Here is a 72089-nt window from a genome sequence, read left to right as displayed (position 1 = left end):
TCGTACCAAAAACATCAACGCAGACGAGTTAGCTCGACTAGCTACAGCTTATGAAACCGACCGGGGAAGAACTATGTGCGTCCAAATTTTACCCGAGTCGAGCATAGTAGCTTAGGAAACAATCGATATGGACGAGCAAGGGCGATTGGAAGAAAACTGGATGAGCCCTTTGATCAAGTATTTAAAGGATGGGATTCTGTCGAATGAAAGGATAGAGGGCCAACAGCTACAACGACGAGCTGCTAGATATATAATTAAAGATGAAAGTCTGTACAAAAGAGGCTACTCGTTACCACTCTTAAAATGCTTAACACCCGATGAAGCTGACTATGTCATGAGAGAAATAAATGAGGATGTTTGTGGGAATCATTCCGGAGCACGATCCCTAAGCCACAAAATAGTTCGACAAGGATATTATTGGCCGACCATGCTAAAAGACACGACGCAATTCACCAAAAAATGTGATAAATGTCAACGGTTTGCAACAGTCTCTAGGCAACCACCAGAGCCTTTAACAAGCAGAGTGAGTCCTTGACTCTTTGCCCAATGGGGAATAGACCTTATAGGACCCCTCCCGCTAGAAAAAGGCAAGACCAAATTTGCAGTGATAGCGGTCAACTATTTCACCAACTGGGCCGAAGCCAAAGCCTAGCTACAATTATTGAGAAAAAGATCACCGACTTTATCTGGATGAATATAATTTGCCGCTTTGGAATACCATGCACCATTATCAGTGATAATGGAAAGCAGTTCGACAATGCTGCCTTACGAGAATTTTGTAAGGAGCTGAGCATTAAGCACATCCGTTCTTCGCCAGCACACCCGTAAGCTAATAGGCAGGTCGAGGCGGTCAACAAAATCATCAAAAGAACTATAAAAACCAGACTGGAAAAACTCAAAGGATTATGGGCAGAAGAACTACCCAATGCATTGTGGGCATACAGAACAACATTCTGTACGTCGACAAGAGAGACACCATTCTCACTATCATTTGGCTCCGAGGCAATAGTGCCGGTGGAGATTGGTCTCCCTCCCCTAAGGGTGGAGCAGTTCAGACTACTTGACAACAATGAATCTTTGTAGCTCAACCTCGACCTGTTAGAGGAACATCGAGAAACAGCACGACTACGAACAACTGAGTACAAGAATCAGATAGCTTGATACTACAATCCGGAGGTTAAGAAACACGACTTTAAAGAAGGTGATCTAGTTTTAAGAAAGACAATGCCAAATACTAAAGATTTAACTAGTGGGGCATTCAGACCAACATGGGAAGGCCCATACAAAGTCACTAAAGTAGTTCGAACAGGCACCTACACCCTGGAAGACCAACACGGGAAAGCCTTATTACACCCATGGAATGCTCAGCACCTCAAAAGATACTACCAATAGTTCGACACATTTACTTTACGCTCTGAGCCTCCTTTTATCTTAGTTATTTTATTGTACTCTCCGACAAGACGATTTTCTTACTAAGAGTCTTCGACATCTGGCATATGTACTTGAGTTTTTATATTCGTTCTCCAGCAAGAGGGTCATTGTGTGAAAATATCTACGACCAGTCAAGAAACTCAGGATTGGGACAGACCTAGAAGCAAGCAAAACTGGCTAAAGGTCGATAACAGCTCAGCATGGTCAAAACTAAAGCATGGAAGTACTGGATAAAAAACGAGCCAAACGAGTTGGAACTCCGATAATGTCGATACTAGCCCTGCTAAAGTTAGATCACAGGGCCAAAGGAGTAAAAACGGAACCAGTATTAATAACCAATGTGAATTATGTTATGAAATGATCTCGTGGTAGCAACAAGCGACAAATACTCTCAAAACAAAAATCTTGGCACAGTTTTTCGTCTTCTGTTTTGAGAGTAGGGGGCCATTGTTATAGGGACCAAAACGGTCCAAACGAGGCGAGAGGTCGGACCATTAAAGAAGAAATGTGCCCGAGATCATCAACCTCAGCCGACCCAACATCCCGACACTGATCTAGTGCCACGGCGCCAAGCACAGCGCCTCGACGTCGAGCAGTTCTCGACCCCCGACGGAGAACTATAACGGCCCACCCGACCTTTTCACAGTATTCTCGTTTTGTAATTACGACCGTTTCGCAGTTACGCTTGTAACAGGTCCGAAGATCGAGATTCGACGAGAATTCCTATAGGACTGATATAAGAGGAAGGGGGACCGAACCCTGGTGAGATGCTCTGAAAATCCGACATCTATATTTTATTTCTCCGATTATTCTGACTTAGGCAACGGAGCCCGTGTGACAGAAGTCACACCGGTTTAGATCTTGGTTTGTTCGGTTTTGCAGGTGTTTGGTTCTTGATCATCAAGTTTGGTGCGTATTGGAGATAAGAACCTGATTGGTCGAAATTCATGCATCAACATATAATTATGATATCTATTGAACTTCTAACATGACTTGCCACTGATACACGTATGATAACCATTGATTTATCATGCCGATACAATATTTATATATCTATGATATATACTTGATATGTTTCTAATTTACTATTGATATACAAATAATATACCACTGATATAAATTCTTATATATGATTATATGATTTACTACTAATATAACATTTATATATATGTGATATATACTTGATATGTCTCTAATTTACCATTGATATATAAATGACATACTATTGATATAAATGTGATATCTACTGATATAACTTCTTATATATGATTATATGATTTACCACTAATATAACACTGATATATATTTGATATATACTTAATATGCTTCTAATTTATCATTGATATAACCATGATTTCTACAAATATAACTATGATACATGTGTGTTGATATAATACTATTATATCCAATATTTTCTCATATGAAAACAATGGTGAAAACAAATTTTGAAATGCAAAGTTATTGAATAAAAGGTTTAGATGGATCATGCACGTCCAAAAAAAAACAAATTAAAAATCAGATATACTTTATAAATTTAAAAGGTTTATATCCCTTATCTTTAGTATCTAATTAATATTAATATATAATAAATAGTAGTGATATATTACTCAATATTATTGATAATATTAGTATATCAACCAACAAATTGCAATGATAAACTAGAATTTAAACAACTGATATACCTTATATTTAGTATATCAGTTGCAAATATTTTAGTATATCATAAATTTTAGGTAGATCATATATATATATATGTATACTAGAGAGGTATAATACATACATCTAATAATGTATATCATGGGTACATCTGATAATGTATATCAGAAGTATCTCGGATGTATATCCGAAGTATATCACGAAGGGATCGAATCCCGCAGCGGAAGCGTGCGAACGCGTGTGCTTCGATCTTGTCTTAAAATTACAACAAAGAAAAGACATATAAGCATGAATAGAAGAAGGTTAGTGATACATACCTTTAAAGACACATCTTCAATGTAGACACCAACGCCACCACAAAGTCTTCATCGCTATCCACGGGATATTAAGAACTCGGTTTGTGGGAACCGTCTTAAAATTGAGAAAGGGATCGAGACATTGAGAGAGAGGTTGTTTGCTAGAGTTTATGAAACTCATACAATTGATGATCGGGAGATAACGGAAGAGGATAACCTCCTTTTTATAAGGGAGGAAGAGTGGGTGGGGAAGTATGACTTCCCCCTCACCATTTCCCCACTTCTCACCATTAATGGTGGGAAGTGGGAGCTCCAGTTTCCTCTTTTTTCTCTTTTTTATTTTATTATTTAATTTAGGGTAATTGTGATGGGCAACAAAAATAATTTATGTATTTCAAAAAAATATCACCAACTTTTCAAAATTTCAAATATAGTAAAATATTTGAATTTTTATTTTCGGATTTTTTATTATTTCGATTTTACCCTTATGATATCTGATATATATCCAATATATATCTGTATCTGATATATCTCCAATTTATATATGTATCTGATATACATCAAATCTATATTTGATATACATATAATGTACCTCTGATATATTTTCGATATACATTATCAGATGTACCCATGATATACATTATCAGATGTATGTATTATACCTCTAATATATATAATTGATACCTCTAATTTATGATATACTAAATATATTTGCAAGTGATATACTAAATATAAGGTATATCAAATGTTTAATTTTCAGTGGTATATCAGCTGTTATAGATTCTAGTTTACCATTGCAATTTGTTGATTAATATACTAATATTATTAAAAATGTTGATTACTATATCACTACCATTTATTCAATATTAATCAATTAGATACTAAATATAAGGAATATCAGCTGTTTAAATTTATAAAGTATATCATATTGTTAACTTTTTTTTTTTTTGATGTACATGATCCACATAAATCTTTTATACAATAACTTTATATTTTAATTTTTTTTGCACCATTGTTTTCATATAAAAAAATAGTAGATATAATAGTATTATATCAACACACATGTATCATTGTTATATTAGTAAATATCATGGTTATATAAGAGGTATATCAGTGGTAAATTAGAAGCATATTAAGTATATATCAAATATATATAAGTGTAATATTAGTGGTAAATCATATAATCATATATAAGAAGTTATATCAGTGGTATATCATTTGTATATCAATGGTAAATTAGAGACATATCAAGTATATATCACAGATATATAAATGTTGTATCGGTGTGGTAAATCAATGATTATCATACGTATATCAATGGTAAGCCATGTTAGAAGTTCATGTCCTTCTTCTTATGTTTCAAGTGGTTGCGATAATTACTCCAGGAAGGAGGGAATTTCTCGAGCAACACATTGGCCTGAAGAATCTCGCACATCTTCGTGCCTTCAGACAACACACTTGCCACCAGGTTTTCGTACTCATGAACCTGATCCATCACCGGTTTGTCGTCCGACATTTGAAATTGAAGCCATTTACCAACGACGTACTTCCTTCTGCCTGCGTCGTCCCCACCATATCTAGATTCTAACGTGTCCCAAATGACCTTTGCAGATTTTTGGACTACAAAGAGATCAAAGAGAGAGTCGTTCATATGGTTGAGAAGATGCCCACGGACCGTTTTGTTGTCTTTCTCGAATTTGTCAGCTTCGATGGCAGTAGACGTCTCGGGAACAGCAGCAGCAACTGAAACGGTGGCAGCAGCAATGGCAGGCGGATCAGTGACGATTGCGGTGACTGTAGCTGCAGTTACAGCAGCTGCAGCGGTAGTGGTGGCAGCGGTAGTAACGGCGGCGGGCTGAGCAGCAGTGATAATGTAGTCGATCTCCAACTGCTCAAAGAAGATCAATAACTTCTGTGACCATTGGCGATAGTTGGATCCGTCGAGTGGTTCCAATTTTGACAAGTCCGATAGGACCTTCCCAGATCGGATAGCAGCCATTAGTAGGATTTTGCTTTCAACTGTTGGACAATAAAGGACAAAATAGGAACCACGAGATTGATTCCACTCCTATTCCGACGAGTGCACGTCTGAATTGGAGGTTGTGTTAACCTTGGGGAGCATACCGGCAGTGGTTCCGCCCACGGCACAACGTTTTTTACCTCCCGGTTCCTATTTTGTCCTTTATTGTCCAACAATTAATAATATTCCATTTCATGATAACAACTTTTAGAGATAAAAGATGCTAGCATGTTGAGTTGTGGAGCCTAATAATAGTTAAATAAACTCAATTATTCATCTAATTTATGCGTGAAATATGTCTCCACATACAAGCTGTTGTAAACACTTTTGTAGTTTTCTCTTCATCATTCTAAATGAATATTTATTATGCACCCTAGACCCATGATATGATATTTATTTGGCATTATATCTTAGGCTTAGTTGGGTTTTATGGCCTATTCGAGTTCAATATATAAATGATAATCTTAGAAATGATGACTAAACAAAATTGAGTGTTAATCAATCTAAAGATCTTTGTTAGGTTAATATTGTTGGGGTCGATGAATCCAAATTATGAGGAAGATTTATTAAAAGGTCGTTTTTGAAGCTCAAATTGAAGGACATTGAGAAAGGGAACAAAGGAGCATATTTGGATATTGAATGAATGTTTTTTTTTATTTGGATATTGAAGCAACCCAGATTCAGAGCCAACCAACAGCGGTTACAGAAACCGAACCTTCTGCTTCTGCCTTCTCTTACTAATCTAACATCTCTCTCAATATTTTTGTTTTACGCTAACTCTTCAAAATATTAGCACTTCAATTCTACAATTTCTGTAACTTCACCCTATATTTACCATACTTTAGATAAAATATATATATATATATATATATTTATTTATTTATTTTAAATATCACAGTTAAAATTTTTACATATATAAATTACTGATTACTATATGATTATGTCAAAATTTGGCCAAGTGTCGTGGAGCGACGAGAGCTCCACTCTAGCGAGCTATTGCTAAGCGAGCTAGGGAGGGGAGGTTTTCCTGGATAGTTGATGCGCAGAGCGAGCATGAGAGGGAAGACCTGCAAAAATAAGTAGAGCTCTCCAACGTTCAAGCTGTTAGTTTTAGGTACGTTACGGGCAAATCAGCTTCAGACAAATTTGCATATCTGATTGAGTGGAGTGACTGTGTATTTATAGGGGATGAAATGGTTGGTTACCTATCCTATTTGTCTATTCTACTATGTGTTACGGCCAAGTGCCGGATTTACCATGCTGTGTAACTCGACCTTAGGGTTCGCATAAGAGCCCAAGGCTTCTTACCCTACCTGTCAATTTTGGCCCGGTATTTCCTTGAGAGAGAGCTCGACCCTCGTGGTTAATTAGCTCTTCAACCCCCCCCCCCAACATTGGCCCTCTTTTAGGTCACGTTGCTGGCAACCTACCTGAGAGCTGACCTCGAGCGACTGTGGTGACGTGGGGCCAGTGTAGGATCGATATGACAACACTGGAGGGGGGGTGAATAGGGTTACTTACAAACTTGTAGAGTTTAAAAAAAATAATTAATAATTACAAAAACTCAAGTGAAATTTAAATGCATAAATTAAAGAGTAGAGAGAGATGACACCAGGAATTTTTATAATGGTTTGGAAATCTCTACTCCAGTCCCCAAGACTCACTCTTGGGTATTTTACTGCAACGGCTCTCTTGCAAGTAAGAACAAAACCGGTCGACCCTCTTTTTGTCCAAGGCTAAAGAGAAACCTATGATCATTTTTACTAGTTCAGGATCCAACCAATTGTGTTTTGTCACAACACAAGGTGTACCCACACCTTAATGCAAAATCCAAAATGTGAAATAAGCATACAAATAAAGTACCTCACTAAAATAGATTTACGAATTCCGCATTAAAGTAATAGCTAAAAAAGCTACACTCTAATGTATCTCACACAAAAAAAATATGGACAACTTTTTGTGTGGAGAGAATGAAAATTTGAGAGCACGATAACTAGAAGGGACAAAGATGTTTGCAGCTTTTATAAATGGTGTGTCAAATGGTGGAATTTGGTGGTTTTAAATAGAGTTTCGATGATTTATTTTGGCCATTGGATTTAGGTAGGGGTGTAAATATTTCGGGTCGGGTCGGTTCAGGAGAAAACTGAACCGACCCAAACTCCAATCGGTTCGGTTCGGGTTCATGTCGGTTCGAGTCGGGCCATTTTCGATTTTTACATTGTTTTTTTTTGTCCTTGCTCCTTTGGACTTCTTGGTTTACGTGATCTTGATTTGTGTGAGACATTTTTCTTTTCTTTACATTCATTTGGGATACCTGGATTTGAGAGAGAGAAAAATTAAAACAAATTTCTTATCTTTCATTTAGGATACCTCGATTGGAGAGATAAATTAAAAGTTTTTTTTTTTTTAACTTTTCATTCGGGATAAGTGGGTTTGAGAGAGAGAAATTAAAACAAATTTCTTCATCTTTCTTCCTTCTTCTTCTCCCAATGAGGGATTCCGTCGCCGATGAGGTAGAGAGGGAGGATTCCGTTGTTGGAGTCGTCGCCGTGGGGCTCCGTCGAGCTAGAGAGAGACAGAGAGAGTTTCTGCCGCAGAGTACCGGCGCGTGCTGCCGTTGGAGTCGTTGTCGCGTGCCGCTTTGGAGTCGCCACTGCATGCCGCTGTTGGAGTCGCTGCCGCGTGCTGCCATTCAGGTCGTCGCCGCATGCTGGGGTTTCGTTTCATGGGCAGTGGCTGTTTGGCTTTTTTTTTTTAAAGAAGTGGCTGCTTGTCAAGAGGGAACAAGAGGAAGAAGATAAAGAAAACGGGTACGGCGTCACATTTGTCATAAATACTCGGTTATTCGAGTCAAAACTGACCTGAACCGAAAAATCTTGAAACCGACCCGAACCGACCTGAAAGCTGTTCGGTTCGGGTCCGATTTTTGGGTCAGTTCGGTTCGTTACACCCCTAGATTTAGGGCAACAAATGATGAATGATGTAGATGAAGGGATTATAGTGATTAAAAGGAATTGGTGGAGATTGAGAAATTATTGAGATTGAGAGTGATTGAGGAGATGGAGAGAAATTGGTGGAAATGGATTTGTATAGATTGAAATCGCCACATGTCATCTTTTCATTTGTTTGATTGTTGGATGTCACGTCGCCATAAGTATGTCCTTTTGATGCCACATGTCAAATTTTGAGTCGTCCACTTGTCCATGTCACCCACCACGTAAGATTGGTTCACTTGTCCATGTCACTTGCCACGTAGGATTTATTTCTCCTGACTTGGTTTTTATCATAACTTATTCGTTTAAACTCCAATTTGAGTGATTTGACAGGCGTTGGTTTTGTATTTTCAAGCTCTACGCAATGGACACTTTGAAGCTATAAAGCTAACAATCTCCCCTTTTTTTATGATGACGAACCACTCAAGAAAATACATTTTCAAAGTGGACTATTCTCCCACTTTTGTTATTATCAAAAACAATTTCCATGAAAATTCAGCTCCCCCTTAATAAGATAATTATTGCATGGTAGAAAAAAATTCTCCCCCTCAATCAAATATACATATTGAAAAATTTTCTCCCTAATAAACACGTTCAGACAATTAAATGCGAATGATGTCAAGTGCAAGTTTATTGCTACAAAATTCTTCTTCATTTAATGGTTTAGTAAGAATATCTGCTACATGTTTTTCCGTGTGAACATAATTAAGCACAATATTTTCATTTTGCACATGTTCTCTAAGAAAACGTTGTCGGATATCTATGTGTTTTGTCCTAGAATGATGAATGGGATTTTTGGTTAAATTAATTGAACTAGTATTATCACAAAAGATTGGAACATGTTCAAAATTTAAACCAAAATCACGCAATATTTGTTTCATCCATAAGACTTGAAAGCAACAGCTAGGAGCAACAATATATTCAGCCTCAGTAGTAGATAATGCAACAAAATTTCTCTTTTTACTAAACCAGAAGACTAGAGAGCACCTAAAAACTAGCAAGTTCTACTAGTACTCTTCCTATCAGTTAAGCTACCAGTAAAATCAGCATCAAAATAAGCAATTAAAGCAAGAGACGCATTCTTAGGATACCATAAATCCAAGTCAACAGTTCCAAGCAAGTATTTAAAAATTATTTTAACAGCATGCAAATGGGATTCTTTAGGACGTGATTGAAATCTAGCATACATGCATACAATGAACATAATATTTGGTCTACTTGCAGTTAAATAAAGCATGGATCCGATCATACCTCTATAAGCTTTTAACTATTTACATTTTTACCTTTTTCATCTTTATTAAGCTTTGTGGTTGTGCTCGTCGAAGCTTTACTACTTTGGCATTATCGACTATAACAAAAGCATAATGTTTTCCACTTAGACTTGCAACTCTAGTCGGTCCAAATAGGTCCATATGTATGGTTGCAAAGGCATAGAAGTAGAAACCATTTTCTTTGGTTTATAGGACGACTTAGTTTGTTTACCCATTTGACATGCATCACAAACTTTGTCTTTTTCAAATTTTTTTGGAAGATCTCGAACAAGAGATTTCTTGGAAATATTTGAAATCAAATACTTGACTATGCCACAACTAATAATCATCATGCATAGTTGACAAGCATTTATTAATAACAATTGGGCAGTCATTCAATTCAATAGTATAAACATTTTTATCTCTATTTCCCACAAACAATATTTTTCCATCACAATCATTTTCAATTATGCAATTTTTATCATTAAATACTACTTTATAACATTTACCACATTATTGACTAATACTTAAAAGATCATGCTTTAAACCATCAACAAGCAACATATTTTCAATCACAAATTTTTAACCATTACATATGTTACCTTTGCCAATGATTTTACCTATTTTATTATCACCAAAGGTAACGTGTCCTCCATCTTTCTTTTCTAGGTGTGTGAATTTTGTGTGGTCTCCGGTCGTGTGCTTTGAACACCCACTATCCAAGTACCATTTGTTCTTTATTGATCTCAAACATTACCTAGAAGAAAGATGATACTCGAGATGTAACTTTAAGTACCAAAGCTTGTTTGGGTCCTTGAGGGTTAGTAAGCAAAAATTTAGGAATCCATCTCTTTCCATTAAATGTACCATTTTTTCTCAAGTTACAAGCATAAATTTTATAACCAAGTTTTACAAATGAATTGCAAACAATAGTAGACATTGAGCTTTCTTTAACAAATTAGTTTACAAATTTCTTTTGCTTTTGATGAGGTTTATTGCCTAAACCACTTTTATCAAAGATAGCTTGTTGTTTTCCCATCATCATATCTAAGTTATTTTCACCGTTTGTAAACTTTAAAAGGGTAGATGTTATATATATATTTTTTCACTTCTAATAATTTATACTCCTCTTTTAAAGCATGCAAATTTGACTTAGACATAACAAGATCTTTTCTAAATATCTCATTTTCTTTATTTAACCTATCTTGCTCGACTAATAAATCATGGTTCTAAAAAGCTAGCTTAGAATTCTTCTTTTCAAGAGCCAAATATTTACTACCTAATTTTTCAAATTCTTCTTTAATCTCATTGTAAGCATCCATAAGCTCATTAAAAGAAGGACTTTCAAACATGCCTCCTCGTCCTCATCTTCATCTCCAAAAGTCATGAAACAAAGATTAGCTACTTCCTCTCCCAAGTAGCTTTCATAGCCTTCTTGTTTCTCCTTGAAGATGATTTACGTAGTAGAGCGCATTCATATCTTACATGCCCAACCTTTTTGCACTCGTAGTAGATGATGACGTCTCTAGTGCTCTTTTCTCCTTTAGCATCTTGCCGTTGGTTTTCTTTGGAAAGTGCATCTTCTTGAAATGCTTCTTGAACTTCTTGGATAAGTAGGCAAGTTCTTCCTCGTTCAGTTTTTCCCACTTTTAGAAGCCCCTTGGATGGATGTAGACTTTAATGTTGGGCTTTTCTTCTTTTTGACGTCCTCTTTCATATTGCCTTTCATGATTATCTCATGTGTCATGAGAGATCCAATGAGCTCCTCCAATGGAAGTTTTGAGAGATCCTTCACTTCTTGAATCGCCGTCACTTTGGGTTCCCAACTTTTTGGTAGAGATCTGATAATCTTCCTCACGTTCTCAACTGTGGTATATTCCTTTCGTAAACCTTTCAAAGCATTAACAATAGTCGTAAATCTAGTAAGCATTTCAGTAATAGACTCATTAGCAAGATGAGGGAGTCGGACTCGGACCGATGGTCTTTGACCAATAGGTCGAGGCCTGCTCAGCTGCAAAAGAACCCGAACCCGTCTTGGTCACGGGCCTGACCGTGAGGTGATAGGACAGAGCCCGACGTGACAACTCATTCACGGGTCCAAGCCGTGAACGGCTCGGCAGTAGAGGAATGAGAGCATCTGGGTCACAGGTCTGATCGAGATGTGACAACTTGACCACTGATGGGACTCACCACCCACGGGTATACCAACGTCTATAGATGTACTCTCGAAATGATGAGACCAGATGACTAGAGAAGCATCATCTTGAGAGTGGGGGCAATTGTTATGGAATTAGATCCGACCAAGGAAATGGGCCTCTCTGGACCAGAGAGGCCCAAACTTAGCGACAGACCGAGCAAGTCGGGGCTCGGACCCGACCCGGCTCAACGCTGACTCGGGCTCGGCCCGATTGGCCGAGCCCACTTTCACTCCTCTCCCATTGGGTGAGGTGCCTCGGTCCATGAATCCCTGTGATCTAGTAACGACGGATAGATGGGCTCAACGAGAAGGTTCCAGAAGGAAAAACTCCTATAAATGGAACTACTGGCTGAACCCTAGAGGTAAGCAAGAAAACCCTAATTACTTCATTCAATAATTCTCCCATCGCTAACTTAGCATCGGAGCCAGTGTGACCACAATCACACCGGTCTGGGGTTGTTCAATTTTGCAGGTATCCAGTTCCGTGTTCATCGAATTGGGTGCGTATTTGGCGAGAACTGTGGAAGCCAAATTTCTAGCATCAATAAGCTATAAAGTATATACGGATATATCCCTCTACAATTAACAAACAAAGCAAATAACCTACATAATCAAATATATACGACATTACCATCGAATACTTTTTAAATACCCAAAAATCGAACACCCAAAATCAGAAATGAAAAACAAACCTAGAATATTTAAAACGTAAATGGCAGAAAACTGGCTACCGAAAACAATGGTGAAAAGCGAGTGAATTGGAACTGGGTTGTCGAAGACGATAACGACAAAAAACAAAGAAAACTAAGAAGACAAGAAGACGGCCTGCCGGAAACAATGGTGAAAAGTGAGAGAAAAAGAAGACAAATGAAGAAGAGGAAGAAATAACTAAAAATTAAGGAAGTTTTTTTAGGGGAGTGGAAAGGTGCATAAATTTAGCGATTTAAAACGTAAACCCCAAATCAACCATTTTTCCATTTTGAATTTCCATATCTTAATAAATAATTACATCTATATAAAAAGGTATATTGGTAAAATGCATATGGGTTCCATCTTTAAGGGTGTATCTTAAGACAAAACGGTAAGTTTTGTAGAATGAATCCATTTGTCTAATTATCATCTTTAAAAAGTCTATCAATGTACTGATCCCTTCTAAAATGGCTAATTGTGACACATTTTGCACAAAAACCAAACTAATTTTGAGAAGATTTCAAAAAAATTGGTAAATTTTCAACTTTGCCCTTAAACATATATATATATTTTTTTTTTCTTTTTATTTCGAACTAGTTGACACACTTCACGGGATTTGAACCAACCTCATCTTCCTACGTTTAAGGGATTCACTGGATTTTATTTTATATTTCCACCAATTCATTTTTTTAACAATTTTGATTTGATGGCAAATATTTGTGAAGGTTATCGGTCTCACATTCTTCCGAGCTCTCCCCTCTACCATGACCAATTTGATTTAATTGGCAATAATGCTCAAGTGGACGATCTCTCATTCTTCCAATCTCTCTTCTACAACAATGAATTCTGTATTAGTCACATTTATATATGATGGTAATTGGGACCAAAACAAGGTCTACAACGGTTTCGTAGTCACCAGATGCATTACCATAAATATTCATGTATTTGACGAAAATAAAGTTGCATGCGTCTCGTTATTCAAGAATGGTGTAAAGAAGTCTGTTATTATTAGCCTATTTGAAGATAGGGATGTGACATGGGTTCTAACGGTCATGTCGAATGGGTTGGAGAACGACCACTGCATCGTTGTGGATACCATCTCTATAGATATGGACATTGACCCTAGAAATGGGAGTGCAACACCAGTGCAAACCATAGTAAGTACAGACATTGACCCTAGAAATGGGAGTGCAACACCAGTGCAAACCACGGTAAGTACTGATATTAACCCCATAAATGGAAGTGTGACACTACTGCAGACCACTCTAGACACCGACATTGACCCCAAGAATGGAAGTGCGACACCAGTGCAGACCACTATAGATACTGACATTGACCCCAAAAAATAGGAGTGCGACGCCCATGCAGATCACACAACTCACAATCAATGCAAAAAGTTTAAAGTAATGGATCGAATTCACATTCATTATTTTTCATCCAAATTTGTACTAGAAAAAGATTGTGATTTTCAAAGCAAGGCATAATAGAAGAAGGCAGGTTACTCCATAGCTTTAAAAGACAGTTTCAATTCAAAATTGTAAAATCCAATAAAAAAAAACAGTTGGTATTAAAGTGCCTCTACAGATCATACAATTGTTATGTCCAAACGTCTCACTACCAAAATGGTAATTTATGGGTTATTAGAAAATTTGTAGAGGAACATAGTTGTTCCATTGATGCTGTACAAAATGGTCATAGGCAGACAACGTCAATGATGGTTAGTGAGTGTGCAAACGAAGTCAATCATGACCAAAATTAGTTGTAGTCATCGAGACTTATTAACTACATTCGGAAAAATTATGGAATTAATATTCATTATTACAAAACATGGAGAGGAAGAGAGAAGACCTTAAACTCAATTATGGGGTCATCCAAACAATCATATACACTCATTTCGTCCTAAGTTGATTGAGAACGATCCAAATACCATATATACATTCATTAATACTTTATATTTTTGGTATATGTGTATATTTACCCAACATTATCTTTCAGGGATGTATAAAGCTTATAAAGTTGACACCAAAGGCAGATTCAAATACCTTTTTAAGAGTTTGTCTGCTTCTATAGAGTTAATTACCTCAATAAAATTTTGGCAAAAGTTTATAAGGATTTTGCCCTAAAGTCTGTACAAAGAGATTATAGCAAAACGTTAGGACAATTTAACAAAACATATTATGTGAGAAATATAGGACTCAGTTTGGTAACGTTTCCGTTTCTTGTTTCTCGTTTTTAATTTTATTATGAAATCTAAGCATTTTACAACTAACTTTGTTACTCCTCTTTTGGAACATTCTCACAATTCTATAGAAATTTTGGGAACAACCAAAACAAGTTTCTTCTTTCTTGTTCTCATTTCCAATTTGCTCAAAAACATAAATAAAAAAAATTGTTTTATCATAGTTGAATTCTTGGAGGTTGGAACCATGCAATACATTTTCTTTTCATTAAAAATAAAGAATCGGGACGTTACCAAACGAGCCCATAGAGACTCCCTCCCCTGTTCTTGCTTTTTGAAAATGTTTTTTGATTAAAAGTCACCAGTGAAATTTGCTTTCCTGTTAGATTTTTTAAAAAAATGTTTGCGGAGCTAGTGGACGCAATTGAAAATTTAAAGACCTATACTTTTTTTTTTTTTAATTTAAGGACCCGAATTGGAAGTATAGAGATTCGTTAAAAAAATTTTAAAGTTCATAAGTTTATTACATAATCTTGAAAATTTGGAAGTTTGGAGAACAAAATTATAATTTAATTAATTTAATATTATATAAACTAATATAAATATATATGTATATATAGTCCACTGACAGAAGGTTCTGGAGCATCGTTGATACGTATTTATTGTGCTCACTTATTGCTTATTATTAGAATTAAAATTTTGGGCATTTTGCTAAGTGAAGATAAAATGGTCGTCTTTGGATATTATATAATATCTCTCTGACCCTATTCTATTTAATCTTGTTTTAATTTATAATAAGATATTATTCATACATATTTGTTGTCCTCACTCATTGCTTATTATTAGAATTAAAATTTTGGGAATTTGGATAGTGGGATGTAATGATTGTTCTTTAATATTTAGAAAAGTTATTGATATTTAATTGGGCATAAAAATTTGATCAATTTATTAATTTAGGCTGGCATTGAAAAAGAGGGGAAAAAAAGAGTAAATTGACCCCTATTTTTTTAGCTCACAATCTACGTCTTTTAGTTTTGATCTCGCACTGGAATACACATCTTTTATCTTTTTGGTCGCTGGCAAGAGACGCTTCTAAACCAATTAATTGGACTGTTTGTACTATTGAGGAGATTGATGACACCATAACACATACTGCTCTCGAGTTTGTTTATTCTCAACCGAACCAATGAACCGCTTTATCAAATCTTGAAAATTCCTCTACAGCTCAACATTGGCAACTCCACACCCACTTTACTTTAAGCTTAACTCTGATGCCTCTGTGCTAGCTGAAAATGTACGTAGGTTTAGAAGCAATTGTTAAAGACTCACACGGAGATACAATGTTTGTGGTGGAATCTTTTCTGACTATCACAGGTTCCATGGAGCTCTCGGAAGTGTTGGCACTGATCGTAGGCATCCATAGAGGACATGAAGTCTAGGTCTTTTTCCATTATGGGCCGAGGTCGATTCCTTGATCCTTTAGAGCATTATTTTTCATGACATGTAGGTGACAAATGAACTCCAAATTTTTATCAATGACTCAATGTCTTTCAAAGGCAAGATTTTGTTGTTGAATTTTTCTCCACTCCATGCATTTGTAATTCTACCGCCCATGAGCTAGCGTGTCACACTTTTTTTTTTTGAAACTCTAGCGTGTCACACTTGAAGAAACAAACATCCAGGAATCAAGTTAGAGGATTATCCACCATGGGTTAATGATGCAGTTACCTTCATTGTGTTTGATTTTTTTTTAATTTTAATTTGCTTTAGGTTGTGTTAAGAACTTTGGTAGATTGAGCCGATAGTTAAATTTGGATGCATTAAGGTAAGTGACTCTAGTTTCATAATGGTCTTGGGCCAAGTTGGAAATTGTATATGATTTTTGAATGGTTAGGTATGCATGTTGTTTATGAATATGAACTGGTTATTATATGTATTGTTGTGGTGCATTATAAAAAAATATAATTATGGACCTCATGCATGATCTTAAATGTGAAAATATTTTTTTTATATATATAGAAGTTGTGGAAACTACCCTGCTGTAATACATAGACTGAAACTGAAGACCTAGGTGGGTGAGGCTTTACTCTATTGACTAGTGTCAACTACCATCAGTTGGGGTAGAGTCTTCTAAGAAACTCACCTATGTACCATAATGGAGTTGATATCGTGTATACAAGAGTTGAGTTAATTGCTCACATTGGCCAAAAGAAAAGTGAGTTATTAAATGATACAATTTATGTGTGTGTATGACATATTATGCGAGGGACAGGCTTTTTGCTGAGTGCGCCATGGGGACCGCGTCAACATCATTTTATTTCCCCTTCCGTATTGAATTATGTTGAAGTGTTTTATTTTAAAAATTTAGAGATGATGTTTTCTTTTTATTCACAATTTAATTATTTGTTTTAGAAATTGCTTATTTTTGTTTACTTTTTTTTTATCACATATAAATCTTTCTAACTATTTTGTAAGTTATTAAATTTTCGCTATGATATCCTTGTTTTTTACAATTTTGTTTAAATTTAAAACGTTGAAAGTATGCATATAGTAGCGTCCCTCTAGTTAATCTAAGTCCAAAAGTCCTTGCAATAAAGAAGGTGAAAAATTTTCCAATATTGTAAGGATAATACTCTGATTAATTATCAGCTACCTCGCCATTATTAAGAGACTCATTACATAATTATTCATAAAAGAAAAAGGTTAAATAACACTCTTGGTCCCTGTACTTTTATTGAAGTAACAATTTAGTCCATGAACTTTTAAAAATAAAGATTTAGTCATTGTATTTTCAAATTGATAATAATTTAGTCCCTGAAATTTAGCATGTAACAATTTTGTCCTTGAAGTTTAAAATTTATAATGGTTTAGTTCTTATTGTGAAATTTTTTGTTAAATTTCTTATAAATGTAGATCAATAAACTGATGAAGGATCAAATTTATTCATAAATTACAAAAATTAAATCGTTATATGAGAATTTTCATGGTAGGGACTTAAATTGTTACAAATTTTAAATTAAAGGAACTAATTGTTACATATTAAAATTCAAGGAATAAATTGTTACCCATATAAAAGTATAGAGACTAAGTTATTACAATGAAAAGTTAAGGGATTAAATTGTTTCTCTAGTAAAAATACACGGACCAAATGTATTTTTTAACCAAAGAAAAATTATGGTGGGAAGGAAGTACATATATGCGTAAAGCTATAGCGACTAGTGTAACCCCATCAATGCCTAAGCTTTAGAATATAATCTAGCATTTTTTTTTTCCAAAGGAAGTCACCGGATGAAACGTGAAGTACATAGCTAATAGGAGACAACATATTAATTTATGAATGACGGCTATGGAAATGATACTCCCCTCGCTTCTATTGTTCTAAAAGGTTAAATTATGAATTTAGTTTTCCAAATTATTTAACATTATGTTTCGTACAACATAAGTTTTTAGGCCACATCATAAATGATTACATTAATATCTATTTTAATTAGGTATCAATAATAAATTAACTCTAAGTTAAAATTAAAGAAAAATTAACAATTTAAAATAATGTTACATGTCTTTCATTGGCCCTCTAGATTGAATTTATTTGTCTTAATTTGGTCACATGAGAATTGAACCGAAATAAATTTAGCTCACAAATCTATTGGATTATAGTTTGGTCTAAAACCCAATTACCATGAGACCAGGTAGATTGATATTTAAATTTAAATCCACTTGAAGAATTGGACTTGGTCCAAAATCATTTCAAGCCCAAATCTTTTGAATTAAATTCGACTAGTAAACCAAATAGAGCCCAATCCATGAGTTGAGTCCAAAATTACCCAAACCTAAAAACTCACTAGGCCTGTGGAAACCTCTATAAATAGAGGAGTTCAAGCGGGGAGAGAATTCACACCAAATTGTAAACTCTCGGAAGACTTAAAATTCGAATACCAACTTAAAGATTTTGAGAACTTGAATACTTTCGAAGAATACAAAACTTTCATCTAAGTTTAAGAAAAAATATTCCAATCTTCACATAAAGTTTGAGATAAAGAATCATAACATAAAGGCTATAGATTGAATCCACTATACAACATATACAAAATCAAAATTCAATTCCACGAAATATAATTTCTTCGAAAATCTCTCGTGCGAACAAGTGTATCCCTAATTGACTGTTTGTCACACATAAAACTAACTTAACCAAGATTTATTTTAAGGAAAATGTCATTTTGAACACCTTAGAGAAACTTGGTCACAGTTAGAGCATGTTCAAATTTGCTTACGTGAAATTTCGATTAGTAAATATGTAGTAACCTCTATTAAGAGGATGAGTTCAAACCCACGTCTTTTTCCTAATCCATAAATAAATCAATTTCAGTGCAATGAATTAAATAAAAACATAAAATATAAATACAAACATACTAAAAAAAAGTAAAAAATATATATACGGTAGTTAAATTTTAAATATTGAGAGATTACGCATTTTTTTAAAATTATAAAATTTATCCCTCTCATTTGGGCAAATTTTTAATTTATCCTTCCAGTTTGAATTTTTAATTTAGCCATCATGATTTGGCATAGCTTCAGTTTGGTCCTATAATTTAGGAAGTTTGAATTTTTATTCATATGATTTGGCTAAATCTCATACGACAGTGCTATGTTTTATTATGTTTTATACCTACTTGAAAAACCAATTTGTTGGGGTAGAAAATAGTCTTGCCAACATGGAGGAAAGAAAAAGGCCAGCGAGACTCAAGTCAACCTAGAGAACTATCTTGGACAGGTTTGACCTGCCTTACTTAACTGCAAAGCGCTACGACGGGATACTTCCCTGCAGGGTGACTGTCATCTGAGTTCGACATTGGGCACCTAACATGCCCAACCTTCAAGATAACACCAATAACCAGCTGTTAGATGGCCTATCAGATCCCCAATCTATAATAGAGGGTCTCACCTCCACATCAAGTATCGATTTCTATCTCGAACTCCATATTAACTTTGAGCTTAAACTAACTTGAGCTTCGAAGTGTTTGTCTCTCTTAAGCAAGTCTTTCTTTACTAAGGTACTCAAGCTTATTCCCTCTATCATACCTTGACCAAGTTTGACCTTATCGAATTTCATTACACAACATTTGGCGTCATCCATGAGAAAGGAGATTCAAGTCATCCTTACCAACAATATAGCTATGACTCATTCTCCTCAGTAATCCAGCTCGCCATGCAAATAGAACCCTCAAAATTAAGGCACCTCTAAGGTGGCTGGTGTCGCAAACCGCAGTTGTGCAAGTCAGCTTGCAGCGCCAACCTCCCACCAATTCCTGGTCGCCAAATCACGAGCTCAAATCAAGGCTGCGAAGGAGTTACAGGGCGAAAGTCTACTCGTCGGGTCCATAAATTAAAATAATAATAATAATAATAACTCAAGTACACCAAGGCTACTGGTTTTAGCCTTTTTGTGGGCGAACCATCTAAGACCATTAAACTCTCTATAGTTAAATTCAATTGATAGGGGAGGGGGACATGTTGAACTAAAAAAAGGGGGAAGGGGCATTAAAACTCTTAAATTAAATTCAACTGATTGGGGGATGGGAAGGGAATGGTGCATTTGAATCTGATAGATAGTGGAAGAAGGGAAGATTAATTGAGTTTAAATGAGGGGTAAAATTAATTTACTTTCTTTTTCTTGTGAATAAAGTTTTTGCTTTCCTTAATTTTTTTGTTGGATGGGTTTTAGTTGGTTAACTTTTTCTTACCCAGCTTGATTTTATAGTTGGTTTAGATTTTGTATGCTTTTTTGGTTGAATTTTGTTGGGTGATTTATTTGTTCTTTCACTAGTAATTTTCTAATTTAGAGGCGAGTTTCCACTGAAATTGTTTGCTTTGGTATAATCAAAATATATTAATAAATGAATTTATTTATTTATCTAAGACAAATAGATGAATTCAAATTTGTTTAATTTCAATAAGCTAGATTTGATTTGGAAGTTGGTTCTTGTCTATATATAGAGGTGGGGTTCTTTCGATTGAAAACAAGTCCTGCGTGATATAGTAATTGAGAGTTTGATGTAATGGGAGAGAACATAGAATTACTTCAAGCTCAAGCCCACATTTGGAATCATGCTTTCAAATATATCAACTCTATGTCTCTAAAATGTGTTGTTGAATTGGGTATACCGGACATCATCCATAGCCATGGCCAACCCATGAGCCTTTCCAATTTAGTGGAAGCACTCCATATTCAACCCTCTAAAGCTCATTGTCTTGGCCGACTCATGCACTTGCTGGTTCATTCTGGCTTCTTCGCTCAAACTCACGATGAGAATGAGCAAGAAGCGAAGTACACTCTCACATCGCCTTCTCGTCTTCTACTCCGCCACAACACGTCATTCGAACACATACCTTTCTTGCATTTGATTTTCGATCAAGCCATGATGGCTTCTTGGTAAACCATGAGCAGTTGGTTATGTAGCTCAGATGAGCGTTACAGTTGTCCCTTTGAAATGGCTAACAAGAAGTCATTATGGGATTATGTTGCACAAGAACCTGATTTCAGGAATACATTTAATCAGGCAATGATGTTTGATTCTCAACTGATTGGGAGAATAGTGACGGTGTTTGAGGGGTTGAAGTCACTGGTCGATGTTGGTGGCAGTAGAGGCTTTATGGCCAAGGCCATTGTGGAGGCATTCCCACACATCACTTGCACTGTATTTGATCTACCGCACGTGGTTGCTAAACTCCAACAAACCACAAAAAACTTGAACTTCGTTGGAGGAAACATTTTTTAAGCAAAAATTCCACTAACAAATGCAGTCTTATTCAAGGTATATTGATATTTTTCATCTAACGGTATTTCCAAAATTAGTAAAAATCATTTTTTAACCTTAGAGTACTTTTATGGAAACTTTGATATAATCAGTGGTTTCTACGCGATTGGAATGATGAAGAAAGTATTCAAATATTGAAGAAGTGTAGATATGCAATTCCAAATAGAGCTGAGGGCGGAAAGGTGATAATTATAGAGATGGTGATGAAGAACCAGATAGAAGACAAGGAGTCAATTGAAACTCAACTCTGTGATGATGTGTTTATGATGTCAATTCTCACGGGTAAAGAGAGAAATGAGAGAGAATGGAAGAATCTCTTCTTGGCCGCTGGTTTTAGCGACTACAAGATAATTTCTATGTCGGGTTTAAGGTCTCTCATTGAGGTGTATCCTTAATAATTGAACCATTTTCCAAAGTCTCATCCGTTATGACATCACAAACCTAATAAGAAATGTGCTCTTGTTTAGTTATTATTGTAAAGGAGAATTGGAATAAAAATCCATCCAAATGAAAGATGATGAGAAATCATAATAAAATATTTATCTATTATGGCCAGAACAAGCATAGCTCCGTGGTAATTGACATATCTCTCTAACTAAGAGGCCATGAGTACGAAACCCCACCCCCACATGTCGTATATATATATTATGTTGATTTAAATACTATTTTGATTCTTAAATTAAAAAGAAAAAAAAACAACTATTTTGGTTCTTGAAGTTTCCAAATTATTTCATTTAGATCTATAAACTTTTAAAAGTTTGTTTTAATCCATTCAATTTTTAGTTTCTAAACTTTCAAAGTTAATCTCTAAATCTTTTAAAGTAAAAAAGGTTAAATATATAATTTAGTTCCTAAAGTTTTGAGTATTATTTTTTTCTTTCCCGTTTGGTCCTTACCATCACTAAATCTATATCTATAATCTATCATATATATATACAAGTATGGAATAAACATATTTTTTGGACAATTTTAACCTTTTTTTTTTATATAATACTTAAACTATCAATTTATTAATTAAAACCATCTAATAAAAATTCATCCACAAACCTATGCCCAAAACGCATGCACTCACCTAACAAAAGGGAAAACAACAACTTTCTTCCTCCTCCATTAATACCCCCACAGATATCACTCATTAAACACACAAATTTATCACCCACTTTATTAAATAGTTAATCATTTATTAAAATTAAAAGGAAAACTTTATGCTACCTCCATCAATCTTTTAGATATATAAAATTTTATTTTTAAATAAATGAATTTTCAAGCTTTTCAATTTTGTAAATGAATGGATATCCAAATTCTTGAAATATTATTATATAAACAATAAGGAAAAGAATTACATTTTAAAATTATTTTAAAATTAACTACTTTACATTTTTTAGGAGAACAAAAAATTAAAATATTCTATGATATAATAATTTTTTAAAATTACATGAATGAAACATGAAAGATTAAGAATATAAAAAATTTTGCCTTTATTTATATAAATTAATTTTAAAATTAAAATTTGTATTTTTAATTAGGTTTAGTGCTCAAATATGAAAAGGGTTAAAATTTCAAAAGTTTGGGAGAACAAAACTTTTAATATTATTCTATGATATAATAATTTTACTTTGAGATATTATCATACAATAATAATGAAAAAAAAATTAAATTAATAATTTGTAGATAAAAATTATATAGATGAAAGTTAACCAAATATATTATTGATTATTAAGAAGTAAAATATGAAAATATTTATATTTTTAAATTAGTTTTAAAATTTCCTAAGATTTAGGATAAATAAATTATGGATATTGAAAATTTTGTTTAGAAGAATAAAACTTAAATGCACCACACAGGGTAGATTTTAAAAATATAAAAAGTTTTGCTTTTATTTAAATAAATTATTTTTAAAATCATTTTTGTATTTAATTAAATTTAATGGTGAAATATGAAAAATGTTAGAATTTCAAAGTTCATGTAAATAGATAAGACTCACAACAAAGATGAAATTTGAATATAGAATTGAAAAGAAAATGATGAATCATATTTGATTTCAATTTATAAAGTGACATGGGCAAACCTATAACTATATATATATATAAAAGATGATTACTTCGTGAAATCTGATGTACCACTATCTCGAAGATTGTTTAAGGTCATAAATTGACCTAATTAATTTACATATATTATCTTCTTGTCCTTCGGTAACAAAACTGATGGGTTGCTGCATGTAAATTTCTTCTTCTAATTCACCATTTAGAAATGCTATTTTTACATCTATTTGATGTAATTCCAAATCTAAACGGGTGATTATGGCTAGAATGAATCTTATAGAGGTAAATTTCACAACAGATAAGAAAGTCTCATCATAGTTTATTTCTTCCTGTTGTGTGAATCTTTTTGCTACAAGTTTGACTTTATATCTTTCAATAGAGTCGTCAGCCTTACGCTTAATCTTAAGAATCCACTCGTTACCAATTGCTTTGCGTCCTTTTGGGAGATCGACTAACTCCCAAACATTATCGACTTTCATTGACTCCATTTCTTCTTCCATGCTTTCATCCATTTTTCTCTATTGGGACATCGAAGAGCTTCTTGAACACTTCTCGGCTCTTCATCATCATCGTGTGTAATCATATAAATTTCATTGTTAGAACGACGTTTCGGTATTCTACCACGATTACGGAATCTTATTTGTGGTTCCGTTGATTGTTCACGTATTGATTCCATTGAATCACGTGACAACCGGTCAGTTGAGTCACGAGTGGTTTGTGGTTCTTCCAAATCACACGTAGTGTTTAGATATCTCTCACTTGGATGAGATACTGTTGGCATAGTACTGAGACTATCCCACAATGGATTTGATGAAAGCAAATCATTCTGACTATAATTTTCAAATAGAGATATCTCATCACTGAGACTATCCCAAGAAAGTAACATCTCGTAATTCAAATTCAGTTACACTTCCACTTTCTTGTTCACCAATGAACACATATCCTTTTGAGTGTTCCGAGTATCTTATAAATGTACTCTTTTTACCTCTTGACTTTATTTTCCATGTAGATGGGATGACTCATGTACATAAGTAGCACAACCACATGGCCTTAGACCACTAACGTCGGCAGTCCATAACTCATAAGGTGTGGAAGCAACAGATTTGGAAGGCACATGATTAAGGATATAAGCAACAGTCAATAAAGCATCACCTCAAAAGGTGATTAGCAATTTCGCTTGAGCCATTATTGACCTGACCAATTCAAGAAGAGTTCTACTTCTTATTTTAGCTACTCCATTCTGTTGTGGTGTTCGAGGAGTAGTTAGCTACCTTACTATACCCTTTCCGTCACATAGCTGTCTAAACTGATTAGACAGATATGAAGGGATGTGAATCCCGGAGCGGAAGCGGACCGTTGTTCGTGATATTTGGGAAACAAAATCAAAACGGTTAAAGAAAAACACAAGGGAAAACAATACCTTTAAAGAACGTTTCTTCAACGATTTCCGAACGAACACCACCAAACGATCTTCCTTGCTATCCTCTTGGGTTTTGAGAACACGCTTGTGGGAGTGTTTCTTTGGAACGAGAGGGAGAGTTTGATTGAGAGAGCTTGAGAGAGTATGGCAGTTCAACTTTTTTGTTCTATTCTTCTGTATCGTTGCAGAACAGCAAAAGAGGAAAACAAAAGTAGTGACATGGGGAGTTACCCCACGTCACTTAACTGCCCACTCCCCTGCAATTTTGCAGGGAGTTAAATATTAATAATAATATTAATAATATTTATATATATAATAAATATATATAATAATTAATTAATATATATATATATATATCAAATAATTAACACTTAATTATTTATCTCATAAAGAGAATTATAACATTTCTCTCGTATAACCTATAGTTCTAATGTACATCTTATGCACATTATTTTAACCTATAGATTTAATATGAATCTTATTCATATTAATTTTATTTGAATCTCATTCAAATAATTTATCTCATAATATATAGTTTTAATTTAGAATTAACTATATATTATAATGTATCAATATACATATGTTCCCTTTAGCAATTTGAACAGTTCAAATTCTTCCAAAAACTTGATCATCATTTTACCCATTAAGAGCTAGCAAGGAGACCTAATGGACCTACAGATCAGAAGCTCCAACGATACAAGATTAATCGGTCAAACTCATTTACCGAGTTAATCAACATTCGTTAACTACGGGTCACTCCACTAAAGACCCGCAGTTGCACTCTTCTCACTGCAGAATATTTTCATGTCCACGGATATACGACCATTAACAACGAGTCAATCCTTCACGAGTGCTCGTAACTCAAGTTGGGTCAAATTACCGTTTTACCCCTGAGTTACATCTTACTCCTTAAATACCACTACTCCTCTAATAAACAACCCGGTTATGGTCCGACCAATAACCGGAAGTCCCTCTCGAGCCAATGAGAGGGTGGGGCCCCTTGTTCAAGTCCCGGAGTCAGCATTTAAGAGAACACTCATCTACTCCCCTAAAGTCGGGGAGGAGTGAATTCCATCTTGTGAAGTTATGTTCTCAGCTCCCCACTCGGTCTCGTCCCCAAAATGGTAGGAATATTGAATCGGCAACTCGGGCCACTCTCACCCATACAGATCAAAGGACGAGCCCTCATGGGCAGGAGTCCATAACTCACTAAGGATTGAGAATGAGTTGTCTGGTCATCCTAAGAAACAACAATCTATTAGTTAACGGTGTTACATCTAAAGAATGGTTATTTCGTGGTCCGGTCTTATACAAACTCATTGTATAGGATACCCTCACTCGCATGTCTTCACACCAACGACCTGGATCGAGTGGTTTGTAACCTTTACAGAGTGGGCCATATCCATAGTGTTGTCAGGATAAGGTACCCATCTTTATCCATATACTATAGACCTTTTAGGTTATTCACGGGACATTATCCACTTGTATATTAAGGGTATATCAAATATATACCTCGTATATCAGGGGTATATCAAATATATACCCAGTATATCAAATATATACACAGTACATATACTGTCCCGGTTACACTAAAATAACCTCGGATGTTTAGTTTATTGGATTTTGGACAATGCAATGCTATGAGTTCAACAACAACTTTATTGAATAAAACTTTATTGAATATACATTTGTTTTTACACAAAATATAAACTACGAGTTTAGGGCAACACACCCAACAAGATATTCACGCCCTAGGCCAGTTCTTAAGGACTTAACCTTTTTATCTAATTAATTTTTCACTAAGTTTACAAATTTTCTAAAACATTATAATGCTTCAGACTTGTGGTAAATCAAATAAACATGACCATAACGTATGTAATCATCTATGAAAGTGATAAAATATTCACTTCCATATATATTCTTTATACTCAATTGCAATGGAGTTTCAGCCCTAGTTCCCTTACCAAATGGTTTTCTTGTCATTTTTCCCGCTAGACAGCTTTCACATAAAGGTAATTCTATTTTGTCAAATTGACCTAATATACCTTCCTTAGCCAATCTAGTCATTTTATGTTGATCTATATGACCTAATCTAGCATGCCACAGTCATGTCAACATTGGTATTAATAGATGATGTTATAAGGGAAAAACTTGCATAATTGTAAGATATCGTCTCAACAACATCCAATACAATAAAACCATTAAAAATAAAACCATAACCATAATGTATATCGAGTTTCCAATCAATGTAAAAGTGTAACCAAGTTTGAGAATGACAGTAACAGAAAGCAAATTTCGCCGAATATCAAGTGCATACAACACATCATCCAAAAGTAAAGTGCGTCAATTCCGCATGTTCAACTTGCAGGAACCAATGCCCTTTACAGGCACTCGAGCATTATTTCCTACATTCAACCACCTAGCTCCTGATGAAATTCGACGAAATTCTACATATACCCCACGATCTTTAGCTATGTGGTCGGTTGCCCCTAAGTCTACAGTCCACAGAGGATGAGAGTCAGTCAACAAAACAGAGCTGAAAACACAACTTTCAGAAGTAAAAGAACAAATATTAAACGTTTTGAAAGTTTGAACCTTATTGGGTCAGTACACTCACGAGCATAATGACCATTTTGGTGACATTTATAGCACTTGGTGTTTGCTTTCTTGTATTTAGGACGAACTATGAGACATTTCCCTTTACCTTATTTTTTTGACCTTGCTTGCGTTTCTTAATCCTATGATCTCCTTTCCCCTTAAAAACTTCTTGATGTTTATGCTTGTACCCTTTGTTCCCACAAGAACTAGGGCCAGCCACATAGGCTTCAACGTTTGTCATAACATCATTAATGTAGGGATCGGATCCCGCAGTGGAAGCGCGCGAACGCGTGTGCTTAAATCTTGTTTTAGAATTACAAAGAAGAAAAGACATAAGCATGATCAAAACGAAAGTTAGTGATACATACCTTTAAAGACACTTCTTCAATGTAGACACTAATGCCACCAAAAATTCTTTCTCGCTATCCTCTGGATGTTAAGAACTCGGTTTGTGGGAACCGTCTTATAATTGAAAGGGAAATTGAGAAATCGACAGAGAGATTTTCTCGTTGGAGTTTCGGAAACTCATTCAACCGACATTCGGGTGACTGAAAAGAAATTGGGAGAACCTCCATTTTATGGGGAAGAAAGAGTGAGGGGGAAGTCACAACTTCCTCACTCACTTCCCACTTCCCACCCCCACTTTCCACCATTAATAGTGGAAAGTGGGAGGATCCCATTTTCTTTTTAACTTTTTTTAATTTAATTAAATTAATTTTAATTAAATTAATTTTAATTAAATCTAATTTAATTAATTAAATCTAATTTAAATAATTACAAAAAAATTATTAATTTAATTTAATTAAATCTAATTTAATTTAACCAAATTAGCATATCCCATTAATTTAATTAAATCATATTTAATCAAACTAAACTTAAATTAATCAACCATAATATAATCAAATTCTAATATCCATCTCTCTCATAATTTTGAATCCAATTCAAAATTAACTTTATATTACAATGTACCAACATACATTATGTTAATTGCATCTCATACAATTAACTCTAATTTCCGTTAACAAATTTGAACAATTCAAATTCTTTTCAAGACTAAATGTTCTTATTTATCCTTTACGAGCTAGCAAGAGGACCTAATGAACCTACAGATCGGAAGCTCCAACAATACGAGATTAATTGATTAAACTCATTAACCATATTAATCAACATTCGTTAACTGTTGGTCACTCCACTAAAGACCCAATAGTCTCATTCTTCTCACTGTAAAATATTTTGCGTCCATGAATTTTGACCATTAATGGTAAGTCAATCATTCACGAGTATTCGTAACCACAGTTAGGTCAAATTATCGTTTTACCTATGTGTTACATCTTGTACCTTAAGTACCGCCGATCCTCTAATGAACAACCCGGTTATGGTCCAACCAATAACTGGAAGTTCCTCTCGGGCCAGTGAGAGGGTGGGGCCCCTTTTTCAAGTCCCAGAGTCAGCACTTATGAGAACACTCATCTACTTACTTTAAAGTCGGGAATCGGTGAATTTCATCTTGTATAGTTATGTTCCCAGCTCCCCACTCGGCCTCGTCCCCAAAATAGTAGGAATATTGAGTTAGCGACTCGGGCCACTCTCACCCATACAAATCAAAGGAGTCCATAACTCACTAAGGATTGATATCGAGTGACCTAGTCATCCTATTGGAATATTAATCTATTAGCCAACGGTGTTACAGCTAAAGATTAATTATTTCGCGGTCCGATCTTATACAAACTCATTGTATAGGATACCCCATTCGCATGTCTCCACACGAACGACCTGGATCAAGTCATTTGTAACTATTATAAAGTAGGTCATATCCATAGTGTTACCAGGATACGATACCCAACCTTATCCATATACTATAAACCCTTTAGGTTACTACTGGAACATTATCCACCTGTATATCAAATATATACGTTATATATTAAATATATACTGTATATAAGTTATATACTGTTCCGGTTACATGACATAACCTCAGATGTTAGTTTATTGGATTTGGGTTAATGCAATTCTAAGAGAAACAACAATAACAACTTCATTGAATGAGTATTTGTTTTATATTTACAAACCACGAGTTTAGGGCATAAAACCCAACAATTAAGAGGTTTAATTACCTCATCACGAGTAAGATGCACCTCCATGTGCTCTCCGCCATAGGAAAGAGATCGAATATCAGGTTTAACATGTTGTTCATCAGTCAGGACATGACTAGGTTCTTTCAGCTCACTAATCGCAATAGTGTCAAGCTTGAAGATAAGTTGACTGACATTAGTGATAGAAGTTTCACCAAATTTCAACTTTAACGCATCCCACATGCCCTGGGCAAGATCATAAGAGCGAAACTCATGCATGACATCGTTGTCCATGCTGCTCAGCAACGTTATGCGAGCAAGTGCGTTTTTCTTTTTCCATACTTCATAAGTCTCTTTGTCCCTCCTGTGTTGAACACTATTGTCCTCCTCAAGCTCAATCAACACATTGCTTAACACTTCTAAGCCTCTTGCTCTTCCAGTACATACTGGATTTTCATTGCCCGAATTTCATAGTTATCCCCATTAAGCTTCTCCCCTTTGTTCAATTCAACAATTATATTTTTTGAAGCAGATGCCATATTTTCAGAGTCCACAAGTCATATTAACACATTTATCAATTTACATGCATAACACACCAACCCTTATTATTTTACAATTTTCAAATAAGTTTTATCATAATTATTTTGTTCAACATCGAGTCGAAATTTCACTAAGTTTCCAAATCATCTCATTGTTACATTATTTTCTGTTTTAATAATCAGCTTCAAATGATTATTTGGGAAGGAGGTTTACAGCTAAATGATCAAAGACTGAGTGTCTTAAGATCAATCTTACCGCTCGAGTGCCTTAAGACCTTCTGAGATAATGTCTGGAGTCAACACAATGGAGATTACTTTTATGAAATAGTGACCAAAGCTTTTGTCTATGAGCTTAGTATATTCCTGTAATACTGTAACAAAATGCTTAGTTTCATACCGATCTTTGTCAAAGCATGTGTTGGTGTTACTTTTAAAGATGATTGTGATGCATGTATTTTTCTACTAGAGATTAATTGCCAGTTTAGTTTTGGTGTTTTTTATTCTCTTTGAGTTTTTTTTAAAGCATGCTGTTATTTTCGCTTCCAATTTTGTTTCTATGAAGTGATCTTTTCTGTATGTACTTTGCTTATTTATAAAGTATGTTTCAAGAGCCTTCCAACGGTATATGATATGCATTATTTCGTCGAGTATTGAATTAGTTATAAACTTTTAAAAATTTCATAAAGAACTGTTGGAATTTTGTGGTTGCAAACAACCACTCCACATGGTACAACTGTTGGATTTTTCTTGGGATAGGATACTAACCTTTTGTAACGTCACAGCGAAACCCATGAAAACTAAGTCGCAGTCGAAGATCAATCACGAACGAAAAAATCTCACGATTCACCGCCTAAATCCTTTAAGTGGAGAACAAATTTGAGACAACAGAACTCTAGGTTCTTATGGGTAGAAGAAAAAAATGTCTCTGCCAAATTCTTTCTTTGTGTTTTCCAGGAATTCTTTCTCTATGTTTTGGACTAACCCACACACCTCGTATGACACACAACCAGTGAGAGAGAGTGAAGAGATTCTAGAGGAGAAGCAGTTACTTAACTACTCCCCATTTCAAATTTAAATTGAATTTGAATTTGGATTTTAAATCCTACACTTAATAACCATGAGTGCTCAGATTGCTTCTATATCCAACATCCTTTAAGACTATGGTCATGAATGACATTCAATACCAAATTTTAATCAAAATAACATTGTCTCTTCTGTTTATTACAAAGAGACACACATATTTGACTCTTACCCAATTAATTCAGCATCTCTGTGTTAGGTAGGGAAACAAAATGCCAACATAAATAATCCTTATGCCAGCACTTCTAACCAGGGTGGTGCTAGCATCCAAATTTTTCTTAAAAAGGCTAATATACAAACACAAACTTACAATAGTTATCATAGAGGACAAATTACCCTCTAGATTTTTTGCTCCTATACAGCAACCTCAAAAGCATGTGTAAGCTCCATCTAGCACCTTGGGAAAATCTTATGAAATAAAACTTCATAACGAAATAAGAAGATTCAATTAGGGTAGCTGGGGTATTGAATTGAGAAATATACCTCAAGAGTCTCTGCCTAGTGAAACTGAAGCTCCAAAGAGGGAAGGAAAAGATAAGCAGTGCAAGACTGTAACATTAAGAAGTGGAAGGAATGGCTAAACCCTACACTAAAGGCAGCTCGTAGCAATGTGGAGGAAGAAATCACTAGGAAATTGAATTCACAACATGAGGAACTACCCAAGGTGCACAAAGAAGCAGAAAATGACCCAAAAAAAGTGGAAGAGAAAAATCCTGCAGCTAATCTAGAGAGTTAGCTCAAATTGTAATTACGTAGAGAAAAATCAAGATACTCAGTTCAAAAAGTTTCTAGGTCTTGAAACAACTGCACATCAACATCTCATTGAAGGAGGCAATAGAATAGATGTCTAATTATGTGAAGTTACTCATGGACATCCTGACAAAGAAGAGGCGTTTGAGAGAATTTGAAACAGTGGCCTTAATAAAGAAGTGTGGTGCTATTCCATAATGATAGGAATGAATAGTTCACCCCTACCAGAAGACTTTGATTTTAAAACTAATTAGAAATCAAATTTTAGATCCACATTGATTTTATTCAGAATTAAAATAAACTAAGAATGTACCTTTTAGAATCCTAATATTCTTTTCTTCACTTTAAAAGAATCCCAAAAGGTACCATCCTAATATTCTTTTCTTCACTTTAAAAGAATCCCAATTTTCTTTTGTTCACTGCAAGTTGAATCTCCACTGTTGATGCGTGGATTATACTCACCCGGTTCCTCCCGAGGTTCGCACCAAGCTTGATTATCAGGGACTCGAAGACCTGTAAAACCGAACAAGGCTAGACCAGTATGAAGCTTGTCACATGGGCTCCGATGCCTAAGTTAGCAAGGGGGAGTAGTAGAGTCATAGAATTCAAGGGTTGAATTCGGCTTACCTTAGGTTAGGCAGCATGATTGTTTTATAGTCGCTTGGAAGGTTCTAGAATCTTCTAAATGAGCCCTAGATGTTAATTATGCAGGCCCATTGACCTGTAGGTTGCAGCAGAGAGAGACTACTAGGCCCAAAGAAGAGGTATTTGATCGGTTGATGTAAGGACCGGGTGGAGGAGATCGGGTCTTGTCTTGACCTGAAGGCCAAGACAGGCGGCCGGCGGCCGGCCCCTACATATGGGCTGGCCCCCATTCGTCGATGATCTCGAGCTTCGTGGTCCGACCTCTCATCTCGTTTGGATCGTTTTCCTTCCTATAACATCCACAAAGCGCCTTCCGTGCTAGTACTTGAATAAAGACCAAAATTTGTGGAAACCTCCCCGAAAGAAATTCAACTAGAAATTGGAAATGCAAAGGTTGGATTCTTATGACTCATTTGAAGTTTAAAGGCAAAATTTCATTCTAAAAAGAGTCTGGCCCATTCAAAAAAATACAAAAGACATAATGGGCATGGAAGAAGGAAAAAATCAAAGGAAGCCTAAATTTGATAGGAAAGAGAATAAATGTTTTTCTCGGCCCTAACAACCGGCCGTGAAAGAATTCTTCCCAAGAAAAATTTTGAAGGTTGGAAATGAGAAAGAAAAATTTACAAATATGCATTGGAAAAAGTCGACCATTCAAAAGAAATGAAAGGACTTTTAATTTGTCTTCGATCGCATCCTTCAACTATTCGTCTTTCAATCTTCTAGATGATGGGTATCATTGTGAAAAAGAATAAAATCAATGTCTTAATTTCTATTTATTAGGGGTGTACATCGATCTCGCGTCGATCCAAAACCCTCAGCGACCAACATATGATCAATTCCTAAAAATGGAAACCAACCGATTGAATAGGAGAAGCCCCCGCGATCAACTTTTTGTCGGTTCGGTCGGTTTTTGACAAACCGACCTCTTTTTCTTTTCTTTTATTATTATTCTTTTTTTACATTTTGTATTTTTCGAGTGATGGGAGTTGCGGGCGTGGGGCTGGGCTGCAGTGAAAACTACATTCGGTGTTAGATTGCATAATAGGTGATTTGTGAATTTGAAAATTTAAGTTGTATGTTTGATTGGTAAGATTAGAATTAATTTTAGATAAAGTTGCAAAATAAAAATTTTTAGTTTAGTAAGTAACTCTATTCACCTATACTGTTATGATAAGATTATATTAACGACATGAACTTCATTACAATTAATCGGAAGTTTAAAGACGTAATTGAAAATTTTTAAATTTTAAGACTAATTAGTAGACAACCATTGTAATTAAACTTGTAATTTAACACAATATATATATATATATATATATATATATATTAGCACAAAAAAAATTAATGTCTTTTACCTTACATGGATTCTTTTTAGGAAATTCTAAAAACCACCCTTAAACTATAGAAGAGGTTACAAGACGACCCTCTAAGCTTACCAAACTAGGCAATTCAACCATTAAATAAAACAAAATATACAAATCACCTCTAAACTACAAGAACTTATACAGTCAAAATCTCGTGTTACAATTTATCTCAAAAGTTTCAATTCTATAAAGTTTGAAAGCTAGTATATTAATCATGAAAAATTGGTTTCCAGATTGATGGTCAAACGACATGAGCAAAAAATTGAGTTTAATCCTAACGATCCTATAATACTAGAGTTTGAAATTGACAATAGGATTCGAACTCACGACTTTTTATCACAAAAACCTGTTTTTGAAAACTATTTTTTTTGTTTTTGAAATTTATATAAAATTTCAAAATGGTTTTTGAAAAACAAAAAACAAAAAATTGAATTGGTTATCAAACAATCCTGTTTTTGAAAAACTAAAAACAAAAAACGAAATAGTTATCAAACATGCCCTTAGTTTTTTATTTTTGGTTTTCGGTTTTTAAAAAACAAAAAACTAAAACATGTTTGGTAACCATTTTAAGTTTTTAGTTTTTAAAAAGTTAGAAAATTGAAAATACATATTAGAGAGAAAATTTTATGTAGACTAGAAATGATAATGGTATGGGTGCGAGTGAGGATGCTCTCCCCTATTCTCGGGCTGGTGAAAATTTTTAGTTTCCGTCTCCACCTCGTTCTTGGGTCCGAGAGATGTTCTCAAGAAAAATTATGAGTTTTATAATTGTTTTTAATTATTTTTAGAATTTAAGTTAAAGACCAAAAGAGAAAAATTTTGGAAAAAAAAGATATAAATAAAGAGAAAATGACAGTGGAAACAAATTTAGAGATTAAAACAACATTTAAAATATAATTTTCATAGAAAATAAATAAATACAAAGATAAATAAAAGTTAGGAAAATTAAATGGGAAAATAAAATATAATTTTTAGAGGAAAAAATAGATTACGAAGAGAAAGAAAAGTTATAAAATATTAAATTTTTTAGAGGAAAAACTAGGAAAAATGTTAAATTTTTAGAGGGAGAAATGAAATTGGTCTATTAGAAAACAAAAAATACATAAAAATTTGAAGAAAAACAAATAATAATAAATATTTAAAATATGAAAATTTTAGAGGGAGAAAAATAAAGTTTGTAGAAAGAAATTTAAAAATAAACAAAAATAAAGTGAAAAATAATTTTTTTAGAGATAAATATGAAAAAAAAAGTTGAGTATTAATGAGATTTTTGAAAAACAAAAATCTGTTTTTGAAAACTATTTTCTTTGTTTTTCAAATTTACCTAGAATTTCAAAATGGATTTTGAAAAACAAAAAATCGAAAATTGAATAGGTTATCAAATAACCTTATTTTTGAAAAATTAAAAATAAAAAGTCAAAGACCAAAAACGAAATCGGGCTTTTAGATTTAAAAAAAAAATTAGAAAGGAAAAACAAGAAATAGAAACAAGGTGAAACGAATCCTTTATTTAATAAAGAATTAATGATCTTGAACAAAGAAGGGCCAATATCAACCTCCTCTAATCAAGTCGGAGATTCATTGGCACACATAAATTGTTACAATAAAAATAAAGAGGGAGAGCGGACGTGGAGTGGAAGTGAGCCACCTCATTTCCCGCCAAAACTTCCCGCCAAGACAACTCAACCATCTCGATGAGAGTAAAGTGCGATTAGGTCACTGAACTGCAGCGCCCGGCCACACTCCATCTTCTCCCTTCTCTCTCTCCTTCTCTGAAACAATGGCTGGAGAAACTCCCAGCGGCAACTCCGGCAATCCGCCGTCAACGCCCGATTCCCCCACCACCTCCGCCGGTTTCGAAACCGACCAGCTTCCTCATACCAGCCACGCTTCCGACAACTACCCAGATGAGGACGAAGCCGCCGTTGATCCTCGTATCATTCAAGACGAGCCCGACCCCGACGAAGACGAGGACGGAGAGGATCTCTACCACGACAATTTCTTGGAGTCTGTTCTTAGAACTAAAACCCCCCCATTTGTTTTTAATTTCGTCTAAATCTGTTGCACATGGATTACCCATCTTGTGTGTTTTGTTCTTAATTTTCCGACAATGCAGCGATTATCGCCGGATGGACGAGCATGACCAGTACGAGTCCGTGGGCCTCGACGATTCTTTGGAGGACGAGAGGGATTTGGGTCAGATCATGGAGGACAGACGAGCTGCCGAGATAGAATTAGACACCCGCGATGCGCACTCCACTCGCCGGAAACTTCCTCATCTATTACATGATCATGGTAATTTTTGCCGACTCTGTACTTCCTGAATCGCGAACACTAATTATTTCCTCGATTTCAGCATGTCCACTCGCGTATCAAGCAGTACATGTAAAATATGATTGTATGTTACTCAGTTACGCGTGCTTACAATTCTTTTCTCTTGCTTTTTATTCGTGTATTCTTTAATGTGTTTCTTAAGCTAGATATTCCAATTATGACTTTTAGAAATGCTCATGCTCGAGTGTATGGATTATACAATTTATTGATTCTTTAGCTTAATTTTTCCTGTACAAAAGCTTGAGATGCATAGTAATTAATTGAAGTGAACTCACTCTACCGGATGAGTTTTGATATTTAAAACGTCATTGTAAGAAACTTGCTCATATGTTCTAGTGGCACAATAATTCTGGATGGTGTACACCAGAATAGATGTTTTATTATATGGGTTACTTGTGATCATCTCATAATTTATGATCTCTTGAAGATCTCTTGAGTTCTAACCTCCTGAAATAACTTAAAGTTAGAGGCATTTTCTTAATGATGCCTTGCTACTCTTAGCAGCTGAAAATTTATTATCCCATTGATTTATTTGGGGATGGTCAGAACTATATTACATATGGCATGTGACGGTTTTAATGTTCGATGCAGACTCTGAAGATGACAATTACAGGCCTTCTAAAAGATCAAGAGCTGATTTTCGGCCTCCCGCTGCTGCAAGAAGCTATGATGACATCGATGGTATGCAAAGTTCACCTGGTAGATCACAAAGGGAAAACTCGCGAGATGATGTGCCCATGACTGATCATTCTGTTGACGACCAATATGAGGTGGTTAAGGCTATGTCACATCTTTATTTTCTTCATAGTGGCATTCTCGCAACATTATTGTTAGCCATTTCTAGGTCTAACCAGTTAATTTCAATTTTAGGATGAAGATGATGATGAAAATGAAAATGAGATGTATCGTGTTCAAGGGCCACTTAGAGAACATGTTACTATGGATGCTGTTCGGCGCTTTATAGGCAAAAAGTTTAAAAAATTCTTGGAAACATATGTGAATCCAAAGAGTGGAAATGGAGAGCTTGAGTATATGCGACTGATAAATGAGATGGTGTTAGGTGAGCATCTACTTCTGCCATGATTGTACTTGTGAATATCCCTTGGTGGTTTTTAGTATTTGGTTTATTATGTAAAATAATTTTAAAAAAATATTGTTTTCTAAGATGATCTGTTTGAATCATGTTCATGATGCTCTCATTTTTCTAAGACTGGTTGCTTAAAATTTTGGTTTGCAGCCAATAGGTGTAGTCTGGAGATTGATTACAAGCAGTTTATCTTTGTTCATCCAAATATTGCAATCTGGTTGGCTGATGCACCCCAACCCGTCTTAGAAGTTATGGAAGATGTTGCGAAGAAGGTTGTGTTTGAAATACATCCAAACTACAAGAATATCCACCAAAAGATCTATGTTCGTATCAATAACTTGCCAGTCTATGATCAGATTCGAAATATTAGGTATCTGGGAAGATTCATGGTGCTCGATTATAATTTTTTCCTTTCTTATTTTCCTAATCATCCTATTTCCAATTGTAGGCAAATTCATTTAAATACCATGATTCGCATTGGGGGCGTAGTGACCCGACGATCTGGTGTATTCCCCCAGTTGCAGCAGGTGAAGTATGATTGTAATAAATGTGGAACAATATTGGGACCATTTTTCCAGAATTCTTATTCAGAGGTCAAGGTCGGTTCTTGTCCTGAATGCCAATCAAAAGGGCCATTCACTGTAAATGTTGAACAGGTGAATTATTTATTTTAAATCTCTGTTTCTTTTGTTGAGAAGCCACAGGTTGGAGTTCTGTACCAATAGATCTCATTTAATGAATTATTTATTTATCTGCCTCGGCTGCTCCCCCAATGCAAGATGATGGATAAGATGGTTTCTTGTCATGTATTTTTGTTTAGCATTTTTGCAGTAAAGTTGAACCTCAGTCAATGTTAAACAGATTCTTAATCATCGTTCGTTGTTATGCTGCAGACTATATATAGGAATTACCAAAAGCTAACCCTCCAAGAAAGTCCAGGTATTGTGCCAGCTGGTCGGCTTCCAAGGTACAAGGAAGTGATACTATTGAATGATCTTATTGATTGTGCCCGTCCTGGGGAAGAAATCGTAAGTTCCCTGCCCTTAATGTGCTCGAGTCTTTTTCTTTTTTTTTTAACTTTTTTGTAATACTTGCTGATTTTAATGTATGATCTGATTGGCTTCAGGAAGTCACAGGCATTTATACGAACAATTTTGACTTATCATTGAATACAAAGAATGGTTTTCCTGTATTTTCCACTGTCGTTGAAGCAAATCATGTTACCAAGAAGCAAGATCTCTTCTCTGCTTACAAGCTTACCCAGGAAGACAAAGAAGAGATCGAGAAGTTGGCTAAAGACCCAAGAATTGGAGAAAGGGTTAGTTATATTTAGAACGTAATGAATACGTTCCTGTAATGTTAAGATTAAGCATTTTAATTTGGTATGAATGAATAACAGATAATCAAGTCCATTGCACCATCAATCTATGGTCACGAGGACATAAAAACAGCAATTGCCCTCGCAATGTTTGGAGGCCAAGAAAAAAATGTTGAAGGGAAACACCGGTTACGAGGTGATATCAATGTACTTCTTCTAGGTGATCCAGGCACAGCCAAATCTCAATTTCTCAAGTAAGACCTACGTTTTATTAGTTTGGGATTAACTTAACATATGGCATAATCTACAGCTGCTCGAACGTTAAGTTGTATATATTTTTACCAGGTATGTTGAGAAAACTGGGCATAGAGCAGTGTATACCACAGGGAAAGGAGCTTCAGCTGTAGGACTCACAGCAGCGGTGCATAAGGATCCTGTCACAAGGGAGTGGACCCTAGAAGGAGGTGCCCTTGTATTAGCCGATAGAGGAATTTGTCTTATTGACGAGTTTGACAAAATGAATGATCAGGACAGGTAGGGAAAACAAACATCCATTCAACATTCTGAGTTGTACAATTTCATCTAGGCTCCTGCCAGCCTAAAGAGTTTTAGATTTTCAGTGTCTTGGAATTAAAGTTCTCACCTGTGATTAGGGTGAGTATCCATGAAGCAATGGAGCAGCAAAGCATTAGCATATCAAAAGCTGGAATAGTCACTTCTCTTCAGGCCAGATGTTCTGTCATTGCTGCTGCCAATCCCGTGGGAGGCAGGTATGGCAAATACATTTGTGTTTGATTTGTAATTATGGAAGGAAAGAAGATGATCCTACGAATCAATGAATGACCATCAAGTCATAAAAATTCGATCACCTCTGGGATGGGCGAACCATCAACTTCTTGCCAACCCCCCCTCCCAATTTTAATTTTGTGATTCGCATGTCTTTGATTTGTTTTTGTCCAATCACTTTTCCCTCACCAAAATGGTGAAAAAGTGATTACTTATTTTTTACTCATCCTTCACATCTAGTTATTTAGTTATTTTGAAATTACTGCATTGTTTTAATCAACTTGCCTTTTTATAGGTACGACTCCTCAAAAACATTTTCACAAAATGTAGAGTTGACAGATCCTATCATTTCTCGATTTGACATTCTCTGTGTTGTTAAGGTAAATTTTTACAAACTTAATGCTTCTTTCTTCAAATTTAAATAGTTGATTGTAACTAAATGGGAATTTGATAATTTGCAGGATGTGGTAGACCCTGTAACTGACGAGATGCTTGCTAAATTTGTGGTCGATAGTCATTTTAAATCACAGCCAAAGGGTGCTAATATTGATGATAAGTCAATAAATGAGTCTCAGGAGGACAGTCAAGACTCTACAAGGCCACTGGATCCGGAGGTCGTTCTCTTGTACCTAGTCATCCGCTTAGCTGGTCAATCTGTGGACTTCTGCTCTAATATGATTACTTCCTAAATACTGTTCTTCCAGGTGCTCCCCCAGGACCTGCTGAAGAAGTACATAACTTATGCTAAGTTGAACGTTTTCCCAAGGTTGCATGATGCTGATTTGGATAAGTTAACACACGTCTATGCAGAATTACGAAGGGAATCTTCTGTAAGGCTCCATTTTACCTCTTTTTCGTTTGTTGATAGTATCTTTATGAAGAGCCCTTGATTTTGTCAATGGAAATGTGATTATAGCATGGGCAAGGAGTTCCTATTGCAGTTAGGCACATAGAGTCAATGATACGCATGTCTGAAGCACATGCAAGAATGCACCTCAGACAACACGTCACACAAGAAGATGTTGATATGGCAATTCGTGTGTTACTTGATTCTTTCATTTCAACCCAAAAATTTGGGGTGCAGAAAGCTCTGCAAAAGGTATTTGAAGGGCGTCACTGCACTCTCTCTCTGCATGTCCTCTGTAAATGTTGATATGGCTGTTCAATTTTATATACAATAATTAACCAATTGGCTTCCTCGACTCATATTTTACACAAAGATATGCCATGCCTGAATAATAATGCTTACATTCTACTTGGATATTCAAATTATACTCGATAAGATAACCCAATATTATTTCTTGATTATTCTTTATTGGATTATGAATTCCCTGTGGTTCTGATGCGGAGTATTGGCTTCAGAAATTTGAAGACCTAAATTGTTGCTAGTGCTAATATTCCGGATAATTTTATGTAATATTACTGATTAAGATAACTTTTTGTAATTCTTAATGCTGTTTTTTTTTTTGGTTAAAACTAGCTAATTTCGGTACTCAAATTTTAAGATCAATGATGTGGCTGCCAATATGTTTTATGAAAGTTAGGGTAAAATAGCTTTCTGTTATTCTCATTGCTTCTATTCTTTCAACATGGCCAAATCAAGGGTAAAGCGAGAGTTCCCATGCCCCTCCTATGCTCGTAATTGAACCATCAACTATGTTGTACCCGATTTTTATTCGGTATGTTATATTGAAGACCTTTTGGTATCTTGCAGAGCTTTAGAAAGTATATGACTTACAAGAAGGATTTTAACGAATTGCTACTATATCTACTCCGGGATCTTGTGAAGAATGCACTTTACTTTGAGGAAATTGTTAGTGGATCCTCATCTGGGATTACAGACATCAATGTGAAATTGGAAGACCTTCAGAGCAAAGTAATTATATCATTCATTCTTTTCTATATTTTAGGTAGATAAATCTGGAACTTACACATTTGATATTGATACAGGCACAGGAACATGAAATTTATGATCTGAAACCCTTCTTCACCAGCTCTCATTTTGCAAGTGCTAATTTTGTGCTGGATGAAGAGCATGGAGTAATCAGGCATCGCCTTGCCACAGGATGAAGGATGAAGATTGAAAATGGTATAGGAAATAGGTGAGTTATCTTACTGAAGTAATGAGATTTGTAAAGGATTTAAACGTTATGGGTAGGAACAGGAAGTTGCGTTACCTGGGATCCAAAGGACTAGCCTTTTGTATGTCTTCGAACATTTTGTTTACTGTTTTGGTATCTGAATTTAATCAGATTGAGAACGAAGTTGAAGAACTTCCCTTCTATAGTGTATGATCTTAGGCAATCTCTTTCTTTTCCCAACTTTGGCTGCCTTCATTACTATTTTAAAATGCCTACAAATTCTCATATATTAGCTGGCTGTATTTTCAAAACTTGAAATGTCAAAATTATTAATGACAAACTAAGTTATTGGTCATTTAGAGCCCTTTTTAAGTGTTAAATTTCCCTATTTTAAAGTAGGAGCAAAACATAATAGTGTTTCACTAATCTTACTTTCTATTTATGTGTTTCATTTCTCGTCGCGAATTTATAGAAAACACAAATCTAAAGATGGACGAACTGAGTCGAGAGAAATTATCTCTTTCGAAACTTGGCCATTATTCATTACCTGCTGAGAGTATAATATACATTTAAACCAAATAAAAAGTGGCATTAACCTCTAATCACGATCATAGATGGGGCAGTTAATAACTACCCATAGAAAACATAAAAGAAATAATAAAATAAAAATATTCTAAACGATTTCGCCTCATTAAGGGAAACAAAACAGAAAAACTATGTTGTTTAATGTGACGTCTTAACATCCCCTCAAACGAGATGGTGACTGAGATTGTGCCCTTAAATCTCTGAACCTTGTTTCTGTAAGAGGTTTAGTGAGGCCATCAATAGGCTAATAAACAAAGGGAACATATCTAACATCGAGCTGCTTCGGGACTTTATCTCTGAAAACGTGAACATCAAGTTCTACATGTTTATTAGGGGAATGAAATACTGAATTGGCTGCAAGAGACAACGCACTAATATTATCACACCATACTATAGGAGTCTCAGAGAGGAGAGCTTGAATCCAATTGATTTGAACATTAGTATGAGCAAGTGAACGATATTCTGATTCAGTGCTTGAACATGCTACGACACGGTACTTTTTAGGACCATGAATGAGATCATTACCAAGAAAAATAGAGTGAGCTGCGATTAATTTTCTGTCATCCACATTGCAAGCTCAATCTGCATCTAGAAAGGCAACAATCTGAAGAGAATTTGATTTATGAATAAATAAGCCATGAAATTAAGTTCCTTTCAAACAACTCATGACCTCTTTAATGCTTGCCAATGAACAATAAAGTGGGCTTGGCTTAATTTATTCACAATGTAAGAAATCTGATCTACTGCCTTTAATAGTTGGTTGCCCTGTACATTTTCTTTTTTATTTCACTGTTTTATGTTGGGTTTAAGCTAAACACATTGACGGGTTATAGACTTTTGCTTGTAACATTGATTTCTAGTTTATGAAGTTGTTTTGCTTGATTAAAGTCTGTGTTCATTTTCTAAAAGTTCCAGATGACTGGTCACCATACTTGAACTAGCTCTTTATTAGCCTTCAGAGTATTGTAATAGGGTGAGGATGACTTTAATTTGTATTAGATCCATCTTTTAGGATAGAGTGTGAGTACTTAGGGATAATACACGCCTAATATAGCTATAAACTGTTCTGATATTCCGTTAATTCAAACGAGAGTTTGGTTAATGTAAAATTTATGTAGTCGAAAAGATACCAAGTTTATTTGGTTAGTAGCTCAAACAACTTCATATATATATATATATATATTTTTTTTTTTTTTTTTCCTTCTCAGTACAACATGCGGGGATGAGGGATCAAGCTCACAACCTCTTGGTTGGAGATATATATCAATTATCACTGAACTATGTTTGTTTTTTACAGTTAAAATAACTTTATTACTAGAGTATCTATTAATAACAACGTAGCAAAATGGACATAACCGCACACTTTTTACCTCTGGTTGATAAACTTTCTTTAAACTACTCTTTATTCCTGTTATTAAGCACTTTTATGTCATTTTAGTTGCTTAGTTATTAAATCACAGTATACTAAATTGGTTACCCACTATTTGAGTAAAAATTGGAGCATTTTAGTTACTAAATCCCTAAGATCTTTTTATGCTTGCTATACAATTACTGTACATTACACGAGGGTTATTAAATCATGAACAACATATCTTTGTCAACTAACGATTAAAATATTTTTAGCAACCATTTAGAACAATTTTATAAACTTTATAGACCAGACGTGGTTTTTTAAAAACTTTACGGACCAAATAAATTCTTACTCCAAACTTCTGGGACCAAAATTTGCCTTTTCTTTTATAATTTAAAAATACTACTTTAGAAAATACATACAAATATTTAAAAAATTGCAGCTTCGCTTCAAAATTTTCCACAAATCATATCATCATTTGAAAATTGAAATCATATTTACATGTGTCATATGAAAATTTAAGATGGTGCGTGTTTTTGGGAAATTTGAATATATGACCCACCCATAATGAAATTGGAGTTATGATCCCTTTTGAAAAAACTTAATTTGTCAACCCAGCCACCCTTACTTATGACCGCTTTTAAAATTTGTAGAAGTGAAATTACTCTATTACCCTCATGTTTCAAATTCCACATCTTCCCATTCTCATTTTCGGACCCTTCCTCTCCCTACATTCCCAAAATAAAACCCTAAACCTATATACTCGAACCATTTGTCTCCCTCCGTTCACTCCCTATTCTCGGACTCTTCGTCTCATCCATCCACAGTGAACATTCTATTTCATCTATTCCAACGTTTTGCATCCACCATCACCAACCAACATCATCGTTGTCTTGGATCTCGAAGGAATCAAGGTTATTGGCTCGTATCTTCAAAAATATTCGTTACTTAGTGTTAGGTTTCCATTTTCGGCACTATCTGAAGCAGCCAATTTGTTTTACGGTAGATTGTAGGGCTCCAGATATCGAAAATAGAATAATCGTTTTCCAAATTCGATCCCGGACTCAATCCCAGATTCAATCCCGTATTCAATCCCAGACTCAATCTCGGACTCAATCCAGCAAATCGAATAAAACTACGTGAGATAAGAAAAGAGTTAACAAAAAAAAAACAAAATAAAATAAAAATTTTACTTCATCCCGGACTGTCCTGGACCAATCTTGGTCCGGGATTAGTCGAGGAAGTGTCTCGGACCAATCTTGGTTAGAGATCAGTCCGGGATGTGTCTCGGATCATGTCCCGAACCAAATTGCACCGAGATTGAATAATGAGATTGATGCAGGATAAAATTATTCAATCTCAGTGCAATATAACTTCAATCCCGAATCGAGTATTGATACAAGACAACGATCTGAACCACTTTTTTTTTTCCAAGAATTTCATTATAGCAAAATATATTGATGGAGAAATATTTCAAATAATTTTAACAAATTTAAAGTAAAAATTTTGAAAGTGTAACATACCTAACTTTTCAAAAGTGAAAATGTGGAGACAATGATTTTGGATAGTGTGTAGATAATATGATCAAACACGTGGACAATAATATTTGTTTGAGAGGATTTAAAAAATAAAAATTTGTTTGTTTTAGAGTTCAAACCATATGAAACATGAGTTTAGGTGAAAATTTAATGTATCATAAATATATATTTATTAACCCAAGAGGGTAAATTCGTCTTTTTACAAAGATAAAAATTTGAAGAAGTTAAACATAAGGGGAGGTGAGGTCACAAGTTAGGTTTTTTCAAAAAAGGGTAATAAATCCAAAATCAATTATGGTAGGGGTCATATATTCAAATTTCCCCGTGTTTTCCTATCATTTTTTTCATGCCTCTGTGTCTATAGGAATGGGAACAACAGCAGATTGATGCTTCTTCGGAACAATAGCGGGTCAATATTTGGAGGTGGAAGACAAGTCACGAACAAACCCCACCCACGCCTTGTATGACAAAGAGTTGTCTTAAGGTTACTCCACCATACAAGATATTCCGCTTCCATGATACTATATTAAGAACAAGAGGGGTGACGACCAAACTCATCCACAAGCAAACGTGGGTGAGTCAAGTAGTAATGATCTGCAGAACTTGCTCAACTATAAGAAGAACGTCAATGCGAACCTAAGGCTAACAGATCTACGCAGTCTTCTAAACGACTAGTGGAAATCCCAAAACGCGGCGTCCGGTGTCAAGATAATCGCAACACCAACAATACCTGAAAATCCCCTGGTGTACCCTGAAGGTAATGAGATAGCACGCAATCCCAAAGAATCCCTTTGTGAATCTAGTAGTCCTTTTACGGACAACATCATGACTATGGAAATACCCCCAAAGTTTAAATGGCCAACCATGTAGCAATATGATGGCAGTAAAGATCCATTAGATCATGTCGTTACATTCAACACATGGATAGATTTGCAGGAGGCTCGAGATGAAATTAAGTGCCAGGCTTAACAGCGGTTAGGACCCAATCGGTCGAGTTAAAGAAGCTACTTCCAAAGTTAAGCTACTCTTCACCTCATGAAAATGACGGTTTGATCCACCAAACTCGAAAGTGGGGGCCACTGTTGGGGGTGAGTAGACCAGAAGAGCTCAATTCACCTTAACGTTTTTCCTTGAGGATGCGCTCAACTCCTCTTAAGGTCGTTCATTGGAAATACACTCAAAACCTCTTGACATCTTCCCTTAAGGATGCGTTAGGCAGTGCTCCGCACAGGTCCACCGCCCCTTTTCATACAAGGGAGCGCAACCCTCGCGGCCATGCAACTCTTCTCCACTCCAAGGGACCGGAGGCTACGTGCAACCTTTCTCCGCACCAGGTGAGTGTGACCCACATGGCCGTGCCACTCCTTCTTAATATAAGGGAGCACTGTTTTTGTGGTTGCACAAACATTCTCTACACCAAGCGAGCACGGCTCATGCGGCTGCGCCGCCCTTTCTCCACTCCAAGGGAGCGCAACCTCCATGGTTGTGCAGCCCTTCTCTACGCCAAGCGAGCATGGCCCACGTGTCCGCGCTGCCACTTCTCAACGTAAGGGAGCGCAGCCCACATAGTCGCTTCGTCCCTTCTTTACGCCAGTGAGTGCGGCCCTCGTGACCGTGCATACCTTCCCCGTGCCAAGAGAGCGCGACTCTTGTTCACACGAGATTTCCAGAGAGATTATATTTCGTGAAGTTGAACTTTTATGTTGTTGTATGTGTTGTATAGTGGATTCAATCTCTAATCTTTATCCTCTGATTTTTTCTCTCGAATTTGATGTGAAGATTGAAATATTTGTTATTGAATTTAGATCGAAGTTCTATGTTATAGTCTTCAAGTTGGTCTTTGAATTTGGGTTTAGAGAGTCTTCAATTTGGTGTGAATTCTCTCAGTTATAAAATTCTAAACCCTAAAAAATGAAGGAGACCTCCTCTATTTATAGAGGTTTCCACAGGTGGCTTTTGGGCTTGAATAATTTTGGACTCAACCCATGGGACCCAATTAAAGACATGTGACATTATATTAAATTGTCAATTTGTCTTTAATTTTAAATGATGGGTCCAAAATTTATGGTTCTACAATCCTTTTTATATAAAATAAATAAATACAAAGAGAAATAAAAGTTATAGTTAAAAGAAAATTAAACGAGAAAAGAAAATAATTTTCAGATGAAAAATAGATTAAGAGAAGAAAGAAAAGTGGTAAAAAACGAAATTTTAGAGTAGAGAGAGGAAAGAGGGTGATATGTTATAAAAAAAATGATAAAATTAATAGACCCATAAAAATGAATAATTTAGAGAGAAAAATAATATTAAATATTAAAATTTTAGAGGGAAAAAGTAATTCTTTTTAGAGATTTTTATGCAGAAAGAAATTCTATAGTGACAAAGAAATTTGTTAGCAATTGAGTGTTTGAAGAAAAAATAAAAAATGAGATTTTGAGAAGGAGAGACCTATTTTTAAAAACTATATATATATATATTTTTTGTTTTTAAAATTTATATAGAATTTCAAAATCATTTTTTAAAAACAAAAAACAGAAAATTAAATTGATTATAAAAAAATCTTGTTTTTCAACCAAAAAAATCAAAAACCAAAAATAGTTATCAAATTCGAATTTCTAAGGAGAAACCAAAAATCAAAAACCAAAAATAGAAAATAAATAATTATCAAACGGGTCCAAATTTCTTTTGATAATTTTGACAACGCAAAATATAGTCATTTTTATATTGTAAAGAAAACTAAGAAGCACATATCACAAAGTTTTCCATCTTAGCTAAGATCCTTGGCCACGAAGAACTCTCTTGAAAATGTTATTGCTTGTCATGTTGTTGAAGTGAGCAGTCAAATTGGGGGAACTGAGGATCGCTAAACTAAAACAACAATGACCATAACAGATAAAGTTAACAAAAATCTTCACAAGAACAACAGCCATCCTTGAAATGATGGAAAACATAAGGATCTTTCACTATGATTTCTCGCCCAACAATCTTGGATATGAACTTTGCAGATTCATGGCAACTGTGGCATACACGAAGGTTCTTTGTAATACAAATTGTCCTTCCTGCTTCCGTACTAATCAGTCCGAATGAAATCGCCAAGAGTTCGCTGTGTCCTATTAGAACACATTCCCGCTCCTCATCGACATCATGGAAGCTGAAATCCGGTTTCGGCTTCAAACCATCATCTTCCATTTTCTTCATCAGACACTCTAAATTCCAATATATGTTCTGTGAACGCGGGTGGGATACGTCCCCTGTCCCGAACACATGAATTTTGTTGCGGAACTCCATCCAACTGTAAGCCTTCTTAGGCCTTAATCCCATGTCTCTAACTATTTCTCTCGACTTCTCGACCATGTCCAATTTTCCGTTGCAGGCATACCAGTTTGAAAGTAGAATGTAATTCTCAGCATTTAGAGGTTCCAAATCACACAGCTGCTCAATGATTCGCTTGCCTAGTTTTTTGTCACGGTGGGTCCTGCATCCATCAAGCAATGCTCTCAAAATCTCAGGATGTTTATCAAGTTTATGTTGTTCGACGAATGCCCTTGCTTCATCCAGTCGTCCTGCTCGAGCTAAAAGAGCTACCTTTAATGCAAAGTGTGAAAAAGTCGGTTCCATAATGCAATTGAAGTAAAAATCCCCCTCCTCTACCAAGCTAGCAGTACTACAAGCATGTAAAACTGAAGTATAAGTGATCTCATCCCTATGCATCCTCAAGTTCCTCTCCATCAGCCGGAACAAACTGACTCCGAGTTTTCCTTGGCCATGTAAGCTGTAGCCAAGAATCATGACAGTCCACGAAATCGCATCTTTCTCCTTCATCCTTGAGAAAATTTTCAATGCAGATTGGATACATCCTGATTTAACATACATGTCAACCAAAGCATTTTGGACAATGAGATTGACATCAATAGCACTTTTAAGCACGTATCCATGAATCTCTCTTCCATGCTTATGCGCGGCCATTCTTCCACAGGCTGGGAGAATGCTGCTGATTGTAATTGGATCAGGCTTCAATCCTCCATCCATATTCATCTGCCGAAACAGCTTAAAGCCCTCATTGATTCCACCTTTCTTAACATATGCTTGGATCAGTTCTGTCCAGGAAATGACATCTTTCGATGGCATCCGATTGAAGAACCCCCTAGCATCTCTAATACTACCACAGTCAAGGTACATTTTCAACAGGGAATTACTGACCAAGACGTCAAATTCCAAGCCATGAGTTCTGGCGAGAAGGTGGATGTTTCTTCCATGTTGCAGCAATTTCAGTGATCCACAAGCCCCAATGGCTGTGGCCAATGCCACAGCATCAATATCAGCCGCCAACTCCACCATCTGATAAAACAAGTCGATGGCAAAGCTGGGTTTATCTTCCATCACGTACAGCTTGGCTAACATGGTCCAAGAAACAGAGTTTCTGCAAGCCGACTTGTCATGGAGCCACTTAGCAGTGTCAGCCCCATCAAGAATCCCGTACAATTCGATCAAGGAAGTAATTACATAGAGGTTAGAGGAGAACCCAAGTTTGAAGACTTGAGCGTGGAGCTGTTTGCCAACCTGAAGATCGCCACACTGGCGGGAAGCGCCTATAATTCGAGGAAGGGTGTGATTGTCAGGGCGAACACCTCGCAGCAACATCTGTTCATACGTAGAAATAACAAGCCCCACATCTCCATTAGTGAGATGGGTTTGAATCAGATTGTTCCAAGCAAAAGTATCCCATGTAGGAATTTCGTCGAACGGGTGGTGGGCTTCACATAAATTAGCATAATTCTCGGTAATTGCGGTGCGAACATGAGGGGGATTATTAAATGGTCGGCGGCGGCGGTATGTGAGATCGGTTTTTGGAGTAATGGGGAGACGACGAAAGTGGGTGGAGAGGAGGAGATCCATGGTGGAATTTCAGGGGATAGCCATTGGGAAGCAGAAGACGAAAAAAAGGAGAATTTTAGTTTTGCATTGTCATTCATCATAAAAATGAATCATGTTACAGAAAATTGTAGAGAAGCTTATTCAATTCTTCAGCTCTCGATTGAGGCAATGGGTTTCTGGAATGGGGGCATTCTTTTTCAGTCGTTGGTTCCTGTAAAATTAGCCGTCCTTCGTGTTCGTCAGGCGGCTCTTTGGTAGATACCCAAATCAAATGGGATTACGAAGCCAGAGGGATGAATGGACCTTTTTTGGGGGGATTTTAACACAGAGCCTATATAGAGCCCCAATTCTAGAATATGAATTTGGGAAATTGTATAATAACCAAAATAAATAGTCCATTTTAAAAAATATTAATAAAAAAGTAATAATTATTATAAAAATGAGCAAACTACAGGAATGAAAAAAATAAATAGGACATTTTTAAAAAGAACCAAAAATATTAGTTTTTATAAAAGTGACTAATTAACCATTTTTATAGAAATTTTAAATTTTATTTTGGACAAATATACCATTAAAACAAAATTGGAAGACCTTTTAGATATTGTAATTTTATAAAGTAATTTATTCTACAAAATTTAGATTTTTCTCTTAAAATAAACTCCTCTACCGAATCCAGCCCAAATTTACCAATATATCATTTTTTTTATATATTTAAGTATTATTAAATCATGGAAATTCAAAAGGGTTGATTTGGGAAGTTGAATTTTAAATCCCCCAACTTTTCACTCCTAAAATAAAAAATACTCAAATACCCAAATCTCTTCATATTCTTCATCCGAAAACAACTACATGTCGTTGCTTTCTTCATAAAAAACACAACTTTTTTCCGATAGTCTTATTCATTTTCTCCGTTCTCTTGCCGGTAGCAGCCCGTCTCGTTCATCCCTCGCTGGCAGCAGCCCATCTTGCTTTTCACCATTGTTTCCGACAGACCGTCTCCTCGTCTTCTTTGTTTTCTGTTGCTACCGTCTCCGACTGCCCATTTTCGATTCGCTCGCTTTTCACCATTGTTTGGCAACCCATTTTCTACCATTTACATATTAAAACTTCTAGGTTTGTTTTTTATTTCCGATTTTGGATGTTCGAGTTTGCAATATTATTAAGAATGGTTTTTCAATATAGGGGATTATACTAGTTTCTGATTTTTTTAGCATATGCTAGTGTGTTATTTGGTTACGTAGTTTATGTAACGCCCCAAAACTTCCCACACACTTCTAGGTCACGTTAACTACCCACCTGCCTAAACTTAACTCCAAACACGAGATAACAAATCCCTGTGAATTAATTATATCAAATAAAGCTTCAACTCTCATCAATTTACCAATGAATCAACTCTATAGAATATCAATCAAACATCCTCCGTGGACAACCCATGAGGCAACTTCATTATTCCAACTAGGCAAACTCAATGAATGGAAGAAAACTAAAATAAACACCTATTCTGAAATAAAGTAAACAACGAGTGGGGAACCTCCCAATTATTCAAATAAGAAGAAGTAGTTTATTGACCAAACCATAAAGTCTTAACCATCTAAACCTAAGCTAAGCAAAAGCAACTACGCAGCCTATGGTCCTCGCTTGTCATGTCTCCTCCGTCTCATCACCATGGTCGCCAACAAATCCTTCGCCTGAAACAATAATTGTAGAGGGGGGTGAGTATATAAAATATACTCCGTAAGTAGCCCTCACCAACGACACACAAACATCATGCTCACACAAAATCATGAAACAATCATAGTCATGCTCTCCATCACATTATGCAATCAAACATAGACACACTCTATAAGATCCGGCGACAACCACCACCATGGACAAATTAGTTACCAACCTCGAGTCTCCCTAACATCTCAAGCACCTCTACGCTTATTACAGCTATCCAAGCATTCCACAGCTAATTCCTTCGAGTAGAGTCGGCCCCTGACCATTTTTACCCAGAGCCTCGACACTACTGCATCGGCCCTCGACCATTTTTACCCAAGGCTCCGATGACTTCACCATCTATCGGCCCTTGACCATTTTTACCCAAGGCCCCAATAGTTTTCCTTTCAAAAGACTCCTCGCATCGACCCTTGACCATTTCTACCCGAGGCCTCGATACTCAATTAGTGACGTATCAGCCCCCGACCATTTATACCCGAGGCCCTGACACTCACCCATTCACTTTCCCCAAGAACCCAACGTTCCTTATCATAACCAACTCCACATCAACCCCTAGCCTGCGAACAGGGTCCGAAAATATGCTTCTATTACACCCACATCTCATAAGAAAATAATATGACTCAGACCAGCACGCTCGCAACATAAAGAAACGTTTATATATGCTCAACCAGCACGCTCACATCATAAATGAACATTTATATAAACTATACAAGCACGCCCACATCATAAGAAAACATAATCACAATGATTCTAATTTAACGTGCATCTTTTGTAAACATACATCATCCCACAACAATTCTCAGCAGTTTAGCAAGGCAAAATTCCACCATTATCACCGACGAATATTCAACACTACACCAAGTATACAGATTAACACAAACGAGAGTTACCTAGCACAATAGCGTATCAAAATCAATATTAAACATCACAAAACAGCACATTAGAGACCAACTAGCACACATTAACGGACGCACACGCCCCTTGTCTACTTACTCACAACCGCGCCCCTAAGTTTTGAGTCGATCTCACACCTAGGCACTAAAACAGAAAAAAAACAGCAAGTTACATATACTATTCAGCATTCGAAATCAATTCTAAGAGGGTTCAAATCATTACCACAAAATCAACTTCGTATAGGTGTGGGTAACCTAGATCTAGCTCGCCAAGGTGTGGGTAGCCTAGATTGGGCTTCGAACGGGTGTAGGTAAGCTCGAATGCCACTGAAACACTGCTGTCCACGAGTTGCAGCAGATGAAAAATACTCCACGGGTTGTGGGTTATCACCGAAACTCCGAGACGCCGCCAAAAACACCCAAACATAGCCGCCACGCTCCAGTCCGTCGCTGCACCTGCTACGAATCTCGCCGCCGGCCGCCGCTGCTATGGGATCGTCGGGGGTAGACGAACGCCGCCGAGGAAGAAAGGTCGCGCCGCCGCTCGTGGGTCTCCGCCGGAATCGTGCGCGCCGCCGCGTGACGAAGTCACGTAGTTCGCTGCCGAAGTTGGCCAGCCGTCAAAACCACCGGAAACGCCGCGCTGCCACTGGGTTGTAGTCGTCGCCGCCGATCCGAGGAGCCGCCGCTGTGCTGGTCGCCGGTGGTATTGCCGGTTGCCGGAGGAAGGGAGGAAGAGAAAGGGGGTTGGCGGCTAAGGTAAGGGAAGGAAGAAAGTGATGAAACCTACTGTGTTTTCTTTTTTTTCTTTTTATTAATTTTCTTTTCCTTTGTTTTAAAACCAAACCAACCCAAAAAGCCCAACATACCCAAGCCCAAGAGAAAAGAAACCCATCCCAACTTAAGATAAAACCAACCACACGGAGCCCGATATATATAAATTTAATTAAAGTTTAATTTAAAATTAAATGAAAATCTCCTAATTCAAGACTAACTAACCTGAGGGACTCGGGGCGTTACAGTTTATTTGATTTGTTTGTTAATTGTAGTGTGATATAGCCATATATACTTTATAGTTCATATATAAGTTTATCTGAGTTTGATTTTGGTGAATCAATTATTCATACTACAGTCAACACATATAGTTAAATTTTGCATTTGGAAAAAGTTTTAAATCCAGAAACCTACAACTGTAAAATTTGTATGAAATGACGTAAATCTCGCAGCGAAAACAAGGATCTTTGTTTTTGAATTTTGACGAACAAAACCCACAAATGAAAAAGGAAAATGCAGGGGAATTGGGTATTACCTTCGATAAGCAGTTCTTCAACAAACCCAATTGACACCACCAAACGATCTTCCTTGCTATTCTCTGGTGAGGATCTTTGCTTGTGGGTACAATAATTGAAACCAGAGAGAATTGAGAGAGCAAAATCTACGGGTTGGTTTTTCTTTTTCCAGTTTTCCCTTTTTGTGCACAACAATTCTACAAAAATAAAATGACGTGGGGAGTTACCGTACGTCATCACAAACTACCCACTCCCTGTTAGGGGGTGATAAATATTAATATTAATTAATATTAATTATATTAATATTAATAATTAATAATATAATTAATTAATTATTAATCTAACTAACAATTAATTATTTAATCCCAAAATATGATCATATTCTAAAGCAATTCTCTCATATAACCTATAGTTGTAATGTACATCTTATGCACATTGTTTTAATATGAATTCTATTCATATGGATCTTTTATTTGAATCTCATTCAAATAATTTCTCTCATAATATATAGTTTCAATTTAGAATTAATCATATATTATAATATATCTATATACATATGTTCTTTTGAGAAATTTTAACATTTTAAATTTGTCCAAAAACTTGATCCTCGTTTTATCCGTTGTGAGCTAGTAAGGGGACCTAATGGACCTACAGATCAGAAGCTCCAACGATACGAGATTAATCGGTCAAACTCATTAACCAAGTTAATCAACATTCGTTAACTACATGTCACTTCACTAAAGACCCACAGCTGCACTATTCTCACTGTAGAATGTTTTCGTGTCCACGAATATACGACCATTAATGGCAAGTCAATCCTTCACGAGTGTTAATAACTCAAGCTAGGTCAAATTACCATTTTACCTCTGAGTTACATCTTACTCCTTAAATACCACTGCTCCTCTAATTAACAACCTCGTTATGGTCCAACCAATAACCGAAAGTCCCTCTCGGGCCAGTGAGAGGGTGAAACCCCTTGTTCAAGTCCTGGAGTCAGCATTTAAGAGAACATTCATCTACTCCCCTAAGGACGAGGAGGAGTGAATTCCATCTTGTGAAGTTATGTTCCCAGCTCCCCTTTTGGTCTGTCCTCAAAATGGTAGGAATGTCGAGTCGGCGACTCGGGCCACTCTTACCCATACAGATCAAAGGACGAGCCCTCATGGGCAAGAGTCCATAACTCAGATTGGGAATGAGTTGTCTGGTCATCCTATGAAATAACAATCTGTTAATCAACAACGTTACATCTAAAGATTGACTATTTCGTGATTCGGTCTTATACAAACTCATTGTATACGATACTCTCACTCGCATGTCTCCACACGAACAACCTGGATCAGGTCATTTGTAACATTTACAAAGTGGGTCGTATCCATAGTGTTGCCAGGATAAGGTACCCAACCTTATCCATATACTATAGACCCTTTTGGTTATTTCTGGGACATTATCCACTTGTATATCGAAGGTATATCACATATATACCCAGTATATATACTGTCTCGGTTACATTATAATAACCTTAGATGTTTAGTTTATTGGATTTAGACAATGCAATGCTATGGATTCAACAACAAATTGATTGAATAAAACTATATTGAATATAAATTTGTTTTTACACTAATTACAAACTACGAGTTTAAGGCAACACACCCAACAAACTCCTACTTGAACTAAACTCAAATGGGGTGTACATAATCATAAAGCAAAGGGAAATACAATAAACTAGGGCATACACTATACCTGTTACATTTATCCCACTTGCCCTAGACTAGCTGTACAATGCTCGTAGACCTAGACTTTCTAGATGGCTCTCAAACACTTTAGCCGTGAGTGCCTTCGTAATAAGATCAGCAATGTTCTTTGAAATTTGCCACAGCACCACTGTAATCACAATAAAGCGTGATGAGCAAGTTCATATTTGGAACGACTTCCAAATCGGTCAAGAACATCCTAAGCCAAACCGCTTCTTTTGCTGCTTCACAAGTTGCAACGTACTCAGCCCCCATCGTGGAGTCTACTATGCATCCTTGTTTGACGCTTCGCCAAACTACCGCTCCTCCGTTAAGAGTGAATACTGACCCCGACGTGGATTTCTCTGAATCTTTGTCTGTTTGGAAGTTAGAGTCAGTGTATACTGTAAGGATCAAATCCTTAGAGCCATACATGAGCTTGTCGTCTCTCGTTCTCTATAGATAGTTGAGGATTCCCTTAACAATAGTCCAGTGATCATATCTTAGCGATTGATACCTACTGACCATCCCTACTACATAGCAAATGTCAGGCCTAGTGCACAGCATAACGTACATCAGGCTGCCAACTACTGAAGCATAGGGTATACGTCTCATATCCTTAACTTCTTGAGGTGTCTTAAGACATTGTTCCTTAGACAGATGAATTCCATGCCTGAAAGGCAATAAGCCCTTATTGGAATTTTGCATCGAATATCGAACAAGCATCTTGTCAATATATGTTACTTGAGACAGGGCCAATGTTTTGTTCTTGCGATCCCTTAGAATTTGGATGCTAAGAACATACTGAGCTTCTCCCAAATCCTTCATTTGGAACTCAGTAGCTAGCCACTTCTTTATGTTAGTGGGGTATCCTACATCATTCCCAATGAGTAGGATATCATCCACATACAACACAGAAGGCTACGGTGTTGTTGACGATCATCTTGTATACACAAGGCTCATCAACATTTTGGTCAAAACCATAAGATTTGATCGCAGTATCTAACCTTATGTTCCAAGATCAAGATGCTTGTTTCAATCCGTATATGGACCATTTAAGCTTGCAAACCTTTTGCTCTTGACCTTGAGCTATGAACCCCTCGGGTTGGGACATATAAATACTTTCTTCAAGATTGTCATTCAGAAAGGCAATCTTGATGTCCATTTGCCAAATCTCATAGTCATAATGTGTGGCAATGGACAAAAGTATTCTTATGGACTTGAGCATAGCTACAGGGGATAATGTTTCTTCATAGTCTATCTCTTCCCTTTGTGTGTAGCCTTTCGCCACAAGCCTCGCCTTGTAGGTCTGTACCTTTCCTTTGGCGTCTCATTTTCTCTTGTAATCCATTTGCACCCTATGGGTCTTACCCCGTCAGGTTGGTCTACAAGTTCCCAAATGTAATTGAAGTACATAGACTCCATTTCCAAATCCATGGCTTTGACCCATTTGTCATTGTCGACATCTTCCATTGCCTGTTCGTAGGTCAATGGATCCTCAACGCCATCATCCGGTATGACAACTTGGGTTTCAGTTAAACCCACATAGCGATCAGGTTGTGACACAATCCTCCCACTACGTCGAGGCACCCTCAATTCTTGAGGTGGATGTGACTGACGTGACGTGCTAGCTTCATTAACAACTCTTGTCGAAATGCCAGCTTGATCAACAACTCTTGTTGACTTATTTGTAGCCTCTTTAGAAATCTTGTTTATCACTACTTTACTTCATGGTTTACGATCTCGAACATGGTCTTCTTCTAAGAAGGTGATGTTTGTCGATACAAACACTCTGTTATCTTGAGAATTGAAGAAGAGACCACCTCTCGCCTCTTTAGGGTAACCTACGAATAGACATACTTTTGAACAAGGTTCCAATTTCTTTGGGTTAGTCATGAGCACGTGTGCCAGACATCTCCAAATATGGAAGTGACGTAAACTAGCTTTACGACCCTTCCATAGTTCAAAAGGTGTTTCAAAAACACTCTTCGATGGAACTACGTTCAAAATGTAAACTGTAGTCTCTACTGTGTAATCCCAAAACGAGTTAGGCATTTGAGCATAGCTCAACATTGAGCGAACCATGTCTAACACGGTTCGATTTCTCCTTTTTGATACACTATTCTATTATGGTGTACCAGGGGCTGAGAGTTGGGACGTGATTCCATGTTCTATCATATAGTCCTGAAATCTCAAATTCATATACTCTCCATCCCGATCAGATCGAAGTCTTTTAATGGTTTTACCTAATTGATTTTCAACTTCGATCTTGTACTCTTTGAACTTTTTCAAGGGCTTCGAACTTGTGTTGCATTAGGTATAGATAACCATACTTTGAATATTTGTACCCTCCTCGAGCTTTAACATTCATCGAACCACAAAGGTCTTGATGTATAAGTTCTAAAGCCTCTTTGACTCTATAACCTTTTCCAGTAAAAGGTCTTTTAGTCATCTTGCCTTCAAGATAAGACTCACAAGGTGGTAAAAAGTTGTCTTCTAACTCGCTTAAAAGATCATTCTTAACCAATCTCCCAATAGTATTGAGATTAATGTGGCCTAATCTTAAGTGCCAAAGATAGGTATTTTCTTTAAGAGAAACTTTTTGCCTTTTATTTTGAGTTTTAGCATTTTTAAACAACTCGGTATTTAAAACTGCTTTAGTTATGGTTGGTCTTAGCACATACAAGTTGTTTTCAAGCTTAGCAGAACAAATATTTGCACCATTTCTAGAAATGAACACTTCATTTAATTGAAAAGAAATGGAATACAAATGTTCAAACAAACAAGAAATTGAAATTAAGTTTCTTTTGATTTTTGGAACTATGTACACATTATCTAATAATATAGACAAATTCTTGTTCGAAAATAACTTGAGCTCCCCCACCGCCACAGCTGAGATGACCTCTCACATTCCGACCTTGAGAGTCATCTCTCCGGCTTCAAGCTGCCTCCAAGAACTAATTCCCTGAAACGAAGAACAAACCCGATTAGTGACTCCTCAATCGAATATCCAGGCAGAGTCATCATTATCCATTAAACATGTTTCCAAAACAAGTAAATCATATTTACCTTCGTTGGCTTTCTTCTTCTCGGCCAGGTATTTCGGGCAGTTGCGCTTCCAATGCCCGTCCATGTTCTAGTGGAAACACTTTCCTTTGTCTGCAACTTTAGCCTTGCCTTTCTTGGCAGCGGCAGCAGCGGAGTCAGGTTGAGACCCCTTACCAGCAGCCTTCTTCTTCTTGAAAGTCTTACTTCCAGAAGAAAAGGGCGCAGACTTGGTTCTAGAGGACAAACCTCGGTGGAACCTCTTTGAGGTAGCAAAATTTGCCTCCCCTTATTGTCCCTTACTTTTCATAAAAGACTAGTAGGTCTGCAGCTCGTTTAAGAGCGTGGTAAGAGTGTACTCCAGATTATTCATAACTGCATTGCTGCGGAATGCCAAGAAACTCTTTGGAAGAGATTCCAGAATGAAGCTGACCTGATTCTGCTCGTCTATGACGACCCCGTTCGACTCTGCCATGTTGAAGTGGACCATCAAGTTGAGAATGTGTTCTCGCACTGAGGAGCCCTACTTCATGCGGGAGTTGTAAATGAACTTAAGAGCTACCTACTGAGCCTATGAGGACGGTTGTCCAAGCATGCTCTGCAGCGAGTCCACGATCTCTTTAGCGGTGACCGTGTCCTCGTGCTTCTTAGCAAGCACATCATATATGCTCGCCAAGATGTAGATCTTGACCTTGATCCAACAGTCATAGACGTTGCGCTCCGCCACAGTGGCGTCAGGCGCAGGAGCTTGAGGACAATCCGCTTGCAAGACAAACCTAAGATCATCTATCACTAGTATAGTGTTTAGGCTCGACTTCCATTGTTTGTAGTTTTCGCCGTTAAGTATTTTTGCGGCTAACTAGGCAATAAAAAGGTAGACATGCTAAAAATAAAAACAAACCTATATTAGTTTCATGCATTATCCTTTAAACTCAATCAAATTTTAGCAAAAGTAATTAAGCACTCTAACAAAATTATTTTGCAACGACGCTTTAGTGATTTAGAGAAGCAACCACCGTAGGGCAGACAGTTACTCCTTCACTGAATTGAGATATTCTCAACTAAAGTTTACACCAGAATAACTCTTATTCTTATAATGTTAGTCATCGTTTATTTGGTCAGGAAATTGCTAACTAGCTTAACAACTCCCCGTAAGTGTGACCCACCATTTTTAGACCTCAGAGGTCAACCCCAATAATTCCACCGTTAGGAAGGAAAATATTGGAGCAAAACCTAAGAGACCCTTATAAATTTCTTGAGTTTGCTTGGTTTTGATTCCAAACAATGAACCCTCTGTAGGGATGGTTGCTCCAAGACGACACACATGTCATGTATTAAATCTCACGATGCAAACCAATGGTGCAGACCGTAGGATGTGTTGTCACACGTCCTTCTCTCACTTACTATGAATACTACTCGATTCACCTTGATATTGAATCATGCAAACACCTTCCGTAGGGAAGCCGCGTCCAGGGCAACATGAGGCCGAGCATGGAACTCACAGTGTGAACATTAAGGAGAAACGTGAGAGGAAAAAATATGTCATATATACCTTGTATATAAAAAATATACGTGGTATATAAAACATTCCCTTTTGCTCCCACTTAGTATTCTAATACTAGGGTATATTACTTAGTTAAATCCCGGCTAAGTGAAATTAACTAAATGAATTTTTAGTCGGTCCAATATAACTATTTATATTGGAAGTTGTACACTAATGTTTTAGTTTATCAAACGTTTTAATAAACTAATGACATTATTGCATGTATCTAAAATATTGACTAATTCAACCCCCAGGTCGGTTCCCAGGTAGAGGTGTTCCCTTACGGTCAGCTTAAATACCTGAACCTAAATAGAATCTTCCATAGACAGGGTTCTCTTATAGACAATATTTTATATTTAGTATTTTATCATTTCATTTTAAACCTAGTTAAAACAAAATAAAAGACTACTCCCTAATCATATTAGAAGATATAACCTAAGGTCTAATTAATTTTAAACCCCTTTAAAATTAATTAACTTAGACCCTATGTTTGCATGCAACTCTTCATTATAGATTTTAATTTCTATCTACCAAATTTTATAACTCTTATAAAATTTAAGAAATTAAAACTATAAACATGCATTGACGACATACATTAATATAACGATTATATTAACTAAAGTAATGTCATGCTCAATGCACCTTTATTTTCATCTAATTAATACAACACTTCAAATATCCGAAATTGGCCGTATTGAACTTCATGATTCCTTAAAGAACCTAACTTCTCTACTGATCTCATTTTCCTCTGAACCAAACTCTTTAATACCAATTGATGTGAAAAAATATAAATAAATCCATTCTGTTGTAACGCTGCTACAAATTTGGCCTTTGTTGATGCTGACATTTTTTGTTTAGTTGACACTTTTAAGAAAAAACATCGACAAAAGTTTAACTTTGACCTTAAAATAAATTATTTTTTTGAAAAATACATATATTTATAGTTATAAAACTTCAACTTACGTCTATATTAAAGGCATGGTTTTAAATGTCGAGCGACGTACTCATATGTCGCTCGACATTTCCATATGTCGGAAGGTTTGACATTTCATCGAAGAAGAATGTCGATCTTCTTTGATTATTGTCGATAAGTTGATTTTCCACATAAATCTGGAGATTTCGTTGAGATATCGTGGTGTCCATCGACATTCAGGCCTAAATTTAGAACAAAAGCCCATATTTTAGCTAGCAGTTTTTTTTCTTTTTTTTAGGCACCACCTCTCATTAACATTTTTTTCATTCTGTTTTAAAAAATATACTTATTTCCATTTCAAACCAATATTTTTTATTTATATATTTTAATTAAATATTGTTGCAAATTAAAAAAAAAATCAAGATGTCGAAAAATATAACAAAAAAAATATATTGAGAAATATTAATAGTTTCTGCAATATATTTTCTTAATCTTTTTTACTTTAAACGGTTTAATATCATAGTAAAATTTAAATTTAATATTATTTTTATTACTAATTACCTATTTTTTATTTTCAAATTTAAATTTACACCATTGTCAAAACTATTTCTAAATCAATCACCCATTCAATCTTCCAATCAAATTTACATAATTTTCAAACATATTTCTAATTCACTCAAATCATCAATTTTTCAACGTTTACATTGCGACAACATACAAATATATTACTTATATATTTATATATGATGATTAAAAGTGATCAATTATAAGCTAATTAAACTACAATTAAAGTTATATTTATTAATTCAAAAACCTTGCATCAATATCTACAATTTCTGTAATTTTTCTCGAAATATCCACCGACATCGACATGTCTATAAAATTGAGACATCGACATGTCCATAAAATTGGGACATCGACATTTTCATCGACATCGACATTTTGAACCTTGATTAAAGGTGACGTGATAGAGTATCAACTTTTAGACTTTTTTTTTGACGTCAATTACGTAACTCTCCGTAAATTTTCGTAGTCGCCATGTTTTTCACATAGTTGACAGTCTTTAGCAGTCAATGTTTCCCTTTTTATTCATGGCTAAAACTCGTCAATAAAATAGAAAATATTGACGCATTTTAGCCTACGATAATAGGCATTGTTGACATCTAATAACCGTTAATAGTTATTGTTTTGTTGATGGTCTAAAAGCATCAATGAAAAAAGAAACATCGATAGTCAATATTTGTCAAATACAGTACATTTTAATTGGCATTTAATAGTCGTCAATTTACATTCATGTAAATTGTCAACTAAACCCGTTAAATTTGATGGATATAATTCACAAATTTAGACTATCAATATTAAATTTAATAAAATGATGTCGTTTTGATGTTTGAAACGAATATTAAAATTTTGTTTCATGAATATATGATTCTTTTGAAAACTCATAATTAAAAATAACAAATTTACACTACCAGAAAATCATGTTTTCCTGACGCAACTTTTCTCGATGAAAAATGAATCATCGAGAAAAAGTACTTATGGAGTTGGAAAAAAAATCGTCGCCATTACTCTCGAAGAAATGTAAAATTGTTGGGATAAGCACCCTAGTCTGGCGAAATCTATTTTCATCGAAAAACATACCCTTTATCGATGAAATATATGTTTCTTCGAGATAGGGCTTAAAAAAAGCCCTAAATTGTTTTCATATCCCCTCACCCCATAATTTTTCCTCTGGAGCCTTCCCCTCCCCACCTGATTTTCTTCCCCTCGTCGTCTATCCTTTTGTTGCCCATCATTGGTGGTCGTCGCCGTTGCTCGCCATTGTTATGCCTTAGCCGTCGCAACAAGCTGAATCAAACGCCGCAACTGCTCATTGGCCCACCACCATCCACCACGATCTTTTGGCATTGTTCGTCGCTGTGGTCCACTTATAACCTTCTGCACCTCGATCTTCATCTCTCTTTGTCGATTTGCAGCAGTGGCTGTCGAGGTTAGTTTTCAATTTAGTGTGCAATTTCTTTGATATGATCTAAATCCCTCAAATGATTAATATATCATCGGCTAGGGTAGGGTTTCTCTAGTCTCCTCTCTTCCTCTCTTTGGAAGGGTTTGAGGAATTGACCTATTGATACCGTATGGGTTTTATCAGTAACAACCTCTAAAATACATCATCTGCTTCTCTTCATCGTTTTCTATTTTTAGAGTTTTTATGCTTCATCATCTGTCGATTGTGGATTTAATCAGTTCCCATTTATTTAACTGCTTCCCTCTAAGCAAGATTGAATGTGTTACATCCTATTTTGATAACTTCTCTTACAGTGTTTAGTTTTTGATAACACGGGAGTAACTACATCATTTCCTATTTTTTCCTTCGTTCTTGATTAATGTAGTGTATTTGAAGTTGGTTGTTATTGCTAAATGTTTAATAATAGATTATGGCTTGATTAGTCAGCTGGAATACTGACCACTATTATATTTTTGGCAATATAAGGGAGAAATGGAGAGACCATATACTTTTTTTTTGTTCTAAAAAATGAACCACTATCAAATTTTTTATTACTATTTAGGAAAATTCCTAGGACTTAAGTATTATTCTTAACAGTAATGTATACAAAGACCAGGTGGCTATACAATACTGAAATAGGGAACTGGTTTGTAGTAAAAAATATCCTGACAATATCACATGTACAAATAAATATCATGCTAATAGTTTGTCTTCAGAAATTTCTTTCTCTCACCCTCCATTATTATTTTAGGAACCCTTACTCCAAAGGCGTTGATTCAAATTACTTGAAATCTACTTTAGCTTCATGTAGTACTTTACCGTGACATTAGAGTTCTTCTTTTTGTTTTAAGTTTCTCCTCATGTTTATATTCTTCTATGAAACATTTACTTCATATCCATTTTCGGTCGATGTAGTATATATGAATGAACAATGGATGTGTCTTTGAGACCATTTTATTCCGCGCGTTGAGAGAATTATTCTGCTGTGCGTATTGAGATTACTCTGCGTCAGTAAACCAGAATAGTGTAGATACATATATGTTGTTGAGTTTTCTTAACCTGTTTTAGGTTTGAAAGAAGGTATTTGATATGTATTTAGAAAGTGTTTTTAGAAAGTACATGTTGTTACAAATTATGTATAGAAAATTACCGAGTTTTAGTTGCTCAAGTTATATGAAGTTTTACTGAAAATGCGTATTATTTCAACTTTAAGAAGTTTGTTATAAGAGTTTAAATTTAAGTTGTTTTACGAAAGAAGTTTTACGAAACTATTTTCTTATTAAATTGCCACTTACTGAGCTTCATAGCTCACTATTTATCATTGTTTTTCTCCACTAGACTGTACCTGAGTTTCAAAGAAATAGTCGACCAGTTTATGCCACTCATCGTCTTAGAACTTGCATATCATTTTGTATGTACATTTAGAATGACTTATGATAAATTAGCTGCATCTTTTGTAGTTGTCCAGCATGTTTAGAAGTAGTGGAAGAATAGTTATTCCTGTATTAAATTATGTTACGCTTGTGTTGTATATATTAGAGAATAATCTTAATCAGTTTTAGAAATTTAAAAAGAAGTTGATTATGGACTCGGTAGTTGGTTGGGGGTCTGTGGTCGGCGCGGCTTGTCCTAGAGCTAGTAGGTGTTTAGGGCGGGTCGTGTCACGTCTATATAGGGATATCATTTGGCTTACGCATCATCGCGGGACAAGGCCACCTAATTTGGTGAAGTATCCCTCATGATTACCATCATTTCGACGATGATGCCTTGTTGCGCCCCTGCTTAATAGCACAAGGGTAAGTGCAAATGCACACTGTCACAAGTAATAATCTGGAAATATTTCAAGTGTCTTCACAGGGACTAGTTTTCTTTTAAAAATAAATTTGTAAACTGCTTGAATGAGCAATCGGGTTTAGGATAAAAATTTGGTGAATATATTGGGAAACACAATTTAAAAACACAAGGATTAAAAAGCCAAGCCTCTTACTACTATTTAGTTCTAAAAAGATGAATTACACCTTCCAAATGTGCCCGTAATTATGCTCAATTTATGCAAACTGGTTCAACTCCTATTCCATACCGTTTTTGGTTTGTTTAGAAGCTTAGGCTAGCGTTTACATATGTCTATGCAACTCTAGAATCCTAAATAAACCAAATCTCAACTTACGTTTAATGGATAAGAGAGCTTATGTCTAGGATCTTGATTTAGTTCTTATTTCTAAGTAACTTCCCCTTTTACCTTGATGAGATTCGTTTGACTGTAACCTTCTCAGAATTAAATTCAAACTAATGTGATTTAAACAAGTGGCCAACAAGAAAATCAACTAGATAAATTGTATCAATCAAGATAAGCAAAGAAAGCGTAATACGTCGTGCTCACTAATAGGTGTAATTTAAAATAGATGAACTAAACCATTTGTAAGAGGGTTGAAGAAACAATTTAGCTACTCATGGAAGTGAAAGAAATAAAAACACAAAGAGAAGATAACAAAGAATGCATTTTAATTGAAGTTGGAAAGAAAGTACAAAATAGAACAAATTGAATTGCAATAAAATAAACAAGAGTAATTGCAGAAAAATTAATTGAAGAACAAAACTTAAAAACTAAATTTGATAACAAATAGAAAGGAAGAACAAAAGCATGGAAAAATGAGATGTCTTGAAGTGATGCTTGAAAGCTCCTTTTATAGGTCATGGAGGTAACAAGATGTTGAGAAATGCATGGGAGGTTGGAACCAAATGAGGTTGTAGAGGTTTTAGGAACTAATAACAAATCTTGGACCAATTACTCTGTCAAAAGTTGTTATTCCTGTTTTGACAATCTAGACATCGAATGTGGCTGAAGCATTGTGAAGCTGGAACTTTCAAAGTAACTTGGCTGGCCCATTCCTCTAGTAAGCTAGAAATTCTGGTCCTCCGATGTGCCTGACGCATTATGATCATCAATCTTCACTTTTTCTTACAAAATAAGCATATTTACACAAATTAGCCTTCATTTACCTATAACTGAATTCCAAAGTCCTTAATCACAAAATATGCACATTTTCCTTCAATTATATGCATGAACATACATTTTTCATCCCAAATAACCATCAAATAAGCATGCAAAACTACACTTTTTAGCCTTTAATCAAGGCTTATCACGCGTATATAGGGATATCATCTGGCTCAGGCATCCTCGCGGGACAAGACCACCTAATTTGGTGAAGTATCCCTCACGGTTACCATCCTTTCGAGGATGATGTCTATATAGAGATATCATCTGATTTACGCATCCTCGCGGAACAAGGCCACCTAATTTGGTGAAGTATTCTCACGGTTACCATCCTTTTGAGGATAACGCCTATATAGGGATAACATCCAGCTTACGTAACCTCGCGGGATAAGACCACCTAATTTGGTAAAGTATCCCCACGGTTACCATCATTTCGTGGATGACGCCTATATGGGGGTATTATCCAAGTGTTTACAATTTTCTTCACAAACAATCAAGCAACTAGAATTTTTTTTACCAAGCTGCAACTTTTTTGTTAACGATCATACGACTAGAGCTTCTTCCCAAACGATCAAGCCTTCTTTGCCAACGATCAAACGACTGTAACTTCTTCGCCAACGATCATGTGAAAATCCAGTTTGGAGGATGACACTTATCATGGGGAACAAAACCTAATTTGATGGTTTATGCCCCCAGTGATCATCCTCTGTTTTACTGTAGAGCTAGCCTTAAAAAGGGTTGACCATTGTATGTCACCCTTGGTAAGGTAGTACATATGCGTCTTGCAGCGTCACTGTGGCCTCGATTTTTTTTAAAGTATTTTTCTTAACCTTGGATTGAATTTAAAGTTTTCTTTAAGCTGCCTATGTACCCTTTTAAAGAAAGGGATCAAGTCATAATGTAGTTCAGATACAAGATTTTTTTTAGGCTGTTCACCTTTTAAACTTATGCGGGCCAGGAGTATCATGCAGTTTAGACTCCTACGATGATGAGTGTTTATATTTCATATGCTCTCATTTTCATCATAACTTTCATCACATCCTCCATTTTTAGGATTGGTTGAGATGATGAGCTTTTGATTTAATTTTAAGGAACCTTCTGTATTTATGAGAAGGGAAAATTTTCTCTTCATACGAGAAGGAACAATGCTGTGAATTTTTTTGTCATCATTCACTTCACCAAATAATTTCGCCTTTCACGATCTTCATCGTTCTTTCATATTGATCGCTTGTTACTTCTGGACAATCAACAGCAGATGTTGAAGATTGATTTTTCTTTGACATGAAGATGTTTAGCCTTTGAAAGACCAAAGGTCGAATGGAGATGGAAGTAAAACATTGATTTTCTTTTTTTGTTGTGGTCATACTCACCCTCTAAAAGACCGAAGGTCGAGTAGTTGAAGGCTTGATGCGATTGAAGATAGAAGTCCTTCCACATTTATGTAATGAGAACTTGTAAGATTTTCTTTCTTCTTTTTGACATGGAAGGATTTTTTTGAGAAAAGTTATTTTAAGGTCATCGACATCTGGGGTCGAGATGAGTCTTTATTTTCGTTCCCTTCCGATTTAGGCTTCCTTGAATTCTTCTTTCCTTGGTGTTCATGCTCTTTGCTGAGCATAGGTGACTTCTTTTGAGCAAAACTTTCTTTTTATTTCTTCCGACGAGTCACAATAACCCAGTCTTCCTCTCCATGATTGACGGATTTGACAACATCTTTAATGGTATTTTTTGAAGTCTTCTGTTGAGAGCGAACAAATATAGGCTTCAACGTTTCAAATTGGGTCAAGTCTATCCCTTTATTGTAGAATAGGCTTTGAGGTGTTTGGCTCCTTACATTTGTTGCTATTGTAGTGTGATTTGATTGAGTTATTTCATTGAAATCCAGCTCAATCTTTCCTTCTCGAGCTAAATTTAGGATACAATCTTTCAGGACAAAACACTTTCCACTAGATGACTAATAACTCGGTGGTACTTGCAATATTTGGTATCATCAACTTTACCCATTTCTTTCGGTCGTATACATACAGGAAGTACTATCAGTCATGTTTCCAGTAGTTGTTCCAACATATAAGGAATGTCGGAATCAGGAAAATGATAGACTTTTTCTTGCCTTTCTTTCAAGCTTAGCCGTCTTTTCTCATTTCCTTGTTGCTTCCCCATTCTCTTTCCTTTTATTGTTGAAGACAACTTGGGAGAGATTGTATTTACACCAAAAGATTCACCTAAAGCTTTCTCAAACACTTTTGCTTTCTTTCTCTAAGTCCGGCACTAAGAAATACTTACTTCCTCGACTAGCAATGCTTAGCTCCATATCGTGAGCACGAGTTGACAGCTCTTCAAAGGTGCGAGGTTTTATATCTTGAAGGATGTAAAGAAGTCCTCAATGCATACCTTGAGTGCATAATTGGACGGCGGATAGTTCAATAAGCCTATCTTTACAATCAAGACTTACAGCTCTCCATCGGTTGATATATTCGACAATTGATTTGCCTTTTCTTTGTTTACGGTTGGTGAGATCCATTATGCTAACAATTCTCCTCGTACTATAGAAGCGATTTAGGAACTCTCTTTCAAGCTGTTCCCAGCTCTCGATCGTTTCAGGCTCTAGATCTGTATACCATTCAAAGGCGTTTCCCTTCAACGTTCGGACGAATTGCTTGACCAGTTGATCGCCTCTAGTACTAGCATTCTCACAAGTTTCGACGAAGTGAGCAATATGTTGTTTGGGATTGCCTTTCCCATCAAAATGTTGGAACTTAGGTGGCTGATATCCAACACGCATTCTCAAGTTGTCAATTCTCTTGGAGTATGGTTTTGAATACAAGAGAGTATTTTGAGAAGATCCACCGTATTGAGCCCTAATTGAGTTTGCTATCATGTCCTGGAGTTGTTGAACATAGAGTGAAGTGATCGAAGTGGAATATTGAGAGTGATTTTCTCAAGTGTTGGTCTTTCCTTTGTTGTTATCTTTGACAACTGGAGTCTGACTTGACTTAGCAGCATCAACATCTTGGCTCTCAATCCTATTCTTCAGAGAAGCGATTTTAGAATCTTCTTCTTCGATTATCTTCATCAAATTTCTGATTTTTCTCTCTAATTCTACCATTTTTTCATCCATAGTGCTTGCATCAGCCATCATAACAGAGATCGTGTCAATGTTAGTATCAAATAAGGGGTTATGATTAACAAGAAACTCATCTTCAATAGTTGTTTCTAGTAGCATCATTACTTTTTTCTCAACAATAGGAGAAGTTTGATTTTCCCGTAGTTGGAGTTCATCAGAGTAACCATGGGTGATATGACTCGTATGAAGTTTACTCATGATAATAGCTGTTGTAGAAGTCTTTTTGAATTCCATTGATTTTCTTGGAAAACTTTAAGTCTTGAGAAAGAGATGAGAGGTACAGATTGTCCCACCGGACGTGCCAATTTGTTCACACGAGATTTCTGGAGAAATTATATTTCGTGGAGTTGAACTTTTGTATTGTTTATATGTATTGTATAGTGGATTCAGTCTCTAGTCTGTATCCTCTGATTCTTTTTCTCAAACTTGATGTGAAGATTGAGATGCTTGATCTTGAATTTGGATCAAAGTTATATGTTCTTCGAAAGTCTTCAACTTTTCAAAGTCTTCAAGTTGGTCTTCAAATTTTAAGTCTTCAGAGAGTTTTCAATTTTGTGTGAATTTTCTCAATTATGAAATTCTGAACCTCTGAACCCCGAAAATGAATGAGGTCTCCTCAATTTATAAAGGTTTCCATAGGCTTGGTGGTCTTTTGGGCTTGGATAATTTGGGCCCAACCCAATTCATTAAATGAATTTAAATTATTTAAATTAAAATATTAACTCACTGATCCCATGGTAATTTGGATTTTGGGCAAGTTTGTGAACCAAATTGATTCCATGTCTAATTCTCCATATGACCAAATTAAACCAATTAAATTCAATCTAGGGGCCCAATGAGAGACATGTGACATATTTCAATTGTCAATTTATCTTTATTTTAATTTAGGGTTAATATATAATTAATCCCTAAATAAAATGGATAATGGCATGGCTGTTTATGATTGGCCCAAAATTTGTGGTTCAACGTTATATATTCTATAGCGAGAAGAATGCAGTTGGGGATCTTTAGTGAAATGATCTGCATTTAACGAATGTTGGTTAATTTTGTAAATGAGTCTAATCAATTAACCTCGTATTGTTGGAGCTTATGATCTGTAGGTCCATTAGGTCCCCTTGCTAATTCACACGAGTAAATAACGATCAAGAATTATGAAATAATTTGAAATTTAAAATGTTCAAATTATAAATGGGGAATGAATATAATATTGATACATTTTATATACATATACATATATATATATATATATATATATATATATTAATTTTGGATAAAGATTCAAAATTAATACGATGTATTATGAGAGAAATATTTGAATATGATTCAAATAATAATTAATATGAATTTGATTAATATTAAAACTATAGGGTAAAATTAATTCGCATACATTAAATCTATAAGTTGGACAAGAGAGATGCATTCAAATGTATGGTTTTAATAAAATATGTGATATTTAATTAAAAATTAAAGATTAAATAATTAATTGTTAATTATTTATTTAATTAATATTAGTTTTAATCAATTAATCATTTATTAATTTTACTAATTAATTAACTCCCCTGTACTTTTGCGGGGGGTGGGAGGATTGTGACGAAGGACGTCAATGCTCAATAAAAGAATTGTAGAAACCAGTTCTGCAGTTCCTGTTCTTCTTCCCTGAAAAACAAAAAAGTGACCTCTCCCTCTCTCTCTGTGATTCCCAGTTTCAAAATTGGTTCCTACAAACTGGTTTCTCGACCTAGAGACATATCAAGAAACACCCGATGGTGGTGTGATTGTTTTCTTTTGAAGAACTATTTAAAACTCATCATTTTTCTGTATTTTCAGGTTCAAAATGGAAAATCGAACTAAGCGATGAATCGCTTCCTCTGGGGATCCAATCCCATCAAAACAAACATGGAGAGAGAAGTGAAGTTATAAACATAATAAACAAGTACTCGAATATGACTCATCATTTTAATTGAGTCTAATCTTATTTAGTTAGAATATGCTTATTATAGCTAACTGCCTATTCTCTCGAGGATTGGAAATTTTGGAATAGTTAGTTTAAAGACTTCTTGAACATCAAGACTCCTAATTAGATTTAAGTTTAGAAAATCTGACTCAAGTTAGGATAAAACAAAACAGATCTTCAAACGAGAGAAGAAGAATCTTTTCTCTAATTTGCTCTTCAGTTTCAATTTCTCTCCCCATTGCCCTAATAAACCACAAGACTGTTTCAGGTTGAAATTAATGTAAAAGGTCGAAGTTTCAATTGAGTCGTTGTTAAAGTAATTACTAAAGTTGTTCAACTAGTACTTTTATATTGTAATTTTGATTACATATAATTTTTTTACATGCATGGAAACACTAAGTGTGCTAAAAAATTGGTAAGCACAAAGTGTGGGTATCACACCCTAAAGCTCATGCGAGATATAGTAACCCATCAAAGCATCATAACTTCCAATGTGGTATAAATTTTATGCTAATACTAATTTAAAAGTTTATTATTTGTATGATTTTTTATAATTTTTTATAATATACTATATTTACTTATTTGTTTCTAGGTAACGAAACACGAGAAGTATTGTAGAGCAAAGATCGATGAGTTCAAGTCGAATGATGAATAATTCATATATATGAGAATGTTTTTTAAATACTTTTTGTATGGCGTAGGTTTGTTAGACTTTTACTATATTTTTTGACATGTTTAAACACATGATACAAGGATAGTTTTTTTTTTTTCCACATGATTAGTTCTTTTTTGTGATATGTTAAAAGGATAGTTTTTTTATTACGTGGATGAAGATGTTGTAAACTTCAATTTAGTTGTGAATTTGCTTCGAAGTGAAAGTGTAG

General features: G+C 35.6%; 3 protein-coding genes and 1 pseudogene across 4 annotated transcripts; 2 read left to right on the top strand and 2 right to left on the bottom strand.

The window, feature by feature from the left end:
- Window positions 1-4713: 4713 nt before the first annotated feature.
- Window positions 4714-5382, bottom strand: LOC111025197 (uncharacterized). Its single transcript, XM_022303043.2, has one exon. It carries the CDS (start codon window positions 5380-5382, stop codon window positions 4714-4716), a length of 669 nt encoding a protein of 222 aa, XP_022158735.2.
- Window positions 5383-20754: 15372 nt separating this feature from the next.
- Window positions 20755-21922, top strand: LOC111025201 (putative O-methyltransferase 3; annotated as a pseudogene).
- Window positions 21923-35692: 13770 nt separating this feature from the next.
- MCM2 (minichromosome maintenance (MCM2/3/5) family protein) lies at window positions 35693-41851 on the top strand. Of its 2 annotated transcripts, none has more exons than XM_088124590.1 (17): window positions 35693-36047; window positions 36157-36335; window positions 36966-37144; window positions 37245-37434; window positions 37612-37831; window positions 37910-38117; window positions 38355-38489; window positions 38588-38779; window positions 38861-39033; window positions 39125-39313; window positions 39400-39549; window positions 39861-39945; window positions 40027-40179; window positions 40270-40395; window positions 40482-40664; window positions 41280-41441; window positions 41516-41851. In XM_088124590.1, the coding sequence occupies exons 1-17, from the start codon at window positions 35821-35823 to the stop codon at window positions 41633-41635; spliced, it is 2871 nt and encodes a 956-aa protein (XP_087980716.1). In that variant the 5' UTR covers window positions 35693-35820; the 3' UTR covers window positions 41636-41851. The 2 variants fall into 2 exon arrangements, with proteins under 2 accessions (XP_087980716.1, XP_022158737.1); XM_022303045.2 differs by having other exon boundaries at window positions 35694-36047; window positions 39433-39549.
- Window positions 41852-47781: 5930 nt separating this feature from the next.
- On the bottom strand, window positions 47782-50347 carry LOC111025202 (pentatricopeptide repeat-containing protein DOT4, chloroplastic). The gene has a single exon (XM_022303047.2). The coding sequence runs from the start codon at window positions 50014-50016 to the stop codon at window positions 48019-48021; it is 1998 nt and encodes a 665-aa protein (XP_022158739.1). The 5' UTR covers window positions 50017-50347; the 3' UTR covers window positions 47782-48018.
- Between the last annotated feature and the right edge of the window lie 21742 nt (window positions 50348-72089).

This window comes from Momordica charantia (genome assembly GCF_013281855.1).
Source record: "Momordica charantia cultivar OHB3-1 chromosome 5 unlocalized genomic scaffold, Mcharantia_2.0 BLBB01000005.1, whole genome shotgun sequence".
Lineage (NCBI taxonomy): Eukaryota > Viridiplantae > Streptophyta > Magnoliopsida > Cucurbitales > Cucurbitaceae > Momordica > Momordica charantia.
Note: the sequence above shows the minus strand (reverse complement) of the source record. Positions and strands in the feature narration are given on the sequence as shown.

Coding starts and splice junctions, on each gene's coding strand:
- LOC111025197 (XM_022303043.2), bottom strand. CDS start 5,382: ATGGCTGCTATCCGATCTGGGAAGGTCCTATCGGACTTGTCAAAATTG.
- LOC111025202 (XM_022303047.2), bottom strand. CDS start 50,016: ATGGATCTCCTCCTCTCCACCCACTTTCGTCGTCTCCCCATTACTCCA.
- MCM2 (XM_088124590.1), top strand. CDS start 35,821: ATGGCTGGAGAAACTCCCAGCGGCAACTCCGGCAATCCGCCGTCAACG. Junction 39,314..39,399: donor AAAATGAATGATCAGGACAG/GTAGGGAAAACA, acceptor TTAGATTTTCAG/TGTCTTGGAATTAAAGTTCT. Junction 40,396..40,481: donor AATTACGAAGGGAATCTTCT/GTAAGGCTCCAT, acceptor ATGTGATTATAG/CATGGGCAAGGAGTTCCTAT.